The sequence below is a fragment of the Homo sapiens genome, chromosome 13 (assembly GCF_000001405.40).
Source record: "Homo sapiens chromosome 13, GRCh38.p14 Primary Assembly".
Taxonomy (NCBI): Eukaryota; Metazoa; Chordata; class Mammalia; order Primates; family Hominidae; genus Homo; species Homo sapiens.
This window is the reverse complement of record NC_000013.11, coordinates 17,222,950-17,295,038: the sequence shown is the minus strand read 5'-3', so window position 1 is coordinate 17,295,038 and position 72,089 is coordinate 17,222,950. Positions and strand designations below refer to the sequence as shown.

At 38.9% G+C, this 72,089-nt stretch overlaps 1 annotated feature.

Annotated features, from left to right (window-relative positions):
- Positions 1–72,089: part of a centromere (Linear centromere model derived predominantly from reads generated in PMID: 17803354. This region does not represent an actual centromere sequence, as long-range ordering of repeats and unmapped WGS contigs is not provided by the model. For details of model production, see http://arxiv.org/abs/1307.0035.) that runs on past both edges of the window.

Below are 72,089 nucleotides of genomic sequence, written 5' to 3'. Positions count from 1 at the left end.
CAAAACATCCACTTGCACATACTACAAAAAGAGTGCTTCAAAGCTGCTCTCTGAAAGTGAATGTTCAACTCTATGAGTTGAATGCAAACATCACAAAGACGTTTCTGAGAATGCTTCTGTCTAGATTTGATATGAAGTTATTCCCGTTTCCAACGAAATCTTCAAATCTATCCAAATGTCCACTTGCAGATTCAACAAAAAGTGTTTTTCAGAACTGCTCTATCAAAAGAAAGATCCACCTCTGTTAGCTGAGTTCACACATCACAAACAAGTTTATGAAAATGCTTCTGTCTAGTTTTTATTTGAAGATATTTCCTTTCTCACCATAGACCTGAAAGCTGTCCTAATGTTCACTTCCAGTTACTACAGAAAGAGTGTTTCAAAACTGCTGTACGAAAGGGAATGTTCAACTCTGTGAGTTGAATGCACACATCACAAAGAAGTTTCTGAGGATGCTGCTGTCTACTTTTTATACGTAATCCCGTTTCCAACGAAATCCTCCAAGCTATCCAAATATCCACTTGCAGATTCCACAGAAAGACTGTTTCAAAACTGCTCTGTCAATAGAAAGATTCAACTCTGTTAGCTGCGTGCATATATCCCAAAGAAGATTCTGAGATTACTTCTGTCTAGTTTTTATGGGAAGATATTTCCCTTTTCACCGTAGGCGTCAAGGCGCTCCAAATGTCCACTTCCAGATACTACAAAAAGAGTGTTTCAAACCTACTCTGTGAAAGGGAGTATTCAACTCTGTGACTTGAATACACATATCACAAAGAAGTTTCTGAGAATGCTTCTGTCGAGATTTTATATGAAGATAATCCCGTTTCCAACGAAATCCTGAAATCTATCCAAATATCCCCACGCAGATTCTACAAAAAGAGTGTTTCAAAACTGCTCTGTAAAAAGAATGGTTCAACTCTGTTAGTTGAGTACACACATCACAAAAAAGTTTCACAGAATGCTTCTTTCTAGCTTGTAGGGGAAGATATTCCCTTTATCACCATGTGCCTCAAACCGTCCGAAACTTCCACTTCCATATACTACAAAAAGAGCGTTTCAAACCTGCTCTAGGAAAGGCAATGTTCAACTCTGTGACTTGAATGCAGACATCACATAGCAGTTTCTGAGAATGCTTCTGTCTAGATTTTATAGGAAGATATTCCCGTTTCCAACGAAATCTTCACAGCTATCCCAATATCCACTTGCAGATTCTACAAAAAGAGTGTATCAAAACTGCTCTGTCAAAAGGAAGGTTCTTCTCTGTTAGGTGAGTGCATACGTCATAAAGGAGTTTCTGAGAACGTTTCTGTCTAGTGGTTATGGGAAGATATTTGCTTTTTCACCGAAGGCCTCAGAGCGCTCCAAATATCAACTTGCACATACTACAAAATGAGTGCCTCAAAGCTGCTCTCTGAAACGGAATGTTCAACTCTATGAGTTGAATGCAAACATCACAAAGACGTTTCCGAGAATGCTTCTGTCTAGATTTGATATGAAGATATTCCCGTTTCCAACGAAATCTTCAAATCTATCCAAATGTCCACTTGCAGATTCAACAAAGTGTTTTTCAAAACTGCTGTATCAAAAGAAAGATCCACCACTGTTAGCTGAGTTCACACTTCACAAACAAGTTTATCAGAATGCTTCTGTCTAGTTTTTATTTGAAGATATTTCCTTTCTCACCATAGACCTGAAAGCTGTCCTAATGTTCACTTCCAGATACTACAGAAAGTGTTTCAAAACTGCTGTACGAAAGGGAATGTTCAACTCTGTGACTTGAATGCACACATCACAAAGAAGTTTCTGAGGATGCTGCTGTCTACTTTTTATACGTAATCCCGTTTCCAACGAAATCCTTCAAGCTATCCAAATATCCACTTGCAGATTCCACAGAAAGACTGTTTCAAAACTGCTCTGTCAATAGAAAGGTTCAACTCTGTTAGCTGCGTGCATATATCCCAAAGAAGATTCTGAGATTGCTTCTGTCTACTTTTTATGAGAAGATATTTCCCTTTTCACCGTAGGCGTCAAGGCGCTCCAAATGTCCACTTCAGATACTACAAAAAGAGTGTTTCAAACCTACTCTGTGAAAGGGAATATTGAACTCTGTGACTTGAATGCACATATCAAAAAGAAGTTTCAGAGAATGCTCTGTCGAGATTTTATATGAAGATATTCCCGTTTCCAACGAAATCCTGAAATCTATCCAAATATCCCCTCGCAGATTCTACAAAAAGAGTGTTTCAAAACTGCTCTGTAAAAAGAAAGGTTCAACTCTGTTAGTTGAGTACACACATCACAAACAAGTTTCACAGAATGCTTTCTTTCTAGCTTGTAGGGGAAGATATTCCCCTTATCACCATGGGCCTCCAACCGTCCGAAACATCCACTTCCATATACTACAAAAAGAGCGTTTCAAACCTGCTCTATGAAAGGCAATGTTCAACTCTGTGACTTGAATGCAGACATCACAGAGCAGTTTCTGAGAATGCTTCTGTCTAGATTTTATAGGAAGATATTCCCGTTTCCAACGAAATCTTCACGGCTATCCAAATATCCACTTGCAGATTCTACAAAAAGAGTGTATCAAAACTGCTCTGTCAAAAGGAAGGTTCTTCTCTGTTAGGTGAGTGCATACGTCATAAAGGAGTTTCTGAGAATGTTTCTGTCTAGTGGTTATGGGAAGATATTTGCTTTTTCCCCGTAGGCCTCAGAGCGCTCCAAATATCCACTTGCACATACTACAAAAAGAGTGCTTCAAAGCTGCTCTCTGAAACGGAATGTTCAACTCTATGAGTTGAATGCAAACATCGCAAAGACGTTTCTGAGAATGCTTCTGTCTAGATTTGATATGAAAATATTCCCGTTTCCAACGAAATCTTCAAATCTATCCAAATGTCCACTTGCAGATTCAACAAAAAGTGTTTTTCAGAACTGCTCTATCAAAAGAAAGATCCACCTCTGTTAGCTGAGTTCACACATCATAAACAAGTTTATGAGAATGCTTCTGTCTAGTTTTTATTTGAAGATATTTCCTTTCTCACCATAGACCTGAAAGCTGTCCTAATGTTCACTTCCAGATACTACAGAAAGAGTGCTTCAAAACTGTTGTACGAAAGGGAATGTTCAACTCTGTGACTTGAATGCACACATCACAAAGAAGTTTCTGAGGATGCTGCTGTCTACTTTTTATACTTAATCCCGTTTCCAACGAAATCCTCCAAGCTTTCCAAATATCCACTTGCAGATTCCACAGAAAGACTGTTTCAAAACTGCTCTGTCAATAGAAAGGTTCAACTCTGTTAGCTGCGTGCATATATCCCAAAGAAGATTCTGAGATTGCTTCTGTCTAGTTTTTGTGGGAAGATATTTCGCTTTTCACCGTAGGTGTCAAGGCGCTCCAAATGTCCACTTCCAGATACTACAAAAAGAGTGTTTCAAACCTACTCTGTGAAAGGGAATATTCAACTCTGTGACTTGAATGCACATATCACAAAGAAGTTTCTGAGAATGCTTCTGTCGAGATTTTATATGAAGGTATTCCCGTTTCCAACGAAATCCTGAAATCTATCCAAATATCCCCTCGCAGATTCTACAAAAAGAGTGTTTCAAAACTGCTGTGTAAAAAGAAAGGTTCAACTCTGTTAGTTGAGTACACACATCACAAACAAGTTTCACAGAATGCTTCTTTCTAGCTTGCAGGGGAAGATATTCCCTTTATCACCATGGGCCTCCAACTGTCCGAAACATCCACTTCCATATACTACAAAAAGAGCGTTTCAAACCTGCTCTATGAAAGGCAATGTTCAACTCTGTGACTTGAATGCAGACATCACAGAGCAGTTTCTGAGAATGCTTCTGTCTAGAATTTATAGGAAGATATTCCCGTTTCCAACGAAATCTTCACAGCTATCCAAATATCCACTTGCAGATTCTACAAAAAGAGTGTGTCAAAACTGCTCTGTCAAAAGGAAGGTTCTTCTCTGTTAGTTGAGTACATACGTCATAAAGGAGTTTCTGAGAATGTTTCTGTCTAGTGGTTATGGGAAGATACTTGCTTTTTCACCGTAGGCCTCAGAGCGCTCCAAATATCCACTTGCACATACTACAAAAAGAGTGCTTCAAAGCTGCTCTCTGAAACGGAATGTTCAACTCTATGAGTTGAATGCAAACATCACAAAGACGTTTCTGGGAATGCTTCTGTCTAGATTTGATATGAAGATATTCCCGTTTACAACGAAATCTTCAAATCTATCCAAATGTCCACTTGCAGATTCAACAAAAAGTGTTTTTCAGAACTGCTCTATCAAAAGAAAGATCCACCTCTGTTAGCTGAGTTCACACATCACAAACAAGTTTATGAGAATGCTTCTGTCTAGTTTTTATTTGAAGATATTTCCTTTCTCACCATAGACCTGAAAGCTGTCCTAATGTTCACTTCCAGATACTACAGAAAGAGTGTTTCAAAACTGCTGTACGAAAGGGAATGTTCAACTCTGTGACTTGAATGCACACATCACAAAGAAGTTTCAGAGGAGGCTGCTGTCTACTTTTATACCTAATCCCGTTTCCAACGAAATCCTCCAAGCTATCCAAATATCCACTTGCAGATTCCACAGAAAGACTATTTCAAAACTGCTCTGTCAATAGAAAGGTTCAACTCTGTTAGCTGCGTGCATATATCCCAAAGAAGATTCTGAGATTGCTTCTGTCTAGTTTTTATGGGAAGATATTTCCCTTTTCACCGTAGGTGTCAAGGCGCTCCAAATGTCCACTTCCAGATACTACAAAAAGAGTGTTTCAAACCTACTCTGTGAAAGGGAATATTCAACTCTGTGACTTCAATGCACATATCACAAAGAACTTTCTGAGAATGCTTCTGTCGAGATTTTATATGAAGGTATTCCCGTTTCCAACGAAATCCTGAAATCTATCCAAATATCCCCTCGCAGATTCTACAAAAAGAGTGTTTCAAAACTGCTCTGTGAAAAGAAAGGTTCAACTCTGTTAGTTGAGTACACACATCACAAACAAGTTTCACAGAATGCTTCTTTCTAGCTTGTAGGGGAAGATATTCCCTTTATCACCATGGGCCTCAAACCGTCCAAAACGTCCACTTCCATATACTACAAAAAGAGCGTTTCAAACCTGCTCTATGAAAGGCAATGTTCAACTCTGTGACTTGAATGCAGACATCACAGAGCAGTTTCTGAGAATGCTTCTGTCTAGATTTTATAGGAAGATATTCCCGTTTCCAACGAAATCTTCACAGCTATCCAAATATGCACTTGCAGATTCTACAAAAAGAGTGTATCAAAACTGCTCTGTCAAAAAGAATGTTCTTCTCTGTTAGTTGAGTACATACGTCATAAAGGAGTTTCTGAGAATGTTTCTGTCTAGTGGTTATGGGAAGATATTTGCTTTTTCACCGTAGGCCTCAGTAGCGCTCCAAATATCCACTTGCACATACTACAAAAAGAGTCTTTCAAAGCTGCTCTCTGAAAGGGAATGTTCAACTCTATGAGTTGAATGCAAACATGACAAAGACGTTTCTGAGAATGCTTCTGTCTAGATTTGATATAAAGGTATTCCCGTTTCCAACGAAATCTTCAAATCTATCCAAATGTCCACTTGCAGATTCAACAAAAAGTGTTTTTCAGAACTGCTCTATCAAAAGAAAGATCCACCTCTGTTAGCTGAGTTCACACATCACAAACAAGTTTATGAGAATGCTTCTGTCTAGTTTTTATTTGAAGATATTTCCTTTCTCACCATAGAGCTGAACGCTGTCCTAATGTTCACTTCCAGATACTACAGAAAGAGTGTTTCAAAACTGCTGTACGAAAGGGAATGTTCAACTCTGTGACTTGAATGCACACATCACAAAGAAGTTTCGGAGGATGCTGCTGTCTACTTTTTATATGTAATCCCGTTTCCAACGAAATCCTCCAATCTATCCAAATATCCACTTGCAGATTCCACAGAAAGACTGTTTCAAATCTGCTCTGTCAACAGAAAGATTCAAGTCTGTTAGCTGCGTGCATATATCCCAAAGAAGATTCTGAGATTGCTTCTGTCTAGTTTTTATGGGAAGATATTTCCCTTTTCACCGTAGGCGTCAAGGCGCTCCAAATGTCCACTTCCAGATACTACAAAAAGAGTGTTTCAAACCTACTCTGTGAAAGGGAATATTCAACTCTGTGACTTGAATGCACATATCACAAGGAAGTTTCGGAGAATGCTTCTGTCGAGATTTTATATGAAGATATTCCCGTTTCCAACGAAATGCTGAAATCTATCCAAATATCCCCTCGCAGATTCTACAAAAAGAGTGTTTCAAAACTGCTCCTGTGAAAAGAAAGGTTCAACTACTGTTAGTTGAGTACACACATCACAAACTAGTTTCACAGAATGCTTCTTTCTAGCTTGTAGGGGAAGATATTCCCTAAATCACCATGGGCCTCAAACCGTCCGAAACGTCCACTTCCATATACTACAAAAAGAGTGTTTCAAACCTGCTCTATGAAAGGCAATGTTCAACTCTGTGACTTGAATGCAGACAACACAGAGCAGTTTCTGAGAATGCTTCTGTCTAGATTTTATAGGAAGATATTCCCGTTTCCAACGAAATCTTCACAGCTATCCAAATATCCACTTGCAGATTCTACAAAAAGAGTGTATCAAAACTGCTCTGTCAAAAGGAAGGTTCTTCTCTGTTAGGTGAGTGCATACGTCATAAAGGAGTTTCTGAGAATGTTTCTGTCTAGTGGTTATGGGAAGATGTTTGCTTTTTCACCCTAGGCCTCAGAGCACTCCAATTATCCCCTTGCACATACTACAAAAAGAGTGCTTCAAAGCTGCTCTCTGAAAGGGAATGTTCAACTCTATGAGTTGAATGCAGACATCACAAAGACGTTTCTGGGAATGCTTCTGTCTAGATTTGATATGAAGATATTCCCGTTTCCAACGAAATCTTCAAATCTATCCAAATGTCCACTTGCATATTCAACAAAAAGTGTTTTTCAGAACTGCTCTATCAAAAGAAAGATCCACCTCTGTTAGCTGAGTTCACACATCACAAACAAGTTTATGAGAATGCTTCTGTCTAGTTTTTATTTGAAGATATTTCCTTTCTCACCATAGAGCTGAAAGCTGTCCTAATGTTCACTTCCAGATACTACAGAAAGAGTGTTTCAAAACTGCTGTACGAAAGGGAATGTTCAACTGTGTGACTTGAATGCACACATCACAAAGAAGTTTCTGAGGATGCTGCTGTCTACTTTTTATATGTAATCCCGTTTCCAACGAAATCCTCCAAGCTATCCAAATATCCACTTGCAGATTTAACAGAAAGACTGTTTCAAAACTGCTCTGTCAATAGAAAAGTTCAACTCTGTTAGCTGCGTACATATATCCCAAAGAAGATTCTGAGATTGCTGCTGTCTAGTTTTTATGGGAACATATTTCCTTTTTCACCGTAGGCGTCAAGGCGCTCCAAATGTCCACTTCCAGATACTACAAAAAGAGTGTTTCAAACCTACTGTGTGAAAGGGAATATTCAACTCTTTGATTTGAATGTAGGTATCACAAAAAGTTTCTAAGAATGCTTCTGTCGCGATTTTATATGAAGATATTCCCGTTTCCAACGAAATCCTGAAATCTATCCAAATATCCCCTCGCAGATTCTACAAAAAGAGTGTTTCAAAACTGCTCTGTAAAAAGAAAGGTTCAACTCTGTTAGTTGAGTACACACATCACAAACAAGTTTCACAGAATGCTTCTTTCTAGCTTGTAGGGGAAGATATTCCCTTTATCACCATGGGCCTCAAACCGTCCGAAAAGTCCACTTCCATATACTACAAAAAGAGCGTTTCAAACCTGCTCTATGAAAGGCAATGTTCAACTCTGTGACTTGAAAGCAGACATCACAGAGCAGTTTCTGAGAATGCTTCTGTCTAGATTTTATAGGAAGATATTCCCGTTTACATCGAAATCTTCACAGGTATCCAAATATCCACTTGCAGATTCTACAAAAAGAGTGTATCAAAACTGCTCTGTCAAAAGGAAGGTTCTTCTCTGTTAGGTGAGTGCATACGTCATAAAGGAGTTTCTGAGAATGTTTCTGTCTAGTGTTTATGGGAAGATATTTGCTTTTTCACCGTAGGCCTCAGAGCACTCCAAATATCCCCTTGCACATACTACAAAAAGAGTGCTTCAAAGCTGCTCTCTGAAAGGGAATGTTCAACTCTATGAGTTGAATGCAAACATGACAAAGACGTTTCCGAGAATGCTTCTGTCTAGATTTGATATGAAGATATTCCCGTTTCCAACGAAATCTTCAAATCTATCCAAATGTCCACTTGCAGATTCAACAAAAAGTGTTTTTCAGAACTGCTCTATCAAAAGAAAGGTCCACCTCTGTTAGCTGAGTTCACACATCACAAACAAGTTTATGAGAATACTTCTGTCTAGTTTTTATTTGAAGATATTTCCTTTCTCACCATAGAGCTGAAAGCTGTCCTAATGTTCACTTCCAGATACTACAGAAAGAGTGTTTCAAAACTGCTGTACGAAAGGGAATGTTCAACTCTGTCACTTGAATGCACACATCACAAAGAAGTTTCCTGAGGATGCTGCTGTCTACTTTTTATACGTAATCCTGTTTCCAACGAAATCCTCCAAGCTATCCAAATATCCACTTGCAGATTCCCCAGAAAGACTGTTTCAAAACTGCTCTGTCAATAGAAAGGTTCAACTCTGTTAGCTGCGTGCATATATCCCAAAGAAGATTCTGAGATTGCTTCTGTCTAGTTTTTATGGGAAGATATTTCCCTTTTCACCGTAGGCATCAAGGCGCTCCAAATGTCCACTTCCAGATACTACAAAAAGACTGTTTCAAACCTACTCTGTGAAAGGGAATATTCAACTCTGTGACTTGAATGCACATATCACAAGGAAGTTTCTGAGAATGCTTCTGTCGAGTATTTTATATGAAGATATTCCCGTTTCCAACGAAATGCTGAAATCTATCCAAATATCCCCTCGCAGATTCTACAAAAAGAGTGTTTCAAAACTGCTCTGTAAAAAGAAAGGTTCAACTCTGTTAGTTGAGTACACACATCACAAATAAGTTTCACACAATGCTTCTTTCTAGCTTGTAGGGGAAGATATTCCCTTTATCACCATGGGCCTCAAACCGTCCGAAACGTCCACTTCCATATACTACAAAAAGAGCGTTTCAAACCTGCTCTATGAAAGGCAATGTTCAACTCTATGACTTGAATGCAGACATCACAGAGCAGTTTCTGAGAATGCTTCTGTCTAGATTTTATAGGAAGATATTCCCGTTTCCAACGAAATCTTCACAGCTATCCCAATATCCACTTGCAGATTCTACAAAAAGAGTATCTCAAAACTGCTCTGTCAAAAGGAAGGTTCTTCTCTGTTAGGTGAGTGCATACGTCATAAAGGAGTTTCTGAGAATGTTCCTGTCTAGTGGTTATGGGAAGATATTTGCTTTTTCCCCGTAGGCCTCAAAGCGCTCCAAATGTCCACTTGCACATACTACAAAAAGAGTGCTTCAAAGCTGCTCTCTGAAAGGGAATGTTCAACTCTATGAGTTGAATGCTAACATCACAAAGACGTTTCTGAGAATGCTTCTGTCTAGATTTAATATGAAGATATTCCCGTTTCCAACGAAATCTTCAAATCTATCCAAATATCCACTTGCAGATTCAACAAAAAGTGTTTTTCAGAACTGCTCTATCAAAAGAAAGATCCACCTCTGTTAGCTGAGATCACACTTCACAAACAAGTTTATCAGAATGCTTCTGTCTAGTTTTTATTTGAAGATATTTCCTTTCTCACCATAGACCTGAAAGCTGTCCTAATGTTCACTTCCAGATACTACAGAAAGAGTGTTTCAAAACTGCTGTACGAAAGGGAATGTTCAACTCTGTGACTTGAATGCACACATCACAAAGAAGTTTGCTGAGGATGCTGCTGTCTACTTTTTATACGTAATCCCGTTTCCAACGAAATCCTCCAAGCTATCCAAATATCCACTTGCAGATTCCACAGAAAGACTGTTTCAAAACTGCTCTGTCAATAGAAAGGTTCAACTCTGTTAGCTGCGTGCATATATCCCAAAAAAGATTCTGAGATTGCTTCTGTCTAGTTTTTATGGGAAGATATTTCCCTTTTCACCGTAGGCGTCAAGGCGCTCCAAATGTCCACTTCCAGATACTACAAAAAGAGTGTTTCAAACCTACTCTGTGAAAGGGAATATTCAACTCTGTGACTTGAATGCACATATCACAAAGAAGTTTCTGAAAATGCTTCTGTCGAGATTTTATATGAAGATACTCCCGTTTCCAACGAAATCCTGAAATCTATCCAAATATCCCCTCGCAGATTCTACAAAAAGAGTGTTTCAAAACTGCTCTGTAAAAGGAAAGGTTCAACTCTGTTAGTTGAGTACACACATCACAAACAAGTTTCACAGAATGCTTCTTTCTAGCTTGCAGGGGAAGATATTCCCTTTATCACCATGGGCCTCAAACCGTCCGAAACGTCTACTTCCATATACTACAAAAAGAGCGTTTCAAACCTGCTCTATGAAAGGCAATGTTCAACTCTGTGACTTGAATGCAGACATCACAGATCAGTTTCTGAGAATGCTTCTGTCTAGATTTTATAGGAAGATATTCCCGTTTCCAACGAAATCTTCACAGCTATCCAAATATGCACTTGCAGATTCTACAAAAAGAGTGTATCAAAACTGCTCAGTCAAAAAGAAGGTTCTTCTCTGTTAGTTGAGTACATACGTCATAAAGGAGTTTCTGAGAATGTTTTCTGTCTAGTGGTTATGGGAAGATATTTGCTTTTTCCCCGTAGGCCTCAGGGCGCTCCAAATATCCACTTGCACATGCTACAAAAAGAGTGCTTCAAAGCTGCTCTCTGAAACGGAATGTTCAACTCTATGAGTTGAATGCAAACATCGCAAAGACGTTTCTGAGAATGCTTCTGTCTAGATTTGATATGAAGATATTCCCGTTTCCAACGAAATCTTCAAATCTATCCAAATGTCCTCTTGCAGATTCAACAAAAAGTGTTTTTCAGAACTGCTCTATCAAAAGAAAGATCCACCTCTGTTAGCTGAGTTCACACATCACAAACAAGTTTATGAGAGTGCTTCTGTCTAGTTTTGATTTGAAGATATTTCCTTTCTCACCATAGAGCTGAAAGCTGTCCTAATGTTCACTTCCAGATACTACAGAAAGAGTGTTTCAAAACTGCTGTACGAAAGGGAATGTTCAACTCTGTGACTTGAATGCACACATCACAAAGAAGTTTCTGAGGATGCTGCTGTGTACTTTTGATACGTAATCCCGTTTCCAACGAAATCCTCCAAGCTATCGAAATATCCACTTGCAGATTCCACAGAACGACTGTTTCAAAACTGCTCTGTAAATAGAAATGTTCAACTCTGTTAGCTGCGTGCATATATCCCAAAGAAGATTCTGAGATTGCTTCTGTCTAGTTTTTATGGGAAGATATTTCCCTTTTCACCGTAGGTGTCAAGGCGCTCCAAATGTCCAATTCCAGATACTACAAAAAGAGTGTTTCAAACCTACTCTGTGAAAGGGAATATTCAACTCTGTGACTTGAATGCACATATCACAAAGAAGTTTCTGACAATGCTTCTGTCGAGATTTTATATGAAGATATTCCCGTTTCCAACGAAATCCTGAAATCTATCCAAATATCCCCTCGCAGATTCTACAAAAAGAGTGTTTCAAAACTGCTCTGTGAAAAGAAAAGTTCAACTCTGTTAGTTGAGTACACACATCACAAACAAGTTTCACAGAATGCTTCTTTCTAGCTTGTAGGGGAAGATATTCCCTTTATCACCATGGGCCTCAAACCGTCCGAAACGTCTACTTCCATATACTACAAAAAGAGCGTTTCAAACCTGCTCTATGAAAAGCAATGTTCAACTCTGTGACTTGAATGCAGATATCACAGAGCAGTTTCTGAGAATGCTTCTGTCTAGATTTTATAGGAAGATATTCCCGTTTCCAACGAAATCTTCACAGCTATCCAAATATCCACTTGCAGATTCTACAAAAAGAGTGTATCAAAACTGCTCTGTCAAAAGGAAGGTTCTTCTCTTATAGGTGAGTGCATAGGTCATAAAGGAGTTTCTGAGAATGTTTCTGTCTAGTGGTTATGGGAAGATATTTGCTTTTTCACCGTAGGCCTCAGGGCGCTCCAAATATCCACTTGCACATACTACAAAAAGAGTGCCTCAAAGCTGCTCTCTGAAACGGAATGTTCAACTCTATGAGTTGAATGCAAACATCGCAAAGACGTTTCTGAGAATGCTTCTGTCTAGATTTGATATGAAGATATTCCCGTTTCCAACGAAATCTTCAAATCTATCCAAATGTCCACTTGCAGATTCAACAAAAAGTGTTTTTCAGAACTGCTCTATCAAAAGAAAGATCCACCTCTGTTAGCTGAGTTCACACATCACAAAACAAGTTTATGAGAATGCTTCTGTCTAGTTTTTATTTGAAGATATTTCCTTTCTCACCATAGACCTGAAAGCTGTCCTAGTGTTCACTTCCAGTTACTACAGAAAGAGTGTTTCAAAACTGCTGTACGAAAGGGAATGTTCAACTCTGTGACTTGAATGCACACATCACAAAGAAGTTTCTGAGGATGCTGCTGTCTACTTTTTATACTTAATCCCGTTTCCAACGAAATCCTCCAAGCTGTCCAAATATCCACTTGCAGATTCCACAGAAAGACTGTTTCAAAACTGCTCTGTCAATAGAAAGGTTCAACTCTGTTAGCTGCGTGCATATATCCCAAAGAAGATTCTGAGATTGCTTCTGTCTAGTTTTTATGGGAAGATATTTCCCTTTTCACCGTAGGCGTCCAGGCGCTCCAAATGTCCACTTCCAGATACTACAAAAAGAGTGTTTCAAACCTACTCTATGAAAGGGAATATTCAACTCTGTGACTTGAATGCACATATCACAAGGAAGTTTCTGAGAATGCTTCTGTCGAGATTTTATATGAAGATATTCTCGTTTACAACGAAATCCTGAAATCTATCCAAATATCCCCTCGCAGATTCTACAAAAAGAGTGTTTCAAAACTGCTCTGTAAAAAGAAAGGTTCAACTCTGTTAGTTGAGTACACACATCACAAACAAGTTTCACACAATGCTTCTTTCTAGCTTGTAGGGGAAGATATTCCCTTTATCACCATGGGTCTCAAACCGTCCGAAACGTCTACTTCCATATACTACAAAAAGAGCGTTTCAAACCTGCTCTATGAAAGGCAATGTTCAACTCTGTGACTTGAATGCAGACATCACAGAGCAGTTTCTGAGAATGCTTCTGTCTAGATTTTATAGGAAGATATTCCCGTTTCCAACGAAATCTTCACAGCTATCCAAATATCCACTTGCAGATTCTACAAAAAGAGTGTATCAAAACTGCTCTGTCAAAAGGAAGGTTCTTTTCTGTTAGGTGAGTGCATACGTCATAAAGGAGTTTCTGAGAAGGTTTCTGTCTAGTGGTTATGGGAAGATATTTGCTTTTTCACCGTAGGCCTCGGAGCGCTCCAAATATCCACTTGCACATACTACAAAAAGAGTGTTTCAAACCTGCTCTCTGAAACGGAATGTTCAACTCTATGAGTTGAATGCAAACATCACAAAGACGTTTCTGAGAATGCTTCTGTCTAGATTTGATATGAAGATATTCCCGTTTCCAACGAAATCTTCAAATCTATCCAAATGTCCACTTGCAGATTCAAAAAAAAGTGTTTTTCAGAACTGCTCTATCAAAAGAAAGATCCACCTCTGTTAGCTGAGTTCACACATCACAAACAAGTTTATGAGAATGCTTCTGTCTAGTTTTTATTTGAAGATATTTCCTTTCTCACCATAGAGCTGAAAGCTGTCCTAATGTTCACTTCCAGATACTACAGAAAGAGTGTTTCAAAACTGCTGTACGAAAGGGAATGTTCAACTCTGTGACTTGAATGCACACATCACAAAGAAGTTTCTGAGTATGCTGCTGTCTACTTTTTATACTTAATCCCGTTTCCAACGAAATCCTCCAAGCTATCCAAATATCCACTTGCAGATTCCACAGAAAGACTGTTTCAAAACTGCTCTGTCAATAGAAAGGTTCAACTCTGTTAGCTGCGTGCATATATCCTAAAGAAGATTCTGAGATTGCTTCTGTCTACTTTTTATGAGAAGATATTTCCCTTTTCAACGTAGGCGTCAAGGCGCTCCAAATGTCCACTTCCAGATACTACAAAAAGAGTGTTTCAAACCTACTCTGTGAAAGGGAATATTCAACTCTGTGACTTGAATGCACATATCACAAAGAAGCTTCTGAGAATGCTTCTGTCGAGATTTTATATGAAGATATTCCCGTTTCCAACGAAATCCTGAAATGTATCCAAATATCCCCTCGCAGATTCTACAAAAAGAGTGTTTCAAAACTGCTCTGTAAAAAGAAAGGTTCAACTCTGTTAGTTGAGTACGCACATCACAAACAAGTTTCACAGAATGCTTCTTTCTAGCTTGTAGGGGAAGATATTCCCTTTATCACCATGGGCCTCAAACCGTCCGAAACATCCAGTTCCATATACTACAAAAAGAGCGTTTCAAACCTGCTCTAGGAAAGGCAATGTTCAACTCTGTGACTTGAATGCAGACATCACAGAGCAGTTTCTGAGAATGCTTCTGTCTAGATTTTATAGGAAGATATTCCCGTTTCCAACGAAATCTTCACAGCTATCCAAATATCCACTTGCAGATTCTGCAAAAAGAGTGTATCAAAAGTGCTCAGTCAAAAGGAAGGTTCTTCTCTGTTAGGTGAGTGCATACGTCATAAAGGAGTTTCTGAGAATGTTTCTGTCTAGTGGTTATGGGAAGGATATTTGCTTTTTCACCGTAGGCCTCAGAGCGCTCCAAATATCCACTTGCACATACTACAAAAAGAGTGCCTCAAAGCTGCTCTCTGAAACGGAATGTTCAACTCTATGAGTTGAATGCAAACATCGCAAAGACGTTTCTGAGAATGCTTCTGTCTAGCATTTGATATGAAGATATTCCCGTTTCCAACGAAATCTTCAAATCTATCCAAATGTCCACTTGCAGATTCAACAAAAAGTGTTTTTCAGAACTGCTCTATCAAAAGAAAGATCCACCTCTGTTAGCTGAGTTCACACATCACAAACAAATTTATGAGAATGCTTCTCTCAAGTTTTTATTTGAAGATATTTCCTTTCTCACCATAGACCTGAAAGCTGTCCTAATGTTCACTTCCAGATACTACAGAAAGAGTGTTTCAAAACTGCTGTACGAAAGGGAATGTTCAACTCTGTGACTTGAATGCACACATCACAAAGAAGTTTCTGAGGATGCTGCTGTCTACTTTTTATACGTAATCCCGTTTCCAAAGATATCCTCCAAGCTATCCAAATATCCACTTGCAGATTCCACAGTAAGACTGTTTCAAAACTGCTCTGTCAATAGAAAGGTTCAACTCTGTTAGCTGCATGCATATATCCCAAAGAAGATTCTGAGATTGCTTCTGTCTAGTTTTATGGGAAGATATTTCCCTTTTCACCGTGGGCGTCAAGGCGCTCCAAATGACCACTTCCAGATACTACAAAAAGAGTGTTTCAAACCTACTCTGTGAAAGGGAATATTCAACTCTGTGACTTGAATGCACATATCACAAGGAAGTTTCTGAGAATGCTTCTGTCGAGATTTTATATGAAGATCTTCCCGTTTCCAACGAAATCCTGAAATCTATCCAAATATCCCCTCGCAGATTCTACAAAAAGAGTGTTTCAAAACTGCTCTGTAAAAAGAAAGGTTCAACTCTGTTAGTTGAGTACACACATCACAAACAAGTTTCACAGAATGCTTCTTTCTAGCTTGTAGGGGAAGATATTCCCTTTATCACCATGGGCCTCAAACCGTCCGAAACGTCCACTTCCATATACTACAAAAAGAGCGCTTCAAACCTGCTCTATGAAAGACAATGTTCAACTCTGTGACTTGAATGCAGACATCACAGAGCAGTTTCTGAGAATGCTTCTGTCTAGATTTTATAGGAAGATATTCCCGTTTCCAACGAAATCTTCACAGCTATCCAAATATAAACTTGCAGATTCTACAAAAAGAGTGTATCAAAACTGCTCTGTCAAAAGGAAGGTTCTTCTCTGTTAGGTGAGTGCATACGTCATAAAGGAGTTTCTGAGAATGTTTCTGTCTAGTGGTTATGGGAAGATATTTGCTTTTTCACCTTAGGCCTCAGAGCGCTCAAAATATCCCCTTGCACATACTACAAAAAGAGTGCTTCAAAGCTGCTCTCTGAAACGGAATGTTCAACTCTATGAGTTGAATGCCAACATCACAAAGACGTTTCTGAGAATGCTTCTGTCTAGATTTGATATGAAGATATTCCCGTTTCCAACGAAATCTTCAAATCTATCCAAATGTCCACTTGCAGATTCAACAAAGTGTTTTTCAGAATTGCTCTATCAAAAGAAAGATCCACCTCTGTTAGCTGAGTTCACACTTCACAAACAAGTTTATCAGAATGCTTCTGTCTAGTTTTTATTTGAAGATATATCCTTTCTCACGATAGACCTGAAAGCTGTCCTAAAGTTCACTTCCAGATACTACAGAAAGAGTGTTTCAAAACTGCTGTACGAAAGGGAATGTTCAACTCTGTGACTTGAATGCACACATTACAAGGATGTTTCTGAGGATGCTGCTGTCTACTTTTTATACGTAATCCCGTTTCCAACGAAATCCTCCAAGCTATCCAAATATCCACTTGCAGATTCCACAGAAAGACTGTTTCAATACTGCTCTGTCAATAGAAAGGTTCAACTCTGTTAGCTGCGTGCATATATCCCAAAGAAGATTCTGAGATTGCTTCTGTCTAGTTTTTATGGGAAGATATTTCCCTTTTCACCGTAGGCGTCAAGGCGCTCCAAATGTCCACTTCCAGATACAACAAAAAGAGTGTTTCAAACGTACTCTGTGAAAGGGAATATTCAACTCTGTGACTTGAATGCACATATCACAAAGAAGTTTCTGAAAATGCTTCTGTCGAGATTTTATATGAAGATATTCCCGTTTCCAACGAAATCCTGAAATCTATCCAAATATCCCCTCGCAGATTCTACAGAAAGAGTGTTTCAAAACTGCTCTGTAAAAAGAAAGGTTCAACTCTGTTACTTGAGTACACACATCACAAACAAGTTTCACAGAATGCTTCTTTCTAGCTTGTAGGGGAAGATATTCCCTTTATCACCATGGGCCTCAAACCGTCCGAAACATCCACTTCCATATACTACAAAAAGAGCGTTTCAAACCTGCTCTATGAAAGGCAATGTTCAACTCTGTGACTTGAATACAGACATCACAGAGCAGTTTCTGAGAATGCTTCTGTCTAGATATTATAGGAGGATATTCCCGTTTCCAACGAAATCTTCACAGCTATCCAAATATCCACTTGCAGATTCTACAAAAAGAGTGTATCAAAACTGCTCTGTCAAAAGGAAGGTTCTTCTCTGTTAGGTGAGTGCATACGTCATAAAGGAGTTTCTGAGAATGTTTCTGTCTAGTGGTTATGGGAAGATATTTGCTTTTTCACCGTGGGCCTCAGAGCGCTCAAAATATCCACTTGCACATACTACAAAAAGAGTGCTTCAAAGCTGCTCTCTGAAACGGAATGTTCAACTCTATGAGTTGAATGCAAACATCACAAAGACGTTTCTGAGAATGCTTCTGTCTAGATTTGATATGAAGATATTCCCGTTTCCAACGAAATCTTCAAATCTATCCAGATGTCCACTTGCAGATTCAACAAAAAGTGTTTTTCAGAACTGCTCTATCAAAAGAAAGATCCACCTCTGTTAGCTGAGTTCACACATCACAAACAAGTTTATGAGAATGCTTCTGTCTAGTTTTTATTTGAAGATATTTCCTTTCTCACCATAGACCTGAAAGCTGTCCTAATGTTCACTTCCAGATACTACAGAAAGAGTGTTTCAAAACTGCTGTACGAAAGGGAATGTTCAACTCTGGGACTTGAATGCACACATCACAAAGAAGTTTCTGAGGATGCGGCTGTCTACTTTTTATACTTAATCCCGTTTCCAACGAAATCCTCCAAGCTATCCAAATATCCACTTGCAGATTCCACAGAAAGACTGTTTCAAAACTGCTCTGTCAATAGAAAGGTTCAACTCTGTTAGCTGCGTGCATGTATCCCAAAGAAGATTCTGAGATTGCTTCTGTCTAGTTTTTATGGGAAGATATTTCCCTTTTCACCGTAGGTGTCAAGGCACTCCAAATGTCCACTTCCAGATACTACAAAAAGAGTGTTTCAAACCTACTCTGTGAAAGAGAATATTCAACTCTGTGACTTGAATGCACATATCACAAAGAAGTTTCTGAGAATGCTTCTGTCGAGATTTTGTATGAAGATATTCCCGTTTCCAACGAAATCCTGAAATCTATCCAAATATCCCCTCGCAAATTCTACAAAAAGAGTGTTTCAAAACTGCTCTGTGAAAAGAAAGGTTCAACTCTGTTAGTTGAGTACACACATCACAAACAAGTTTCACAGAATGCTTCTTTCTAGCTTGTAGGGGAAGATATTCCCTTTATCACCATGGGCCTCCAACCGTCCGAAACATCCACTTCCATATACTACAAAAAGAGCGTTTCAAACCTGCTCTATGAAAGGCAATGTTCAACTCTGTGACTTGAATACAGACATCACAGAGCAGTTTCTGAGAATGCTTCTGTGTAGATTTTATAGGAAGATATTTCCGTTTCCAACGAAACCTTCACAGCTATCCAAATATCCACTTGCAGATTCTACAAAAAGAGTGTATCAAAACTGCTCTGTCAAAAGGAAGATTCTTCTCTGTTAGTTGAGTACATACGTCATAAAGGAGTTTCTGAGAATGTTTCTGTCTACTGGTTACGGGAAGATATTTGCTTTTGCACCTTAGGCCTCAGAGCGCTCCAAATATCCACTTGCACATACTACAAAAAGAGTGCTTCAAAGCTGCTCTCTGAAACGGAATGTTCAACTCTATGAGTTGAATGCCAACATCACAAAGACGTTTCTGAGAATGCTTCTGTCTAGATTTGATATGAAGATATTCCCGTTTCCAACGTAATCTTCAAATCTATCCAAATGTCCCCTTGCAGATTCAACAAAGTGTTTTTCAAAACTGCTGTACCAAAGAAAGATCCACCTCTGTTAGCTGAGTTCACACATCACAAACAAGTTTATCAGAATGCTTCTGTCTAGTTTTTATTTGAAGATATTTCCTTTCTCACCATAGAGCTGAAAGCTGTCCTAATGTTCACTTCCAGATACTACAGAAAGAGTGTTTCAAAACTGCTGTACGAAAGGGAATGTTCAACTCTGGGACTTGAATGCACACATCACAAAGAAGTTTCGGAGGATGCTGCTGTCTACTTTTTATACGTAATCCCGTTTCCAACGAAATCCTCCAAGCTATCCAAATATCCAATTGCAGATTCCACAGAAAGACTGTTTCAAAACTGCTCTGTCAATAGAAAGGTTCAACTCTGTTAGCTGCGTGCATATATCCCAAAGAAGATTCTGAGATTGCTTCTGTCTAGTTTTTATGGGAAGATATTTCCCTTTTTACCGTAGGCGTCAAGGCGCTCCAAATGTCCACTTCCAGATACTACAAAAAGAGTTTTTCAAACCTACTCGGTGAAAGGGAATATTCAACTCTGTGACTTGAATGCAGATATCACAAAGAAGTTTCTGAGAATGCTTCTGTCGAGATTTTATATGAAGATATTCCCGTTTCCAACGAAATCCTGAAATCTATCCAAATATCCGCTCGCAGATTCTACAAAAAGAGTGTTTCAAAACTGCTCTGTGAAAAGAAAGGTTCAACTCTGTTAGTTGAGTACACACATCAGAAACAAGTTTCACAGAATGCTTCTTTCTAGCTAGTAGGGGAAGATATTCCCTTTATCACCATGGGCCTTAAACCGTCCGAAACGTCCACTTCCATATACTACAAAAAGAGCGTTTCAAACCTGCTCTATGAAAGGCAATGTTCAACTCTGTGACTTGAATGCAGACATCACAGAGCAGTTTCTGAGAATGCTTCTGTCTAGATTTTATAGGAAGATATTCCCGTTTCCAATGAAATCTTCACAGCTATCCAAATATCCACTTGCAGATTCTACAAAAAGAGTGTATCAAAACTGCTCTGTCAAAAGGAAGGTTCTTCTCTGTTAGGTGAGTGCGTACGTCATAAAGGAGTTTCTGAGAATGTTTCTGTCTAGTGGTTATGGGAAGATATTTGCTTTTTCACCTTAGGCCTCAGAGCGCTCCAAATATCCCCTTGCACATACTACAAAAAGAGTGCTTCAAAGCTGCTCTCTGAAAGGGAATGTTCAACTCTATGAGTTGAATGCAAACATCACAAAGACGTTTCTGAGAATGCTTCTGTCTAGATTTGATATGAAGATATTCCCGTTTCCAATGAAATCTTCAAATCTATCCGAATGTCCACTTGCAGATTCAACAAAAAGTGTTTTTCAGAACTGCTCTATCAAAAGAAAGATCCACCTCTGTTAGCTGAGTTCACACATCACAAACAAGTTTATGAGAATGCTTCTGTCTAGTTTTTATTTGAAGATATTTCCTTTCTCACCATAGACCTGAAAGCTGTCCTAATGTTCACTTCCAGATACTACAGAAAGAGTGTTTCAAAACTGCTGTACGAAAGGGAATGTTCAACTCTGTGACTTGAATGCACACATCCCAAAGAAGTTTCTGAGGATGCTGCTGTCTACTTTTTATACGTAATCCCGTTTCCAACGAAATCCTCCAAGCTATCCCAATATCCACTTGCAGATTCCACAGAAAGACTGTTTCTAAACTGCTGTGTCAATAGAAAGGTTCAACTCTGTTAGCTGCGTGCATATATCCCAAAGAAGATTCTGAGATTGCTTCTGTCTAGTTTTTATGGGAAGATATTTCCCTTTTCACCGTAGGTGTCAAGGCGCTCCAAATGTCCACTTCCAGATACTATAAAAAGAGTGTTTCAAACCTACTCTGTGAAAGGGAATATTCAACTCTGTGACTTGAATGCAGATATCACAAAGAAGTTTCTGAGAATGCTTCTGTCGAGATTTTATATGAAGATATTCCCGTTTCCAACGAAATCCTGAAATCTATCCAAATATCCCCTCGCAGATTCTACAAAAATAGTGTTTCAAAACTACTCTGTAAAAAGAAAGGTTCAACACTGTTAGTTGAGTACACACATCACAAACAAGTTTCACAGAATGCTTCTTTCTAGCTTGTAGGGGAAGATATTCCCTTTATCACCATGGGCCTCAAACCGTCCGAAACCTCCAGTTACATATACTACAAAAAGAGCGTTTCAAACCTGCTCTATGAAAGGCAATGTTCAACTCTGTGACTTGAATGCAGACATCACAGAGCTGTTTCTGAGAATACTTCTGTCTAGATTTTATAGGAAGATATTCCCGTTTCCAACGAAATCTTCACAGCTATCCAAATATCCACTTGCAGATTCTACAAAAAGAGTGTATCAAAACTGCTCTGTCAAAAGGAAGGTTCTTCTCTGTTAGTTGAGTATATACGTCATAAAGGAGTTTCTGAGAATGTTTCTGTCTAGTGGTTATGGGAAGATATTTGCTTTTTCACCGTAGGCCTCAGAGCGCTCCAAATATCCACTTGCACATACTACAAAAAGAGTGCTTCAAAGCTGGTCTCTGAAACGGAACGTTCAACTCTATGAGTTGAATGCAAACATCACAAAGACGTTTCTGAGAATGCTTCTGTCTAGATTTGATATGAAGATATTCCCGTTTCCAACGAAATCTTCAAATCTATCCAAATGTCCACTTGCAGATTCAACAAAAAGTGTTTTTCAGAACTGCTCTATCAAAAGAAAGATCCACCTCTGTTAGCTGAGTTTACACATCACAAACAAGTTTATGAGAATGCTTCTGTCTAGTTTTTATTTGAAGATATTTCCTTTCTCACCATAGACCTGAAAGCTGTCCAAATGTTCACTTCCAGATGCTACAGAAAGAGTGTTTCAAAACTGTTGTACGAAAGGGAATGTTCAACTCTGTGACTTGAATGCACACATCACAAAGAAGTTTCTGAGGATGCTGCTGTCTAATTTTTATACGTAATCCCGTTTACAACGAAATCCTCCAAGCTATCCAAATATGCACTTGCAGATTCCACAGAAAGACTGTTTCAAAACTGCTCTGTCAATAGAAAGGTTCAACTCTGTTAGCTGCGTGCATATATCCCAAAGAAGATTCTGAGATTGCTTCTGTCTAGTTTTTATGGGAAGATATTTCCCTTTTCACCGTAGGTGTCAAGGCGCTCAAAATGTCCACTTCCAGATACTACAAAAAGAGTGTTTCAAACCTACTCTGTGAAAGGGAATATTCAACTCTGTGACTTGAATGCAGATATCACAAAGAAGTTTCTGAGAATGCTTCTGTCGAGATTTTATATGAAGATATTCCCGTTTCCAACGAAATCCTGAAATCTATCCAAATATCCCCACGCAGATTCTACAAAAAGAGTGTTTCAAAACTGCTCTGTAAAAAGAAAGGTTCAACTCTGTTAGATGAGTACACACATCACAAACAAGTTTCACAGAATGCTTCTTTCTAGCTTGTATGGGAAGATATTCCCTTTATCACCATGGGCCTCAAACCGTCCGAAACGTCCACTTCCATATACTACAAAAAGAGTGTTTCAAACCTGCTCTATGAACGGCAATGTTCAACTCTGTGACTTGAATCCAGACATCACAGAGCAGTTTCTGAGAATGCTTCTGTCTAGATTTTATAGGAAGATATTCCCGTTTCCAACGAAATCTTCACAGCTATCCAAATATCCACTTGCAGATTCTACAAAAAGAGTGTATCAAAACTGCTCTGTCAAAAGGAAGGTTCTTCTCTGTTAGTTGAGTACATATGTCATAAAGGAGTTTCTGAGAATGTTTCTGTCTAGTGGTTATGGGAAGATATTTGCTTTTTCACCTTAGGCCTCAGAGCGCTCCATATATCCCCTTGCACATACTACAAAAAGAGTGCTTCAAAGCTGCTCTCTGAAAGGGAATGTTCAACTCTATGAGTTGAATGCAAACATCACAAAGACGTTTCTGAGAATGCTTCTGTCTAGGTTTGATATGAAGATATTCCCGTTTCCAACGAAATCTTCAAATCTATCCAAATGTCCACTTGCGGATTCAACAAAAAGTGTTTTTCAGAACTGCTCTATCAAAAGAAAGATCCACCTCTCTTAGCTGAGTTCACACATCACAAACAAGTTTATGAGAATGCTTCTGTCTAGTTTTTATTTGAAGATATTTCCTTTCTCACCATAGAGCTGAAAGCTGTCCTAATGTTCACTTCCAGATACTACAGAAAGAGTGTTTCAAAACTGCTGTACGAAAGGGAATGCTCAACTCTGTGACTTGAATGCACACATCACAAAGAAGTTTCTGAGGATGCTGCTGTCTACTTTTTATACGTAATCCCGGTTTCCAAAGAAATCCTCCAAGCTATCCAAATATCCACTTGCAGATTCCACAGAAGGACTGTTTCTAAACTGCTCTGTCAATAGAAAGGTTCAACTCTGTTAGCTGCGTGCATATATCCCAAAGAAGATTCTGAGATTGCTTCTGACTAGTTTTTATTGGAAGATATTTCCTTTTTCACCATAGGCATCAAAGCGCTCCAAATTTCCACTTCCAGATACTACAAAAAAAGAGTGTTTCAAACCTACTGTGTGGAAGGGAATATTTAACTCGGTGACTTCAATGCACATATCACAGAGAAGTTTCTGAGAATGCTTCTGTCGAGATTTTATATGAAGATATTCCCCTTTCCAACGAAATCCTGAAATCTATCCAAATATGCCCTCGCAGATTCTACAAAAAGAGTGTTTCAAAACTGCTCTGTAAAAAGAAAGGTTCAACTCCTGTGAGTTGAGTACACACATCACAAACAAGTTTCACAGAATGCTTCTTTCTAGCTTGTAGGGGAAGATATTCCCTTTATCACCATGGGCCTCAAACCGTCCGAAAAGTCCACTTCCATATACTACAAAAAGAGCGTTTCAAACCTGCTCTATGAAAGGCAATGTTCAACTCTGTGACTTGAATGCAGACATCACAGAGCAGTTTCTGAGAATGCTTCTGTCTAGATTTTATAGGAAGATATTCCCGTTTCCAACGAAATCTTCACAGCTATCCAAATATCCACTTGCAGATTCTACAAAAAGATTGTATCAAAACTGCTCTGTCAAAAGGAAGGTTCTTTTCTGTTAGGTGAGTGCATACGTCATAAAGGAGTTTCTGAGAATGTTTCTGTCTAGTGGTTATGGGAAGATATTTGCTTTATCACCGTAGGCCTCAGAGCGCTCCAAATATCCGCTTGCACATACTACAAAAAGAGTGCTTCAAAGCTGCTCTCTGAAACGGAATGTTCAACTCTATGAGTTGAATGCAAACATCACAAAGACGTTTCTGAGATTGCTTCTATCTAGATTTGATATGAAGAAATTCCCGTTTCCAACGAAATCTTCAAATCTATACAAATGTCCACTTGCAGATTCAACAAAGTGTTTTTCAGAACTGCTCTATCAAAAGAAAGATCCACCTCTGTTAGCTGAGATCACACTTCACAAACAAGTTTATCAGAATGCTTCTGTCTAGTTTTTATTTGAAGATATTTCCTTTCTCACCATAGACCTGAAAGCTGTCCTAATGTTCACTTCCAGATGCTACAGAAAGAGTCTTTCAAAACTGGTGTACAAAAGGGAATGTTCAAATCTGTGACTTGAATGCACACATCACAAAGAAGTTTCTGAGGATGCTGCTGTCTACTTTTTATGCGTAATCCCGTTTCCAACGAAATCCTCCAAGCTATCCAAATATCCACTTGCAGATTCCACAGAAAGACTGTTTCAAAACTGCTCTGTCAATAGAAAGGTGCAAATCTGTTAGCTGCGTGCATATATCCCAAAGAAGATTCTGAGATTGCTTCTGTCTAGTTTTTATGAGAAGATATTTCCCTTTTCACCGTAGGTGTCAAGGCGATCCAAATGTCCACTTCCAGATACTACAAAAGGAGTGTTTCAAACCTACTCTGTGAAAGGGAATATTCAACTCTGTGACTTGAATGCAGATATCACAAAGAAGTTTCTGAGAATGCTTCTGTCGAGATTTTATATGAAGATATTCCCGTTTCCAACGAAATCCTGAAATCTATCCAAATATCCCCTCGCAGATTCTACAAAAAGAGTGTTTCAAAACTGCTCTGTAAAAAGAAAGGTTCAACTCTGTTAGTTGAGTACACACATCACAAACAAGTTTCACAGAATTCTTCTTTCTAGCTTGTAGGGGAAGATATTCCCTTTATCACCATGGGCCTCAAACCCTCCGAAACGTCCACTTCCATATACTACAAAAAGAGCGTTTCAAACCTGCTCTATGAAAGGCAATGTTCAACTCTGTGACTTGAATGCAGACATCACAGAGCAGTTTCTGAGAATGCTTCTGTCTAGGTTTTATAGGAAGATATTCCCGTTTCCAACGAAATCTTCACAGCTATCCAAATATCCACTTGCAGACAGTACAAAAAGAGTGTATCAAAAATGCTCCGTCAAAAGGAAAGTTCTTCTCTGTCAGTTGAGTACATACGTCATAAAGGAGTTTTTGAGAATGTTTCTGTCTAGTGGTTATGGGAAGATATTTGCTTTTTCACCGTAGGCCTCAGAGCGCTCCAAATATCCGCTTGCACATACTACAAAAAGAGTGCTTCAAAGCTGCTCTCTGAAACGGAATGTTCAACTCTAAGAGTTGAATGCAAACATGACAAAGACGTTTCTGACAATGCTTCTGTCTAGATTTGATATGAAGATATTCCCGTTTCCAACGAAATCTTCAAATCTATCCAAATGTCCACTTGCAGATTCAACAAAAAGTGTTTTTCAGAACTGCTCTATCAAAAGAAAGATCCACGTGCGTTAGCTGAGTTCACACATCACAAACAAGTTTATGAGAATGCTTCTGTCTAGTTTTTATTTGAAGATATTTCCTTTCTGACCATAGCCCTGAAAGCTGTACTAATGTTCACTTCCAGATACTACAGAAAGAGTGTTTCAAAACTGCTGTACGAAAGGGAATGTTCAACTCTGTGACTTGAATGCACACATCACAAAGAAGTTTCTGAGGATGCTGCTGTCTACTTTTTATACGTAATCCCGTTTCCAACGAAACCCTCCAAGCTATCCAAATATCCACTTGCAGATTCCACAGAAAGACTGTTTCAAAACTGCTCTGTCAATAGAAAGGTTCAACTCTGTTAGCTGCGTGCATATATCCCAAAGAAGATTCTGAGATTGCTTCTGTCTAGTTTTTATGGGAAGATATTTCCCTTTTCACCGTAGGCGTCAAGGCGCTCCAAATGTCCACTTCCAGATACTACAAAAAGAGTGTTACAAACCTACTCTGTGAAAGGGAATATTCAACTCTGTGACTTGAAGGCAGATATCACAAAGAAGTTTCTGAGAATGCTTCTGTCGAGATTTTATATGAAGTTATTCCCGTTTCCAACGAAATCCTGAAACCTATGCAAATATCCCCTCGCAGATTCTACAAAAAGAGTTTTCCAAAACAGCTCTGTAAAAAGAAAGGTTCACCGCTGTTAGTTGAATACACACATCACAAACTAGTTTCTCAGAATGCTTCTTTCTAGCTTGTATGGGAAGATATTCCCTTTATGACCATGGGCCTCAAACCGTCCGAAACGTCCACTTTTATATACTACAAAAAGAGCGTTTCAAACCTGCTCTATGAAAGGCAATGTTCAACTCTGTGACTTGAATGCAGACATCACAGAGCAGTTTCTGAGAATGCTTCTGTCTAGATTTTATAGGAATATATTCCCGTTTCCAACGAAATCTTCACAGCTATCCAAATATCCACTTGCAGATTCTACAAAAAGAGTGTATCAAAACTGCTCTGTCAAAAGGAAGGTTCTTCTCTGTTAGGTGAGTGCATACGTCATAAAGGAGTTTCTGAGAATGTTTCTGTCTAGTGGTTATGGGAAGATATTTGCTTTTTCACCGTAGGCCTCAGAGCGCTCCAAATATCCACTTGCACATACTACAAAAAGAGTGCTTCAAAGCTGGTCTCTGAAACGGAATGTTCAACTCTATGAGTTGAATGCAAACATCGCAAAGACGTTTCTGAGAATGCTTCTGTCTAGATTTGATATGAAGATATTCCCGTTTCCAACGAAATCTTCATATCTATCCAAATGTCCACTTGCAGATTCAACAAAAAGTGTTTTTCAGAACTGCTCTATCAAAAGAAAGATCCACCTCTGTTAGCTGAGTTCACACATCACAAAGAAGTTTATGAGAATGCTTCTGTCTAGTTTTTATTTGAAGATATTTCCTTTCTCAACATAGACCTGAAAGCTGTCCTAATGTTCACTTCCAGATGCTACAGAAAGAGTGTTTCAAAACTGCTGTACGAAAGGGAATGTTCAACTCTGTGACTTGAATGCACACATCACAAAGAAGTTTCTGAGGATGCTGCTGTCTACTTTTTATACGTAATCCCGTTTCCAACGAAATCCTCCAAGCTATCGAAATATCCACTTGCAGATTCCACAGAAAGACTGTTTCAAAACTGCTCTGTCAATAGAAAGGTTCAACTCTGTTAGCTGCGTGCATATATCCCAAAGAAGATTCTGAGATTGCTTCTGTCTAGTTTTTATGGGAAGATATTTCCCTTTTCACCGTAGGCGTCAAGGTGCTCCAAATGTCCACTTCCAGATACTACAAAAAGAGTGTTTCAAACCTACTCTGTGAAAGGGAATATTCAACTCTGTGACTTGAATGCACATATCACAAGGAAGTTTCTGAGAATGCTTCTGTCGAGATTTTATATGAAGATATTCCCGTTTCCAACGAAATCCTGAAATGTATCCAAATATCCCCTCGCAGATTCTACAAAAAGAGTGTTTCAAAACTGCTCTGTAAAAAGAAAGGTTCAACTCTGTTAGTTGAGTAGACACATCACAAACAAGTTTCACAGAATGCTTCTTTCTAGCTTGTAGGGGAAGATATTCCCTTTATCACCATGGGCCTCCAACCGTCCGAAACATCCACTTCCATATACTACAAAAAGAGCGTTTCAAACCTGCTCTATGAAAGGCAATGTTCAACTCTGTGACTTGAATGCAGACATCACAGAGCGGTTTCTGAGAATGCTTCTGTCTAGATTTTATAGGAAGATATTCCCGTTTCCAACGAAATCTTCACAGCTATCCAAATATCCACTTGCAGATTCTACAAAAAGAGTGTATCAAAAGTGCTCTGTCAAAAGGAAGGTTCTTCTCTGTTAGGTGAGCGCATACATCATAAAGGAGTTTCTGAGAATGTTTCTGTCTAGTGGTTATGGGATGATATTTGCTTTTTCACCGTAGGCCTCAGAGCGCTCCAAATATCCACTTGCACATACTACAAAAAGAGTGCCTCAAAGCTGCTCTCTGAAACGGAATGTTCAACTCTATGAGTTGAATGCAAACATCGCAAAGACGTTTCTGAGAATGCTTCTGTCTAGATTTGATATGAAGATATTCCCGTTTCCAACGAAATCTTCAAATCTATCCAAATGTCCACTTGCAGATTCAACAAAAAGTGTTTTTCAGAACTGCTCTATCAAAAGAAAGATCCACGTGTGTTAGCTGAGTTCACACATTACAAACAAGTTTATGAGAATGCTTCTGTCTAGTTTTTATTTGAAGATATTTCCTTTCTCACCATAGACCTGAAAGCTGTCCTAATGTTCACTTCCAGGTACTACAGAAAGAGTGTTTCAAAACTGCTGTACGAAAGGGAATGTTCAACTCTGTGACTTGAATGCACACATCACAAAGAAGTTTCTGAGGATGCTGCTGTCTACTTTTTATACGTAATCCCGTTTCCAACGAAATCCTCCAAGCTATCCAAATATCCACTTGCAGATTCCACAGAAAGACTGTTTCAAAACTGCTCTGTCAATAGAAAGGTTCAACTCTGTTAGCTGCATGCATATATCCCAAAGAAGATTCTGAGATTGCTTCTGTCTAGTTTTGATGGGAAGATATTTCCCTTTTCACCGTAGGTGTCAAGGCGCTCCAAATGTCCACTTCCAGATACTACCAAAAGAGTGTTTCAAACCTACTCTGTGAAAGGGAATATTCAACTCTGTGACTTGAATGCACATATCACAAAGAAGTTTCTGAGAATGCTTCTGTCGAGATTTTGTATGAAGATATTCCCGTTTCCAACGAAATCCTGAAATCTATCCAAATATCCCCTCGGAGAGTCTACAAAAAGAGTGTTTCAAAACTGCTCTGTGAAAAGAAAGGTTCAACTCTCTTAGTTGAGTACACACATCACAAACAAGTTTCACAGAATGCTTCTTTCTATCTTGTAGGGGAAGATATTCCCTTTATCACCATGGGCCTCCAACCGTCCGAAACATCCACTTCCATATACTACAAAAAGAGCGTTTCAAACCTGCTCTATGAAAGGCAATGTTCAACTCTGTGACTTGAATGCAGACATCACAGAGCAGTTTCTGAGAATGCTTCTGTCTAGATTTTATAGGAAGATATTCCCGTTTCCAACGAAATCTTCACAGCTATCCACATATCCACTTGCAGATTCTACAAAAAGAGTGTATCAAAACTGCTCTGTCAAAAGGAAGGTTCTTCTCTGTTAGGTGAGTGCATACGTCATAAAGGAGTTTCTGAGAATGTTTCTGTCTAGTGGTTATGGGAAGATATTTGCTTTTTCACCGTAGGCCTCAGAGCGATCCAAATATCCACTTGCACATACTACAAAAAGAGTGCTTCAAAGCTGCTCTCTGAAACGGAATGTTCAACTCTATGAGTTGAATGCAAACATCACAAAGACGTTTCTGAGAATGCTTCTGTCTAGATTTGATATGAAGATATTCCCGTTTCCAACGAAATCTTCAAATCTATCCAAATGTCCATTTGCAGATTCAACAAAAAGTGTTTTTCAAAACTGTTATATCAAAAGAAAGATCCACATCTGTTAGCTGAGTTCACACATCACAAACAAGTTTAAGAGAATGCTTCTGTCTAGTTTTTATTTGAAGATATTTCCTTTCTCACCATAGACCTGAAAGCTGTCCTAGTGTTCACTTCCAGATACTACAGAAAGAGTGTTTCAAAACTGCTGTACGAAAGGGAATATTCAACTCTGTGACTTGAATGCACACATCACAAAGAAGTTTCTGAGGATGCTGCTGTCTACTTTTTATGCGTAATCCCGTTTCCAACGAAATCCTCCAAGCTATCCAAATATCCACTTGCAGATTCCACAGAAAGACTGTTTCAAAACTGCTCTGTCAATAGAAAGGTTCAACTCTGTTAGCTGCGGTGCATATATCCCAAAGAAGATTCTGAGATTGCTTCTGTCTAGTTTTTATGGGAAGATATTTCCCTTTTCACCTTAGGCGTCAAGGCGCTCCAAATGTCCACTTCCAGATACTACAAAAAGAGTGTTTCAAACCTACTCTGTGAAAGGGAATATTCAAACCTGTGACTTGAATGCACATATCACAAAGAAGTTTCTGAGAATGCTTCTGTTGAGATTTTATATGAAGATATTCCCGTTTCCAATGAAATCCTGAAATCTATCCAAATATCCCCTCGCAGATTCTACAAAAAGAGTGTTTCAAAACTGCTCTGTAAAAACAAAGGTTCAACTCTGTTAGTTGAGTACACACATCACAAACAACTTTCACAGAATGCTTCTTTCTAGCTTGTAGGGGAAGATATTCCCTGTATCACCATGGGCCTCAAACCGTCCGAAGCGTCCACTTCCATATACTAAAAAAAGAGTGTTTGAAACCTGCTCTATGAAAGGCAATGTTCAACTCTGTGACTTGAATGCAGACATCACAGAGCAGTTTCTGAGAATGCTTCTGTCTAGATTTTATAGGAAGATATTCCCGTTTCCAGCGAAATCTTCACAGCTATCCAAATATCCACTTGCAGATTCTACAAAAAGAGTGTATCAAAACTGCTCTGTCAAAAGGAAGGTTCTTCTCTGTTAGTTGAGTACATACGTCATAAAGGAGTTTCTGAGAATGTTTCTGTCTAGTGGTTACGGTAAGATATTTGCTTTTTCACCTTAGGCCTCAGAGCGCTCCAAATATCCACTTGCACATACTACAAAAAGAGTGCTTCAAAGCTGCTCTCTGAAACGGAATGTTCAACTCTATGAGTTGAATGCAAACATGACAAAGACGTTTCTGAGAATGCTTCTGTCTAGATTTGATATGAAGATATTCCCGTTTCCAACGAAATCTTCATATCTATCCAAATGTCCACTTGCAGATTCAACAAAAAGTGTTTTTCAAAACTGCTGTATCAAAAGAAAGATCCACGTCTGTTAGCTGAGTTCACACATCACAAACAAGATTATGAGAATGCTTCTGTCTAGTTTTTATTTGAAGATATTTCCTTTCTCACCATAGACCTGAAAGCTGTCCTAATGTTCACTTCCAGTTACTACAGAAAGAGTGTTTCAAAACTGCTGTACGAAAGGGAATGTTCAACCCTGTGACTTGAATGCACACATCACAAAGAAGTTTCTGAGGATGCTGCTGTCTACTTTTTATACGTAATCCCGTTTCCAACGAAATGCTCCAAGCTATCCAAATATCCACTTGGAGATTCCACAGAAAGACTGTTTCAAAACTGCTCTGTCAATAGAAAGGTTCAACTCTGTTAACTGCGTGCATATATCCCAAAGAAGATTCTGAGATTGCTTCTGTCTAGTTTTTATGAGAAGATATTTCCCTTTTCACCGTAGGCGTCAAGGCGATCCAAATGTCCACTTCCAGATACTACAAAAGGAGTGTTTCAAACCTACTCTGTGAAAGGGAATATTCAACTCTGTGACTTGAATGCAGATATCACAAAGAAGTTTCTGAGAATGCTTCTGTCGAGATTTTATATGAAGATATTCCCGTTTCCAACGAAATGCTGAAATGTATCCAAATATCCCCTCGTAGATTCTACAAAAAGAGTGTTTCAAAACTGCTCTGTAAAAACAAAGGTTCAACTCTGTTAGTTGAGTACACACATCACAAACAAGTTTCACAGAATGCTTCTTTCTAGCTTGTAGGGGAAGATATTCCCTTTATCACCATGGGCCTCAAACCGTCCGAAACGTCCACTTCCATATACTACAAAAAGAGCGTTTCAAACCTGTTCTAGGAAAGACAATGTTCAACTCTGTGACTTGAATGCAGACATCACAGAGCAGTTTCTGAGAATGCTTCTGTATAGATTTTATAGGAAGATATTCCCGTTTCCAACGAAATCTTCACAGCTATCCAAATATCCACTTGCAGATTCTACAAAAAGAGTGTATCAAAACTGCTCTGTCAAAAGGAAGGTTTCTTCTCTGTTAGGTGAGTGCATACGTCATAAAGGAGTTTCTGAGAATGTTTCTGTCTAGTGGTTATGGGAAGATATTTGCCTTTTCACCTTAGGCCTCAGAGCACTCCAAATATCCCCTTGCACATACTACAAAAAGAGTGCTTCAAAGCTGCTCTCTGAAACGGAATGTTCAACTCTATGAGTTGAATGCAAACATCACAAAGACGTTTTTGGGAATGATTCTGTCTAGTATTTGATATGAAGATATTCCCGTTTCCAACGAAATCTTCAAATCTATCCAAATGTCCACTTGCAGATTCAACAAAAAGTGTTTTTCAAAACTGCTGTATCAAAAGAAAGATCCACGTCTGTTAGCTGAGTTCACACATCACAAACAAGTTTATGAGAATGCTTCTGTCTAGTTTTTATTTGAAGATATTTCCTTTCTCACCATAGACCTGAAAGCTGTCCTAATGTTCACTTCCAGATACTACAGAAAGAGCGTTTCAAAACTGCTGTAAGAAAGGGAATGTTCAACTCTGTGACTTGAATGCACACATCACAAAGAAGTTTCTGAGGATGCTGCTGTCTACTTTTTATACGTAATCCCGTTTCCAACGAAATCCTCCCAAGCTATCCAAATATCCACTTGCAGATTCCACAGAAAGACTGTTTCAAAACTGCTCTGTCAATAGAAAGGTTCAACTCTGTTAGCTGCGTGCATATATCCCAAAGAAGATTCTGAGATTGCTTCTGTCTACTTTTTATGAGAAGATATTTCCCTTTTCACCGTAGGCATCAAGGCGCTCCAAAAGTCCACTTCCAGATACTACAAAAAGTGTGTTTCAAACCTACTCTGTGAAAGGGAATATTCAACTCTGTGACTTGAATGCACATATCACAACGAAGCTTCTGAGAATGCTTCTGTCGAGATTTTCTATGAAGATATTCCCGTTTCCAACGAAATCCTGAATTCTATCCAAATATCCCCTCGCAGATTCTACAAAAAGAGTGTTTCAAAACTGCTCTGTAAAAAGAAAGGTTCAACTCTGTTACTTCAGTACACACATCACAAACAAGTTTCACAGAATGCTTCTTTCTAGCTTGTAGGGGAAGATATTCCCTTTATCACCATGGGCCTCAAACCGTCCGAAACGTCCACTTCCATATACTACAAAAAGAGCGTTTCAAACCTGCTAAATGAAAGGCAATGTTCAACTCTGTGACTTGAATGCAGACATCACAGAGCAGTTTCTGAGAATGCTTCTGTCTAGATTTTATAGGAAGATATTCCCGTTTCCAACGAAATCTTCACAGCTATCCAAATATCCACTTTCAGATTCTACAAAAAGAGTGTATCAAAAGTGCTCTGTCAAAAGGAAGCTTCTTCTCTGTTAGGTGAGTGCATACGTCATAAAGGAGTTTCTGAGAATGTTTCTGTCTAGTGGTTATGGGAAGATATTTGCTTTTTCACCGTAGGCCTCAGAGCGCTCCAAATATCCCCTTGCACATACTACAAAAAGAGTGCTTCAAAGCTGCTCTCTGAAAGGGAATGTTCAAATCTGTGAGTTGAATGCAAACATCACAAAGACGTTTCTGAGAATGCTTCTGTCTAGATTTGATAAGAAGATATTCCCGTTTCCAACGAAATCTTCAAATCTATCCAAATGTCCACTTGCAGATTCAACAAAGTGTTTTTCAAAACTGCTGTATCAAAAGAAAGATCCACCTGTGTTAGCTGAGTTCACACTTCACAAACAAGTTTATCAGAATTCTTCTGTCTAGTTTTTATTTGAAGATATATCCTTTCTCACTATAGACCTGAAAGCCCTCCTAATGTTCACTTCCAGATACTACAGAAAGAGTGTTTCAAAACTGCTGTACGAAAGGGAATGTTCATCTCTGTGACTTGAATGCACACATCACAAGGAAGTTTCTGAGGATGCTGCTGTCTACTTTTTATACGTAATCCCGTTTCCAACGAAATCCTCCAATCTATCCAAATATCCACTTGCAGATTCCACAGAAAGACTGTTTCTAAACTGCTCTGTCAGTAGAAAGGTTCAACTCTGTTAGCTGCGTGCATATATCCCAAAGAAGATTCTGAGATTGCTTCTGTCTAGTTTTTATGGGAAGATATTTCCCTTTTCACCGTAGGTGTCAAGGCGCTCCAAATGTCCACTTCCAGATACTACAAAAAGAGTGTTTCAAACCTACTCTGTGAAAGGGAATATTCAACTCTGTGACTTGAATGCAGATATCACAATGAAGTTTCTGAGAATGCTTCTGTCGAGATTTTATATGAAGATATTCCCGTTTCCAACGAAATCCTGAAATCTATCCAAATATCCCCTCGCAGATTCTACAAAAATAGTGTTTCAAAACTGCTCTGTAAAAAGAAAGGTTCAACTCTATTAGTTGAGTACACACATCACAAACAAGTTTCACAGAATGCTTCTTTCTAGCTTGTAGGGGAAGATATTCCCTTTATCACCATGGGCCTCAAACCGTCCGAAACGTCCACTTCCATATACTACAAAAAGAGGGTTTCAAACCTGCTCTATGAAAGGCAATGTTCAACTCTGTGACTTGAATGCAGACATCACAGAGCAGTTTCTGAGAATGCTTCTGTCTAGATTTTATAGGAAGATATTCCCGTTTCCAACGAAATCTTCACAGCTATCCAAATATCCACTTGCAGATTCTACAAAAAGAGTGTATCAAAACTGCTCTGTCAAAAGGAAGGTTCTTCTCTGTTAGGTGAGTGCATACGTCATAAAGGAGTTTCTGAGCATGTTTCTGTCTAGTGGTTATGGGAAGATATTTGCTTTTTCACCGTAGGCCTCAGAGCGCTCCAAATATCCACTTGCACATACTACAAAAAGAGTGCTTCAAAGCTGGTCTCTGAAACGGAATGTTCAACTCTATGAGTTGAATGCAAACATCACAAAGACGTTTCTGAGAATGCTTTCTGTCTAGATTTGATATGAAGATATTCCCGTTTCCAACGAAATCTTCAAATCTATCCAAATGTCCACTTGCAGATTCAACAAAAAGTGTTTTTCAGAACTGTTCTATCAAAAGAAAGATCCACCTCTGTTAGCTGAGTTCACACATCACAAACAAGTTTATGAGAATGCTTCTGTCTAGTTTTTATTTGAAGATATTTCCTTTCTCACCATAGACCTGAAAGCTGTCCTAATGTTCACTTCCAGATACTACAGAAAGAGTGTTTCAAAACTGCTGTACGAAAGGGAATGCTCAACTCTGTGACTTGAATGCACACATCACAAAGAAGTTTCTGAGGATGCTGCTGGCTACTTTTTATACGTAATCCCGTTTCCAACGAAATCCTCCAAGCTATCGAAATATCCACTTGCAGATTCCACAGAAAGACTGTTTCAAAACTGCTCTGTCAATAGAAAGGTTCAACTCTGTTAGCTGCGTGCATATATCCCAAAGAAGATTCTGAGATTGCTTCTGTCTAGTTTTTATGGGAAGATATTTCCCTTTTCACCGTAGGTGTCAATGTGCTCCAAATGTCCACTTCCAGACACTACAAAAAGAGTGTTTCAAACCTACTCTGTGAAAGGGAATATTCAACTCTGTGACTTGAATGCAGATATCACAAAGAAGTTTCTGAGAATGCTTCTGTCGAGATTTTATATGAAGATATTCCCGTTTCCAACGAAATCCTGAAATCTATCCAAATATCCCCTCGCAGATTCTACAAAAAGAGTGTTTCAAAAGTGCTCTGTAAAAAGAAAGGTTCAACTCTGTTAGTTGAGAACACACATCACAAACATGTTTCACAGAATGCTTCTTTCTAGCTTGTAGGGGAAGATATTCCCTTTATCACCATGGGCCTCAAACCGTCCGAAACGTCCTCTTCCATATAGTACAAAAAGAGCGTTTCAAACCTGCTCTATGAAAGGCAATGTTCAACTCTGTGACTTGAATGCAGACATCACAGAGCAGTTTCTGAGAATGCTTCTGTCTAGATGTTATAGGAAGATATTCCCGTTTCCAACGAAATCTTCACAGGTATCCAAATATCCACTTGCAGATTCTACAAAAAGAGTGTATCAAAACTGCTCTGTCAAAAGGAAGGTTCTTCTCTGTTAGGTGAGTGCATACGTCATAAAGGAATTTCTGAGAATGTTTCTGTCTAGTGGTTATGGGAATATATTTGCTTTTTCACCGTAGGCCTCAGAGCGCTCCAAATATCCACTTCCACATACTACAAAAAGAGTGCCTCAAAGCTGCTCTCTGAAACGGAATGTTCAACTCTATGAGTTGAATGCAAACGTCACAAAGACGTTTCTGAGAATGCTTCTGTCTAGATTTGAAATGAAGTTATTCCCGTTTCCAACGAAATCTTCAAATCTATCCAAATGTCCACTTGCAGATTCAACAAAAAGTGTTTTTCAGAACTGCTCTATCAAAAGAAAGATCCACCTCGGTTAGCTGAGTTCACACATCACAAAGAAGTTTATGAGAATGCTTTCTGTCTAGTTTTTATTTGAAGATATTTCCTTTCTCACTATAGACCTGAAAGCTCTCCTAAAGTTCACTTCCAGATACTACAGAAAGAGTGTTTCAAAACTGCTGTACGAAAGGGAATGTTCAACTCTGTGACTTGAATGCACACATCACAAAGAAGTTTCTGAGGATGCTGCTGTCTACTTTTTATACGTAATCCCTTTTCCAACGAAATCCTCCAAGCTATCCAAATATCCACTTGCAGATTCCACAGAAATACTGTTTCAAAACTGCTCTGTCAATAGAAAGGTTCAACTCTGTTAGCTGCGTGCATATATCCCAAAGAAGATTCTGAGATTGCTTCTGTCTAGTTTTTATGGGAAGATATTTCCCTTTTCACCGTAGGTGTCAAGGCGCTCCAAATGTCCACTTCCAGATACTACAAAAAGAGTGTTTCAAACCTACTCTCTGAAAGGGAATATTCAACTCTGTGCCTTGAATGCAGATATCACAATGAAGTTTCTGAGAATGCTTCTGTCGAGATTTTATATGAAGATATTCCCGTTTCCAACGAAATCCTGAAATCTATCCAAATATCCCCTCGCAGATTCTACAAAAAGCGTGTTTCAAAACTGCTCTGTAAAAAGAAAGGTTCAACTCTGTTAGTTGAGTACACACATCACAAACAAGTTTCACAGAATGCTTCTTTCTAGCTGGTAGGGGAAGATATTCCCTTTATCACCATTGGCCTCAAACCGTCCGAAACGTCCACTTCCATATACTACAAAAAGAGCGTTTCAAACCTGCTCTATGAAAGGCAATGTTCAACTCTGTGACTTGAATGCAGACATCACAGAGCAGTTTCTGAGAATCCTTCTGTCTAGATTTTATAGGAAGATATTCCCGTTTCCAACGAAATCTTCACAGCTATCCAAATATCCACTTGCAGATTCTACAAAAAGAGTGTATCAAAACTGCTCTGTCAAAAGGAAGGTTCTTCTCTGTTAGGTGAGTGCATACGTCATAAAGGAGTTCTGAGAATGTTTCTGTCTAGTGGTTATGGGAAGATATTTGCTTTTTCACCGTAGGCCTCAGAGCGCTCCAAATATCCACTTGCACATACTACAAAAAGTGTGCCTCAAAGCTGCTCTCTGAAACGGAATGTTCAACTCTATGAGTTGAATGCAAACATCACAAAGACGTTTCTGAAAATGCTTCTGTCTAGATTTGATATGAAGATATTCCCGTGTCCAACGAAATCTTCAAGTCTATCCAAATGTCCACTTGCAGATTCAACAAAAAGTGTTTTTCAGAACTGCTCTATCAAAAGAAAGATCCACCTCTGTTAGCTGAGTTCACACATCACAAACAACTTTATGAGAATGCTTCTGTCTAGTTTTTATTTGAAGATATATCCTTTCTCACTATATACCTGAAAGCTCTCCTAAAGTTCACTTCCAGATACTACAGAAAGAGTGTTTCAAAACTGCTGTATGAAAGGGAATATTCAACTCTGTGACTTGAATGCACACATCACAAAGAAGTTTCTGAGGATGCTGCTGTCTAATTTTTATACGTAATCCCGTTTCCAACGAAATCCTCCAAACTATCCAAATATCCACTTGCAGATTCCACAGAAAGACTGTTTCAAAACTGCTCTGTCAATAGAAAGGTTCAACTCTGTTAGCTGCGTGCATATATCCCAAAGAAGATTCTGAGATTGCTTCTGTCTAGTTTTTATGGGAAGATATTTCCCTTTTCACCGTAGGCGTCAAGGCGCTCCAAATGTCCACTTCCAGATACTACAAAAAGAGTGTTTCAAACCTACTCTGTGAAAGGGAATATTGAACTCTGTGACTTCAATGCACATATCACAAAGAAGCTTCTGAGAATGCTTCTGTCGAGATTTTGTATGAAGATATTCCCGTTTCCAACGAAATCCTGAAATGTATCCAAATTTCCCCTCGCAGATTCTACAAAAAGAGTGTTTCAAAACTGCTCTGTAAAAAGAAAGGTTCAACTCTGTTAGTTGAGTACACACATCACAAACAAGTTTCACAGAATGCTTCTTTCTAGCTTGTAGGGGAAGATATTTCCTTTATCACCATGGGCCTCAAACCGTCCGAAACGTCCACTTCCATATACTACAAAAAGAGCGTTTCAAACCTGCTCTATGAAAGGCAATGTTCAACTCTGTGACTTGAATGCAGACATCACAGAGCAGTTTCTGAGAATGCTTCTGTCTAGATTTTATAGGAAGACATTCCCGTTTCCAACGAAATCTTCACAGCTATCCAAATATCCACTTGCAGATTCTACAAAAAGAGTGTATCAAAACTGCTCTGTCAAAAGGAAGGTTCTTTTCTGTTAGGTGAGTGCATACGTCATAAAGGAGTTTCTGAGAATGTTTCTGTCTAGTGGTTATGGGAAGATATTTGCTTTTTCACCTTAGTCCTCAGAGCGCTCCAAATATCCACTTGCACATACTACAAAAAGAGTGCCTCAAAGCTGCTCTTTGAAACGGAATGTTCAACTCTATGAGTTGAATGCAAACATCACAAAGACGTTTCTGAGAATGCTTCTGTCTAGATTTGATATGAAGATATTCCCGTTTCCAAAGAAATCTTCAAATCCATCCAAATGTCCACTTGCAGATTCAACAAAAAGTGTTTTTCAGAACTGCTCTATCAAAAGAAAGATCCACCTCTTTTAGCTGAGTTCACACATCACAAACATGTTTATGAGAATGCTTCTGTCTAGTTTTTATTTGAAGATATTTCCTTTCTCACCATAGAGCTGAAAGGTGTCCTAATGTTCACTTCCAGATACTACAGAAAGAGTGTTTCAAAACTGCTGTACGAAAGGGAATGTTCAACTCTGTGACTTGAATGCACACATCACAAAGAAGTTTCTGAGGATGCTGCTGTCTACTTTTTATACGTAATCCCGTTTCCAACGAAATCCTCCAAGCTATCCAAATATCCACTTGCAGATTCCACAGAAAGACCGTTTCAAAACTGCTATGTCAATAGAAAAGTTCAACTCTGTTAGCTGTGTGCATATATCCCAAAGAAAATTCTGAGATTGCTTCTGTCTAGTTTTAATGGGAAGATATTTCCCTTTTCACCGTAGGTGTCAATGTGCTCCAAATTTCCACTTCCAGACACTACAAAAAGAGTGTTTCAAACCTACTCTGTGAAAGGGAATATTCAACTCTGTGACTTGAATGCAGATATCACAAAGAAGTTTCTGAGAATGCTTCTGTCGAGATTTTATATGAAGATATTCCCGTTTCCAACGAAATCCTGAAATGTATCCAAATATCCCCTCGCAGATTCTACAAAAAGAGTGTTTCAAAACTGCTCTGTAAAAGAAAGGTTCAACTCTGTTAGTTGAGTACAAACATCACAAACAAGTTTCACAGAATGCTTCTCTCTAGCTTGTAGGGGAATATATTCCCTTTATCACCATGGGTCTCAAACCGTCCGAAACGTCCACTTCCATATACTACAAAAAGAGCGTTTCAAACCTGCTCTAGGAAAGGCAGTGTTCAACTCTGTGACTTGAATGCAGACATCACAGAGCTGTTTCTGAGAATGCTTCTGTCTGGATTTTATAGGAAGATATTCCCGTTTCCAACGAAATCTTCACAGCTATCCAAATATCCACTTGCAGATTCTACAAAAAGAGTGTATCAAAACTCCTCTGTCAAAAGGAAGGTTCTTCTCTGTTAGTTGAGTACATACGTCATAAAGGAGTTTCTGAGAATGTTTCTGTCTAGTGGTTATGGGAAGATATTTGCTTTTTCACCTTAGGCCTCAGAGCGCTCCAAATATCCACTTGCACATACTACAAAAAGAGTGCTTCAAAGCTGCTCTCTGAAAGGGAATGTTCAACTCTATGAGTTGAATGCAAACATCCCAAAGACGTTTCTGAGAATGCTTCTGTCTAGATTTGATATGAAGATATTCCCGTTTCCAACGAAATCTTCAAATCTATCCAAATGTCCACTTGCAGATTCAACAAAAAGTGTTTTTCCGAACTGCTCTATCAAAAGAAAGATCCGCCTCTGTTAGCTGAGTTCACACATCACAAACAAGTTTATGAGAATGCTTCTGTCTAGTTTTTATTTGAAGATATTTCCTTTCTCACCATAGACCTGAAAGCTGTCCTAATGTTCACTTCCAGATACTACATAAAGAGTGTTTCAACACTGCTGTACGAAAGGGAATGTTCAACTCTGTGACTTGAATGCACACATCACAAAGAAGATTCTGAGGATGCTGCTGTCTACTTTTTATACTTAATCCCGTTTCCAACGAAATCCTCCAAGCTATCCAAATATCCACTAGCAGATTCCACAGAAAGACTGTTTCAAAACTGCTCTGTCAATAGAAAGGTTCAACTCTGTTAGCTGCGTGCATATATCCCGAAGAAGATTCTGAGATTGCTTCTGTCTAGTTTTTATGGGAAGATATTTCCCTTTTCACCGTAGGCGTCCAGGCGCTCCAAATGTCCACTTCCAGATACTACAAAAAGAGTGTTTCAAACCTACTCTGTGAAAGGGAATATTCAACTCTGTGACTTGAATGCACATATCACAAGGAAGTTTCTGAGAATGCTTCTGTCGAGATTTTATATGAAGATATTCCCGTTTCCAACGAAATGCTGAAATCTATCCAAATATCCCCTCGCAGATTCTACGAAAAGAGTGTTTCAAAACTGCTCTGTGAAAAGAAAGGTTCAACTCTGTTAGTTGAGTACACACATCACAAACAAGTTTCACAGAATGCTTCTTTCTAGCTTGTAGGGGAAGATATTCCCTTTATCACCATGGGCCTCAAACCGTCCGAAACGTCCACTTCCATATACTACAAAAAGAGCGTTTCAAACCTGCTCTATGAAAGGCAATGTTCAACTCTGTGACTTGAATGCAGACATCACAGAGCATTTTCTGAGAATGCTTCTGTCTAGATTTTATAGGAAGATATTCCCGTTTCCAACGAAATCTTCACAGCTATCCAAATATCCACTTGCAGATTCTACAAAAAGAGTGTATCAAAACTGCTCTGTCAAAAGGAAGGTTCTTCTCTGTTAGGTGAGAGCATACGTCATAAAGGAGTTTCTGAGAATGTTTCTGTCTAGTGGTTATGGGAAGATATTTGCTTTTTCCCCGTAGGCCTCAGAGCGCTCCAAATATCCACTTGCACATACTACAAAAAGAGTGCTTCAAAGCTGCTCTCTGAAAGGGAATGTTCAACTCTATGAGTTGAATGCAAACATCACAAAGACGTTTCTGAGAATGCTTCTGTCTAGATTTGATATGAAGATATTCCCGTTTCCAACGAAATCTTCAAATCTATCCAAATGTCCACTTGCAGATTCAACAAAAAGTGTTTTTCAAAACTGCTGTATCAAAAGAAAGATCCACCTCTGTTAGCTGAGTTCACACATCACAAACAAGTTTATGAGAATCCTTCTGTCTAGTTTTTATTTGAAGATATTTCCTTTCTCACCATAGACCTGAAAGCTGTCCTATTGTTCACTTCCAGATACTACAGAAAGAGTGTTTCAAAACTGCTGTATGAAAGGGAATGTTCAACTCTGTGACTTGAATGCACACATCACAAAGAAGTTTCTGAGGATGCTGCTGTCTACTTTTTATACGTAATCCCGTTTCCAACGAAATCCTCCAAGCTATCCAAATATCCACTTGCAGATTCCACAGAAAGACTGTTTCAAAACTGCTCTGTCAATAGAAAAGTTCAACTCTGTTAGCTGCGTGCATATATCCCAAGGAAGATTCTGAGATTGCTTCTCTCTAGTTTTTATGGGAAGATATTTCCCTTTTCACCGTAGGTGTCAAGGCGCTCCAAATGTCCACTTCCAGATACTACAAAAAGAGTGTTTCAAACCTACTCTGTGAAAGGGAATATTCAACTGTGTGACTTGAATGCACATATCACAAAGAAGTTTCTGAGAATGCTTCTGTCGAGATTTTATATGAAGATATACCCGTTTCCAACGAAATCCTGAAATCTATCCAAATATCCCCTCGCAGATTCTACAAAAAGAGTGTTTCAAAGCTGCTCTGTGAAAAGAAAGGTTCAACTCTGTTAGTTGAGTACACACATCACAAACAAGTTTCACAGAATGCTTCTTTCTAGCTTGTAGGGGAAGATATTCCCTTTATCACCATGGTCCTCAAACCGTCCGAAACGTCCACTTCCATATACTACAAAAAGAGCGTTTCAAACCTGCTCTAGGAAAGGCAATGTTCAACTCTGTGACTTGAATGCAGACATAAGAGAGCAGTTTCTGAGAATGCTTCTGTCTAGATTTTATAGGAAGATATTCCCGTTTCCAACGAAATCTTCACAGCTATCCAAATATCCACTTGCAGATTCTACAAAAAGAGTGTATAAAAACTGCTCTGTCAAAAGGAAGGTTCTTTTCTGTTAGGTGAGTGCATACGTCATAAAGGAGTTTCTGAGAATGTTTCTGTCTAGTGGTTATGGGAAGATATTTGCTTTTTCACCTTAGGCCTCAGAGCGCTCCAAATATCCCCTTGCACATACTACAAAAAGAGTGCTTCAAAGCTGCTCTCTGAAAGGGAATGTTCAACTCTATGAGTTGAATGCAAACGTCACAAAGACGTTTCTGAGAATGCTTCTGTCTAGATTTGATATGAAGATATTCCCGTTTCCAACGAAATCTTCAAATCTATCCAAATGTCCACTTGCAGATTCAACAAAACGTGTTTTTCAGAACTGCTCTATCAAAAGAAAGATCCACGTCTCTTAGCTGAGTTCACACATCACAAACAAGTTTATGAGAATGCTTCTGTCTAGTTTTTATTTGAAGATATTTCCTTTCTCACCATAGACCTGAAAGCTGTCCTAATGTTCAATTCCAGATACTACAGAAAGAGTGTTTCAAAACTACTGTACGAAAGGGAATGTTCAACTCTGTGACTTGAATGCACACATCACAAAGAAGTTTCTGAGGATGCTGCTGTCTACTTTTTATGCGTAATCCCGTTTCCAACGAAATCCTCCAAGCTATCCAAATATCCACTTTCAGATTCCACAGAAAGACTGTTTCAAAACTGCTCTGTCAATAGAAAGGTTCAACTCTGTTAGCTGCGTGCATATATCCCAAAGAAGATTCTGAGATTGCTTCTGTCTACTTTTTATGAGAAGATATTTCCCTTTTCACTGTAGGCGTCAAGGCGCTCCAAATGTCCACTTCCAGATACTACAAAAAGAGTGTTTCAAACCTACTCTGTGAAAGGGAATATTCAACTCTGTGACTTGAATGCACATATCACAAAGAAGTTTCTGAGAATGCTTCTGTCGAGTATTTTGTATGAAGATATTCCCGTTTCCAACGAAATCCTGAAATCTATCCAAATTTCCCCTCGCAGATTCTACAAAAAGAGTGTTTCAAAACTGCTCTGTGAAAAGAAAGGTTCAACTCTGTTAGTTGAGTACACACATCACAAACAAGTTTCACAGAATGCTTCTTTCTAGCTTGTAGGGGAAGATATTCCCTTTATCACCATGGGCCTCAAACCGTCCGATAAGTCCACTTCCATATACTACAATAAGAGCGTTTCAAACCTGCTCTATGAAAGGCAATGTTCAACTCTGTGACTTGAATGCAGACATCACAGAGCAGTTTCTGAGAATGCTTCTGTCTAGATTTTATAGGAAGATATTCCCGTTTCCAACGAAATCTTCACAGCTATCCAAATATCCACTTGCAGATTCTACAAAAAGAGTGTATCAAAACTGCTCTGTCAAAAGGAAGGTTCTTCTCTGTTAGGTGAGTGCATACGTCATAAAGCAGTTTCTGAGAATGTTTCTGTCTAGTGGTTATGGGAAGATATTTGCTTTTTCACCTTAGGCCTCAGAGCGCTCCAAATATCCCCTTGCACATACTACAAAAAGAGTGCTTCAAAGCTGCTCTCTGAAAGGGAATGTTCAACTCTATGAGTTGAATGCAAACATCACAAAGACATTTCTGAGAATGCTTCTGTCTAGATTTGATATGAAGCATATTCCCGTTTCCAACGAAATCTTCAAATCTATCCAAATGTCCACTTGCAGATTCAACAAAAAGTGTTTTTCAGAACTGCTCTATCAAAAGAAAGATCCACCTCTGTTAGATGAGTTCACACATCACAAACAAGTTTATGAGAATGCTTCTGTCTAGTTTTTATTTGAAGATATTTCCTTTCTCACCATAGAGCTGAAATCTGTCCTAATGTTCACTTCCAGATACTACAGAAAGAGTGTTTCAAAACTGCTGTACGAAAGGGAATGTTCAACTCTGTGACTTGAATGCACACATCACAAAGAAGTTTCTGAGGATGCTGCTGTCTACTTTTTATACGTAATCCCGTTTCCAACGAAATCCTCCAATCTATCCAAATATCCACTTGCAGATTCCACAGAAAGACTGTTTCAAATCTGCTCTGTCAACAGAAAGATTCAACTCTGTTAGCTGCGTGCATATATCCCAAAGAAGATTCTGAGATTGCTTCTGTCTGGTTTTTATGGGAAGATATTTCCCTTTTCACCGTAGGCGTCAAGGTGCTCGATATGTCCACTTCCAGATACCACAAAGAGTGTTTCAAACCTACTCTGTGAAAGGGAATATTCAACTCTGTGACTTGAATGCAGATATCACAAAGAAGTTTCTGTGAATGCTTCTGTCGAGATTTTATATGAAGATATTCCCGTTTCCAACGAAATGGTGAAATCTATCCAAATATCCCCTCGCAGATTCTACAAAAAGAGTGTTTCAAAACTGCTCTGTGAAAAGAAAGGTTCAACTCTGTTAGTTGAGTACACACATCACAAACAAGTTTCACAGAATGCTTCTTTCTAGCTTGTAGGGGAAGATATTCCCTTTATCACCATGGGCCTCAAACCGTCCGAAACGTCCACATCCATATACTACAAAAAGAGCGTTTCAAACCTGCTCTATGAAAGGCAATGTTCAACTCTGTGACTTGAATGCAGACATCACAGAGCAGTTTCTGAGAATGCTTCTGTCTAGATTTTATAGGAAGATATTCCCGTTTCCAACGAGATCTTCACAGCTATCCAAATATCCGCTTGCAGATTCTACAAAAAGAGTGTATCAAAACTGCTCTGTCAAAAGGAAGGTTCTTCTCTGTTAGTTGAGTACATACGTCATAAAGGAGTTTCTGAGAATGTTTCTGTCTAGTGGTTATGGGAAGATATTTGCTTTTTCACCGTAGGCCTCAGAGCGCTCCAAATATCCACTTGCACATACTACAAAAAGAGTGCCTCAAGGCTGCTCTCTGAAACGGAATGTTCAACTCTATGAGTTGAATGCAAACATCGCAAAGACGTTTCTGAGAATGCTTCTGCCTAGATTTGATATGAAGATATTCCCGTTTCCAACGAAATCTTCAAATCTATCCAAATGTCCACTTGCAGATTCAACAAAAAGTGTTTTTCAGAACTGCTCTATCAAAAGAAAGATCCATCTCTGTTAGCTGAGTTCACACATCACAAACAAGTTTATGAGAATGCTTCTGTCTAGTTTTTATTTGAAGATATTTCCTTTCTCACCATAGACCTGAAAGCTGTCCTAATGTTCACTCCCAGATACTACAGAAAGAGTGCTTCAAAACTGCTGTACGAAAGGGAATGTTCAACTCTGTGACTTGAATGCACACATCACAAAGAAGTTTCTGAGGATGGTGCTGTCTACTTTTTATACGTAATCCCGTTTCCAACGATATCCTCCAATCTATCCAAATATCCACTTGCAGATTCCACAGAAAGACTGTTTCAAATCTGCTCAGTCAATAGAAAGGTTCAACTCTGTTAGCTGCGTGCATATATCCCAAAGAAGATTCTGAGATTGCTTCTGTCTAGTTTTTATGGGAAGATATTTCCCTTTTCACCTTAGGTGTCAAGGCGCTCCAAATGTCCACTTCCAGATACTACAAAAAGAGTGATTCAAACCTACTCTGTGAAAGGGAATATTCAACTCTGTGACTTGAATGCACATATCACAAGGAAGTTTCTGAGAATGCTTCTGTCGAGATTTTCTATGAAGATATTCCCGTTTCCAACGAAATCCTGAAATGTATCCAAATATCCCCTCGCAGATTCTACAAAAAGAGTGTTTCAAAACTGCTCTGTAAAAAGAAAGGTTCAACTCTGTTAGTTGAGTACATACATCACAAACAAGTTTCACAGAATGCTTCTTTCTAGCTTGTAGGAGAATATATTCCCTTTATCACCATGGGTCTCAAACCGTCCGAAACGTCCACTTCCATATACTACAAAAAGAGCGTTTCAAACCTGCTCTATGAAAGGCAATGTTCAACTCTGTGACTTGAATGCAGACATCACAGAGCTGTTTCTGAGAATGCTTCTGTCTAGGTTTTATAGGAAGATATTCCCGTTTCCAGCGAAATCTTCACAGCTATCCAAATATCCACTTGCAGATTCTACAAAAAGAGTGTATCAAAACTGCTCTGTCAAAAGGAAAGTTCTTCTCTGCTAGTTGAGTACATACGTCATAAAGAATTTTCTGAGAATGTTTCTGTCTAGTGGTTATGGGAAGATATTTGCTTTTTTCCCCGTAGGCCTCAGGGCGCTCCAAATGTCCACTTGCACATGCTACAAAAAGAGTGCTTCAAAGCTGCTCTCTGAAAGGGAATGTTCAACTCTATGAGTTGAATGCAAACATCACAAAGACGTTTCTGAGAATGCTTCTGTCTAGATTTGATATGAAGATATTCCCGTTTCCAACGAAATCTTCAAATCTATCCAAATGTCCACTTGCAGATTCAACAAAAAGTGTTTTTCAGAACTGCTCTATCAAAAGAAAGATCCACCTCTGTTAGCTGAGTTCACACATCACAAACAAGTTTATGAGAGTGCTTCTGTCTAGTTTTTATTTGAAGATATTTCCTTTCTCACCATAGAGCTGAAAGCTGTCCTAATGTTCACTTCCAGATGCTACAGAAAGAGTGTTTCAAAACTGCTGTACGAAAGGGAATGTTCAACTCTGTGACTTGAATGCACACATCACAAAGAAGTTTCTGAGGATGCTGCTGTCTACTTTTTATACGTAATCCCGTTTCCAACGAAATCCTCCAAGCTATCCAAATATCCACTTGCAGATTCCACAGAAAGACTGTTTCAAAACTGCTCTGTCAATAGAAAGGTTCAACTCTGTTGGCTGCGTGCATATATCCCAAAGAAGATTCTGAGATTGCTTCTGTCTAGTTTTTATGGGAAGATATTTCCCTTTTCACCGTAGGTGTCAAAGCGCTCCAAATGTCCACTTCCAGATACTACAAAAAGAGTGTTTCAAACCTACTCTGTGAAAGGGAATATTCAACTCTGTGACTTGAATGCACATATCACAAAGAAGTTTCTGAGAATGCTTCTGTCGAGATTTTATATGAAGATATTCCCGTTTCCAACGAAATGCTGAAATGTATCCAAATATCCCCTCGCAGATTCTACAAAAAGAGTGTTTCAAAACTGCTCTGTAAAAAGAAAGGTTCAACTCTGTTAGATGAGTACACACATCACAAACAAGTTTCACAGAATGCTTCTTTCTAGCTTGTAGGGGAAGATATTCCCTTTATCACCATGGGCCTCAAACCGTCCGAAAAGTCCACTTCCATATACTACAAAAAGAGCGTTTCAAACCTGCTCTATGAAAGGCAATGTTAAACTCTGTGACTTGAATGCAGACATCACAGAGCAGTTTCTGAGAATGCTTCTGTCTAGATTTTATAGGAAGATATTCCCCTTTCCAACGAAATCTTCACAGCTATCCAAATATCCACTTGCAGATTCTACAAAAAGAGTGTATCAAAACTGCTCTGTCAAAAGGAAGGTTCTTCTCTGTTAGGTGAGTGCATACGTCATAAAGGAGTTTCTGAGAATGTTTCTGTCTAGTGGTTATGGGAAGATATTTGCTTTTTCACCTTAGGCCTCAGAGCGCTCCTAATATCCACTTGCACATACTACAAAAAGAGTGCTTCAAAGCTGCTCTCTGAAAGGGAATGTTCAACTCTATGAGTTGAATGCAAACATCACAAAGACGTTTCTGAGAATGCTTCTGTCTAGATTTGATATGAAGATATTCCCGTTTCCAACGAAATCTTCAAATCTATCCAAATGTCCACTTGCAGACTCAACAAAAAGTGTTTTTCAGAACTGCTCTATCAAAAGAAAGATCCACCTCTGTTAGCTGAGTTCACACATCACAAACAAGTTTATGAGAATGCTTCTGTCTAGTTTTTATTTGAAGATATTTCCTTTCTCACCATAGACCTGAAAGCTGTCCTAATGTTCACTTCTAGATACTACAGAAAGAGTGTTTCAATACTGCTGTACGAAAGGGAATGTTCAACTCTGTGACTTGAATGCACACATCACAAAGAAGTTTCTGAGGATGCTGCTGTCTACTTTTTATACGTAATCCCGTTTCCAAAGAAATCCTCCAAGCTATCCAAATATCCACTTGCAGATTCCACAGAAGGACTGTTTCTAAACTGCTCTGTCAATAGAAAGGTTCAACTCTGTTAGCTGCGTGCATATATCCCAAAGAAGATTCTGAGATTGCTTCTGTCTAGTTTTTATGGGAAGATATTTCCCTTTTCACCATAGGTGTCAAGGCGCTCCAAATGTCCACTTCCAGATACTACAAAAAGAGTGTTTCAAACCTACTCTGTGAAAGGGAATATTCAACTCTGTGACTTGAATGCACATATCACAAAGAAGTTTCTGAGAATGCTTCCGTCGAGATTTTATATGAAGATATTCCCGTTTCCAACGAAATCCTGAAATCTATCCAAATATCCCCTCGCAGATTCTACAAAAAGAGTGTTTCAAAACTGCTCTGTAAAAAGAAAGGTTCAACTCTGTTAGTTGAGTACACACATCACAAACAAGTTTCACAGAATGCTTCTTTCTAGCTTGTAGGGAAAGATATTCCCTTTATCACCATGGGCCTCCAACCGTCCGAAACATCCACTTCCATATACTACAAAAAGAGCGTTTCAAACCTGCTCTATGAAAGGCAATGTTCAACTCTGTGACTTGAATGCAGACATCACAGAGCAGTTTCTGAGAATGCTTCTGTCTAGATTTTATAGGAAGATATTCCCGTTTCCAACGAAATCTTCGCAGCTATCCAAATATCCACTTGCAGATTCTACAAAAAGAGTGTATCAAAACTGCTCTGTCAAAAGGAAGGTTCTTTTCTGTTAGGTGAGTGCATACGTCATAAAGGAGTTTCTGAGAATGTTTCTGTCTAGTGGTTATGGGAAGATATTTGCTTTTTCCCCGTAGGCCTCAGAGCGCTCCAAATGTCCACTTGCACATGCTACAAAAAGAGTGCTTCAAAGCTACTCTCTGGAAGGGAATGTTCAACTCTATGAGTTGAATGCAAACATCACAAAGACGTTTCTGAGAATGCTTCTGTCTAGATTTGATATGAAGATATTCCCGTTTCCAACGAAATCTTCATATCTATCCAAATGTCCACTTGCAGATTCAACAAAAAGTGTTTTTCAAAACTGCTGTATCAAAAGAAAGATCCACGTCTGTTAGCTGATGCTCTATCAAAAGAATGATCCACCTCTGTTAGCTGAGTTCACACATCACAAACAAGTTTATGAAAATGCTTCTGTCTAGTTTATATTTGAAGATATTTCCTTTCTCACCATAGAGCTGAAAGCTGTCCTAATGTTCACTTCCAGATACTACAGAAAGAGTGTTTCAAAACTGCTGTACGAAAGGGAATGTTCAACTCTGTGACTTGAATGCACACATCACAAAGAAGTTTCTGAGGATGCTGCTGTCTACTTTTTATACGTAATCCCGTTTCCAATGAAATCCTCCAACTATCCAAATATCCACTTGCAGATTCCACAGAAAGACTGTTTCAAAACTGCTCTGTCAATAGAAAGGTTCAACTCTGTTAGCTGCGTGCATATATCCCAAAGAAGATTCTGAGATTGCTTCTGTCTAGTTTTTATGGGAAGATATTTCCCTTTTCACCGTAGCGGTCAAGGCGCTCCAAATGTCCACTTCCAGATACTACAAAAAGAGTGTTTCAAACCTACTCTGTGAAAGGGAATATTCAACTCTGTGACTTGAATGCAGATATCACAAAGAAGTTTCTGAGAATGCTTCTGTCGAGATTTTATATGAAGATATTCCCGTTTCCAACGAAATCCTGAAATCTATCCAAATATCCCCTCGCAGATTCTACAAAAAGAGTGTTTCAAAACTGCTCTGTAAAAAGATAGGTTCAACTCTGTTAGTTGAGTACACACATCACAAACAAGTTTCACAGAATGCTTCTTTCTAGCTTGTAGGGGAAGATATTCCCTTTATCACCATGGGCCTCAAACCGTCCGAAACGTCCACTTCCATATACTACAAAAAGAGCGTTTCAAACCTGCTCTAGGAAAGGCAATGTTCAACTCTGTGACTTGAATGCAGTCATCACAGAGCAGTTTCTGAGAATGCTTCTGTCTAGATTTTATAGGAAGATATTCCCGTTTCCAACGAAATCTTCACAGGTATCCAAATATCCACTTGCAGATTCTACAAAAAGAGTGTTTCAAAACTGCTCTGTCAAAAGGAAGGTTCTTCTCTGTTAGGTGAGTGCATACGTCATAAAGGAGTTTCTGAGAATGTTTCTGTCTAGTGGTTATGGGAAGATATTTGCTTTTTCACCGTAGGCCTCAGAGCGCTCCAAATATCCGCTTGCACATACTACAAAAAGAGTGCTTCAAAGCTGCTCTCTGAAACGGAATGTTCAACTCTATGAGTTGAATGCAAACATCACAAAGACGTTTCTGAGAATGCTTCCGTCTAGATTTGATATGAAGATATTCCCGTTTCCAACGACATCTTCAAATCTATCCAAATGTCCACTTGCAGATTCAACAAAAAGTGTTTTTCAGAACTGCTCTATCAAAAGAAAGATCCACGTGTGTTAGCTGAGTTCACACATCACAAACAAGTTTATGAGAATGCTTCTGTTTAGTTTTTATTTGAAGATATTTCCTTTCTCACCATAGAGCTGAAAGCTGTCCTAATGTTCACTTCCAGATACTACAGAAAGAGTGTTTCAAAACTGCTGTACGAAAGGGAATGTTCAACTCTGTGACTTGAATGCACACATCACAAAGAAGTTTCTGAGGATGCTGCTGTCTACTTTTTATACGTAATCCCGTTTCCAACGAAATCCTCCAAGCTATCCAAATATCCACTTGCAGATTCCACAGAAAGACTGTTTCAAAACTGCTCTGTCAATAGAAAGGTTCATCTCTGTTAGCGGCGTGCATAAATCCCAAAGAAGATTCTGAGATTGCTTCTGTCTAGTTTTTATGGGAAGATATTTCCCTTTTCACCGTAGGCGTCCAGGCGCTCCAAATGTCCACTTCCAGATACTACAAAAAGAGTGTTTCAAACCTACTCTGTGAAAGGGAATATTCAACTCTGTGACTCGAATGCACATATCACAAGGAAGTTTCTGAGAATGCTTCTGTCGAGATTTTGTATGAAGATATTCCCGTTTCCAACGAAATCCTGAAATCTATCCAAATTTCCCCTCGCAGATTCTACAAAAAGAGTGTTTCAAAACTGCTCTGTGAAAAGAAAGGTTCAACTGCTGTTAGTTGAGTACACACATCACAAACAAGTTTCACAGAATGCTTCTTTCTAGCTTGTAGGGTAAGATATTCCCTTTATGACCATGGGCCTCAAACCGTCCGAAACGTCCACTTTTATATACTACAAAAAGAGCGTTTCAAACCTGCTCTATGAAAGGCAATGTTCAACTCTGTGACTTGAATGCAGACATCACAGAGCAGTTTCTGAGAATGCTTCTGTCTAGATTTTATAGGAAGATATTCCCGTTTCCAACGAAATCTTCACAGCTATCCAAATATCCACTTGCAGATTCTACAAAAAGAGTGTATCAAAACTGCTCTGTCAAAAGGAAAGTTCTTCTCTGTTAGGTGAGTGCATACGTCATAAAGGAGTTTCTGAGAATGTTTCTGTCTAGTGGTTATGGGAAGATATTTGCTTTTTCACCGTAGGCCTCAGAGCGCTCCAAATATCCACTTGCACATACTACAAAAAGAGTGCCTCAAAGCTGCTCTCTGAAACGGAATGTTCAACTCTATGAGTTGAATGCAAACATCACAAAGACGTTTCTGAGAATGCTTCTGTCTAGATTTGATATGAAGATATTCCCGTTTCCAACGAAATCTTCAAATCTATCCAAATGTCCACTTGCAGATTCAACAAAAAGTGTTTTTCAGAACTTCTCTATCAAAAGAAAGATCCACCTCTGTTAGCTGAGTTCACACATCACAAACAAGTTTATGAGAATGCTTCTGTCTAGTTTTTATTTGAAGATATTTCCTTTCTCACCATAGACCTGAAAGCTGTCCTAATGATCACTTCCAGATACTACAGAAAGAGTGTTTCAAAACTGCTGTACGAAAGGGAATGTTCAACTCTGTGACTTGAATGCACACATCACAAAGAAGTTTCTGAGGATGCTGCTGTCTACTTTTTCTACGTAATCCCGTTTCCAACGAAATCCTCCAAGCTATCCAAATATCCACTTGCAGATTCCACAGAAAGACTGTTTCAAAACTGCTCTGTCAATAGAAAGGTTCAACTCTGTTAGCTGCGTGCATATATCCCAAAGAAGATTCTGAGATTGCTTCTGTCTACTTTTTATGAGAAGATATTTCCCTTTTCACCGTAGGCGTCAAGGCTCTCCAAATGTCCACTTCCAGATACTACAAAAAGAGTGTTTCAAACCTACTCTGTGAAAGGGAATATTGAACTCTGTGACTTGAATGCACATATCACAAAGAAGCTTCTGAGAATGCTTCTGTCGAGATTTTATATGAAGATATTCCCGTTTCCAACGAAATCCTGAAATCTATCCAAATATCCCCTCGCAGATTCTACAAAAAGAGTGTTTCAAAACTGCTCTGTAAAAAGAAAGGTTCAACTCTATTAGTTGAGTACACACATCACAAACAAGTTTCACAGAATGCTTCTTTCTAGCTTGTAGGGGAAGATATTCCCTTTATCACCATGGGCCTCAAACCGTCCGAAACTTCCACTTCCATATACTACAAAAAGAGCGTTTCAAACCTGCTCTAGGAAAGGCAATGTTCAACTCTGTGACTTGAATGCAGACATCACATAGCAGTTTCTGAGAATGCTTCTGTCTAGATTTTATAGGAAGATATTCCCGTTTCCAACGAAATCTTCACAGCTATCCAAATATCCACTTGCAGATTCTACAAAAAGAGTGTATCAAAACTGCTCTGTCAAAAGGAAGGTTCTTCTCTGTTAGTTGAGTACATACGTCATAAAGGAGTTTGTGAGAATGTTTCTGTCTAGTGGTTATGGGAAGATATTTGCTTTTTCACCGAAGGCCTCAGAGCGCTCCAAATGTCCACTTGCACATACTACAAAATGAGTGCCTCAAAGCTGCTCTCTGAAACGGAATGTTCAACTCTATGAGTTGAATGCAAACATCACAAAGACGTTTCCGAGAATGCTTCTGTCTAGATTTGATATGAAGATATTCCCGTTTCCAACGTAATCTTCAAATCTATCCAAATGTCCCCTTGCAGATTCAACAAAGTGTTTTTCAAAACTGCTGTACCAAAGAAAGATCCACCTCTGTTAGCTGAGTTCACACTTCACAAACAAGTTTATCAGAATGCTTCTGTCTAGTTTTTATTTGAAGATATTTCCTTTCTCACCATAGACCTGAAAGCTGTCCTAATGTTCACTTCCAGTTACTACAGAAAGAGTGTTTGAAAACTGCTGTACGAAAGGGAATGCTCAACTCTGTGACTTGAATGCACACATCACAAAGAAGTTTCTGAGGATGCTGCTGTCTACTTTTTATACTTAATCCCGTTTCCAACGAAATCCTCCAAGCTATCCAAATATCCACTTGCAGATTCCACAGAAAGACTGTTTCAAAACTGCTCTGTCAATAGAAAGGTTCAACTCTGTTAGCTGCGTGCATATATCCCAAAGAAGATTCTGAGATTGCTTCTGTCTAGTTTTTATGGGAAGATATTTCCCTTTTCACCGTAGGGCGTCAAGGCGCTCCAAATGTCCACTTCCAGATACTACAAAAAGAGTGTTTCAAACCTACTCTGTGAAAGGGAATATTCAACTCTGTGACTTTAATGCACATATCACAAAGAAGTTTCTGAGAATGCTTCTGTCGAGATTTTCTATGAAGATATTCCCGTTTCCAACGAAATCCTGAAATGTATCCAAATATCCCCTCGCAGATTCTACAGAAAGAGTGTTTCAAAACTGCTCTGTAAAAAGAAAGGTTCAACTCTGTTACTTGAGTACACACATCACAAACAAGTTTCACAGAATGCTTCTTTCTAGCTTGTAGGGGAAGATATTCCCTTTATCACCGTGGGCCTCAAACCGTCCGAAACGTCCACTTCCATATACTACAAAAAGAGCGTTTCAAACCTGCTCTAGGAAAGGCAATGTTCAACTCTGTGACTTGAATGCAGACATCACAGAGCAGTTTCTGAGAATGCTTCTGTCTAGAATTTATAGGAAGATATTCCCGTTTCCAACGAAATCTTCACAGCTATCCAAATATCCACTTTCAGATTCTACAAAAAGAGTGTATCAAAAGTGCTCTGTCAAAAGGAAGGTTCTTCTCTGTTAGGTGAGTGCATACGTCATAAAGGAGTTTCTGAGAATGTTTCTGTCTAGTGGTTATGGGAAGATATTTGCTTTTTCACCTTAGGCCTCAGAGCGCTCCATATATCCCCTTGCACATACTACAAAAAGAATGCTTCAAAGCTGCTCTCTGAAAGGGAATGTTCAACTCTATGATTTGAATGCAAACATCACAAAGACGTTTCTGAGAATGCTTCTGTCTAGATTTGATATGAAGATCTTCCCGTTTCCAACGAAATCTTCAAATCTATCCAAATGTCCACTTGCAGATTCAACAGAAAGTGTTTTTCAGAACTGCTCTATCAAAAGAAAGATCCACCTCTGTTAGCTGAGTTCAGACATCACAAACAAGTTTATGAGAATGCTTCTGTCTAGTTTTTATTTGAAGATATTTCCTTTCTCACCATAGACCTGAAAGCTGTCCTAATGTTCACTTCCAGATACTACAGAAAGAGTGTTTCAAAACTGCTGCACGAAAGGGAATGTTCAACTCTGTGACTTGAATGCACACCTCACAAAGAAGTTTCTGAGGATGCTGCTGTCTACTTTTTATACGTACTCCCGTTTCCAACGAAATCCTCCAAGCTATCCAAATATCCACTTGCAGATTCCACAGAAAGACTGTTTCAAAACTGCTCTGTCAATAGAAAGGTTCAACTCTGTTAGCTGCGTGCATATATCCCAAAGAAGATTCTGAGATTGCTTCTGTCTACTTTTTATGGGAAGATATTTCCCTTTTCACCGTAGGCGTCAAGGCGCTCCAAATGTCCACTTCCAGATACTACAAAAAGAGTGTTTCAAACCTACTCTGTGAAAGGGAATATTCAACTCTGTGACTAGAATGCGCATATCACAATGAAGTTTCTGAGAATGCTTCTGTCGAGATTTTATATGAAGATATTCCCGTTTCCAACGAAATCCTGAAATCTATCCAAATATCCCCTCGCAGATTCTACAAAAAGAGTGTTTCAAAACTGCTCTGTGAAAAGAAAGGTTCAACTCTGTTAGTTGAGTACACACATCACAAACAAGTTTCACAGAATGCTTCTTTCTAGCTTGTAGGGGAAGATATTCCCTTTATCACCATGGGGCTCCAACCGTCCGAAACATCCACTTCCATATACTACAAAAAGAGCGTTTCAAACCTGCTCTATGAAAGGCAATGTTCAACTCTGTGACTTGAATGCAGACATCACAGAGCAGTTTCTGAGAATGCTTCTGTCTAGATTTTATAGGAAGTTATTCCCGTTTCCAACGAAATCTTCACAGGTATCCAAATATCCACTTGCAGATTCTACAAAAAGAGTGTATCAAAACTGCTCTGTCAAAAGGAAGGTTCTTCTCTGTTAGGTGAGTGCATACGTCATAAAGGAGTTTCTGAGAATGTTTCTGTCTAGTGGTTATGGGAAGATATTTGCTTTTTCACCGTAGGCCTCAGAGCGCTCCAAATATCCACTTGCACATACTACAAAAAGAGTGCTTCAAAGCTGCTCTCTGAAACGGAATGTTTAACTCTATGAGTTGAATGCAAACATCACAAAGACGTTTCTGAGAATGCTTCTGTCTAGATTTGATATGAAGATATTCCCGATTCCAAAGAAATCTTCAAATCTATCCAAATGTCCACTTGCAGATTCAACAAAAAGTGTTTTTCAGAACTGCTCTATCAAAAGAAAGATCCACGGCTCTTAGCTGAGTTCACACATCACGAACAAGTTTATGAGAATGCTTCTGTCTAGTTTTTATTTGAAGATATTTCCTTTCTCACCATAGACCTGAAACGCTGTCCTAATGTTCACTTCCAGATACTACAGAAAGAGTGTTTCAAAACTGCTGTACGAAAGGGAATGTTCAACTCTGTGACTTGAATGCACACATCACAAGGAAGTTTCTCAGGATGCTGCTGTCTACTTTTTATACGTAATCCCGTTTCCAACGAAATCCTCCAAGCTATCCAAATATCCACTTGCAGATTCCACAGAAAGACTGTTTCAAAACTGCTCTGTCAATAGAAAGGTTCAACTCTGTTAGCTGCGTGCATATATCCCAAAGAAGATTCTGAGATTGCTTATCTGTCTACTTTTTATGAGAAGATATTTTCCTTTTCACCGTAGGCGTCAGGGCGCTCCAAATGTCCACTTCCAGATACTACAAAAAGAGTGTTTCAAACCTACTCTGTGAACGGGAATATTCAACTCTGTGACTTGAATGCACATATCACAAAGAAGCTTCTGAGAATGCTTCTGTCGAGATTTTATATGAAGATATTCCCGTTTCGAACGAAATCCTGAAATCTATCCAAATATCCCCTCGCAGATTCTACAAAAAGAGTGTTTCAAAACTGCTCTGTAAAAAGAAAGGTTCAACTCTGTTAGTTGAGTACACACATCACAAAAAAGTTTCACAGAATGCTTCTTTCTAGCTTGTAGGGGAAGATATTCCCTTTATCACCATGGGCCTCAAACCGTCCGAAAAGTCCACTTCCATATACTACGAAAAGAGCATTTCAAACCTGCTCTATGAAAGGCAATGTTCAACTCTGTGACTTGAATGCAGACATCACAGAGCAGTTTCTGAGAATGCTTCTGTCTAGATTTTATAGGAAGATATTCCCGTTTCCAACGAAATCTTCACAGCTATCCAAATATCCACTTGCAGTTTCTACAAAAAGAGTGTATCAAAACTGCTCTCTCAAAAGGAAGGTTCTTCTCTGTTAGTTGAGTACATACGTCATAAAGGAGTTTCTGAGAAAGTTTCTGTCTAGTGGTTATGGGAAGATATTTTCTTTTTCACCGTAGGCCTCAGAGCGCTCCAAATATCCACTTGCACATACTACAAAAAGAGTGTTTCAAAGCTGCTCTCTGAAAGGGAATGTTCAACTCTATGAGTTGAATGCAAACATGACAAAGACGTTTCTGAGAATGCTTCTCTCTAGATTTGATATGAAGATATTCCCATTTCCAAAGAAATCTTCAAATCTATCCAAATGTCCACTTGCAGATTCAACAAAAAGTGTTTTTCAGAACTGCTCTATCAAAAGAAAGATCCACGTCTCTTAGCTGAGTTCACACATCACAAACAAGTTTATGAGAATGCTTCTGTGTAGTTTTTATTTGAAGATATTTCCTTTCTCACCATAGACCTGAATGCTGTCCTAATGTTCACTTCCAGACACTACAGAAAGAGTTTTTCAAAACTGCTGTACGAAAGGGAATGTTCAACTCTGTGACTTGAATGCACACATCACAAAGAAGTTTCTGAGGATGCTGCTGTCTACTTTTTATAGGTAATCCCGTTTCCAACGAAATCCTCCAAGCTATCCAAATATCCACTTGCAGATTCCACAGAAAGACTGTTACAAAACTGCTCTGTCAATAGAAAGGTTCAACTCTCTTAGCTGCGTGCATATATCCCAAAGAAGATTCTGAGATTGCTTCTGTCTAGTTTTTATGGGAAGATATTTCCCTTTTCACCGTAGTTGTCAATGTGCTCCAAATGTCCACTTCCAGACACTACAAAAAGAGTGTTTCAAACCTACTCTGTGAAAGGGAATATTCAACTCTGTGACTTGAATGCAGATATCACAAAGAAGTTTCTGAGAATGCTTCTGTCGAGATTTTATATGAAGATATTCCCGTTTCCAACGAAATCCTGAAATCTATCCAAATATCCCCTCGCAGATTCTACAAAAAGAGTGTTTCAAAACTGCTCTGTAAAAAGAAAGGTTGAACTCTGTTACTTGAGTACACACATCACAAACAAGTTTCACAGAATGCTTCTTTCTAGCTTGTAGGGGAAGATATTCCCTTTATCACCATGGGCCTCAAACCGTCCGAAACGTCTACTTCCATATACTACAAAAAGAGCGTTTCAAACCTGCTCTATGAAAGGCAATGTTCAACTCTGTGACTTGAATGCAGACATCACAGAGCAGTTTCTGAGAATGCTTTCTGTCTAGATTTTATAGGAAGATATTTCCGTTTCCAACGAAATCTTCACAGCTATCCAAATATCCACTTGCAGATTCTACAAAAAGAGTGTATCAAAACTGCTCTGTCAAAAGGAAGGTTCTTCTCTGTTAGGTGAGTGCATACGTCATAAAGGAGTTTCTGAGAATGTTTCTGTCTAGTGGTTATGGGAAGATATTTGCTTTTTCACCGTAGGCCTCAGAGCGCTCCAAATATCCACTTGCACATACTACAAAAAGAGTGCCTCAAAGCTGCTCTCTGAAACGGAATGTTCAACTCTATGAGTTGAATGCAAACATCGCAAAGACGTTTCTGAGAATGCTTTCTGTCTAGATTTGATATGAAGATATTCCCGTTTCCAACGAAATCTTCAAATCTATCCAAATGTCCACTTGCAGATTCAACAAAAAGTGTTTTTCAGAACTGCTCTATCAAAAGAAAGATCCACGTGTGTTAGCTGCGTTCACACATCACAAACAAGTTTATGAGAATGCTTCTATCTAGTTTTTATTTGAAGATATTTCCTTTCTCACCATCGACCTGAAAGCTGTCCTAATGTTCACTTCCAGATACTACAGAAAGAGTGTTTCAAAACTGCTGTACGAAAGGGAATGTTCAACTCTGTGACTTGAATGCACACATCACAAAGAAGTTTCTGAGGATGCTGCTGTCTACTTTTTATACGTAATCCCGTTTCCAACGAAATCCTCCAAGCTATCCAAATATCCACTTGCAGATTCCACAGAAAGAGTGTTTCAAAACTGCTCTGTCAATAGAAAGGTTCAACTCTGTTAGCTGCGTGCATATATCCCAAAGAAGATTCTGAGATTGCTTCTGTCTAGTTTTTATGGGAAGATATTTCCCTTTTCACCGTAGGTGTCAAGGTGCTCCAAATGTCCACTTCCAGATACTACAAAAAGAGTGTTTCAAACCTACTCTGTGAAAGGGAATATTCAACTCTGTGACTTGAATGCAGATATCACAAAGAAGTTTCCTGAGAATGCTTCTGTCGAGATTTTATATGAAGATATTCCCGTTTACAACGAAATTCTGAAATCTATCCAAATATCCCCTCGCAGATTCTAGAAAAAGAGTGTTTCAAAACTGCTCTGTAAAAAGAAAGGTTCACTTCTCTTAGTTGAGTACACACATCACAAACAAGTTTCTCAGAATGCTTCTTTCTAGCTTGTAGGGGAAGATATTCCCTTTATCACCATGGGCCTCAAACCGTCCGAAACGTCTACTTCCATATACTACAAAAAGAGCGCTTCAAACCTGCTCTATGAAAAGCAATGTTCAACTCTGTGACTTGAATGCAGACATCGCAGAGCAGTTTCTGAGAATGCTTCTGTCTAGATTTTATAGGAAGATATTCCCGTTTCCAACGAAATCTTCACAGCTATCCAAATATCCACTTGCAGATTCTACAAAAAGAGTTTATCAAAACTGCTCTGTCAAAAGGAAGGTTCTTCTCTGTTAGGTGAGTGCATACTTCATAAAGGAGTTTCTGAGAATGTTTCTGTCTAGTGGTTATGGGAAGATATTTGCTTTTTCACCGTAGGCCTCAGAGCGCTCCAAATGTCCACTTGCACATGCTACAAAAAGAGTGCTTCAAAGCTGCTCTCTGAAAGGGAATGTTCAACTCTATGAGTTGAATGCAAACATCACAAAGACGTTTCTGAGAATGCTTCTGTCTAGATTTGATATGAAGATATTCCCGTTTCCAACGAAATCTTCAAATCTATCCAAATGTCCACTTGCAGATTCAACAAAAAGTGTTTTTCCGAACTGCTCTATCAAAAGAAAGATCCACCTCTGTTAGCTCAGTTCACACATCACAAACAAGTTTATGAGAATGTTTCTGTCTAGTTTTTATTTGAAGATATTTCCTTTCTCACCATAGACCTGAAAGCTGTCCTAATGTTCACTTCCAGATACTACAGAAAGAGTGTTTCAAAACTGCTGTACGAAAGGGAATGTTCAGCTCTGTGACTTGAATGCACACATCACAAAGAAGTTTCTGAGGATGCTGCTGTCTACTTTTTATACGTAATTCCGTTTCCAACGAAATCCTCCAATCTATCCAAATATCCACTTGCAGATTCCACAGAAAGACTGTTTCAAATCTGCTCAGTCAATAGAAAGGTTCAACTCTGTTAGCTGCGTGCATATATCACAAAGAAGATTCTGAGATTGCTTCTGTCTAGTTTTTATGGGAAGATATTTCCCTTTTCACCGTAGGCGTCAAGGCGCTCCAAATGACCACTTCCAGATACTACAAAAAGAGTGTTTCAAACCTACTCTGTGAAAGGGAATATTCAACTCTGTGACTTGAATGCACATATCACAAGGAAGTTTCTGAGAATGCTTCTGTCGAGATTTTATATGAAGATATTCCCGTTTCCAACGAAATGCTGAAATGTATCAAAATATCCCCTCGCAGATTCTACAAAAAGAGTGTTTCAAAACTGCTCTGTAAAAAGAAAGGTTCAACTCTGTTAGTTGAGTACACACATCACAAACAAGTTTCACAGAATGCTTCTTTCTAGCTTGTAGGGGAAGATATTCCCTTTATCACCATGGGCCTCAAACCGTCCGAAACGTCTACTTCCATATACTACAAAAAGAGCGTTTCAAACCTGCTCTATGAAAAGCAATGTTCAACTCTGTGACTTGAATGCAGACATCACAGAGCAGTTTCTGAGAATGCTTCTGTCTAGATTTTATAGGAAGATATTCTCGTTTCCAACGAAATCTTCACAGCTATCCAAATATCCACTTGCAGATTCTACAAAAAGAGTGTATCAAAACTGCTCTGTCAAAAGGAAGGTTCTTCTCTGTTAGGTGAGTGCATACGTCATAAAGGAGTTTCTGAGAATGTTTCTGTCTAGTGGTTATGGGAAGATATTTGCTTTTTCACCGTAGGCCTCAGAGCGCTCCAAATATCCACTTGCACATACTACAAAAAGAGTGCTTCAAAGCTGCTCTCTGAAACGGAATGTTCAACTCTGTGAGTTGAATGCAAACATCACAAAGACGTTTCTGAGAATGCTTCTGTCTACATTTGATATGAAGATATTCCCGTTTCCAACGAAATCTTCAAATCTATCCAAATGTCCACTTGCATAATCAACAAAAAGTGTTTTTCAGAACTGCTCTATCAAAAGAAAGATCCACCTCTGTTAGCTGAGTTCACACATCACAAACAAGTTTATGAGAATGCTTCTGTCTAGTTTTTATTTGAAGATATTTCCTTTCTCACCATAGACCTGAAAGCTGTCCTAATGTTCACTTCCAGATACTACAGAAAGAGTGTTTCAAAACTGCTGTACGAAAGGGAATGTTCAACTCTGTGACTTGAATGCACACCGCACAAAGAAGTTTCTGAGGATGCTGCTGTCTACTTTTTATACTTAATCCCGTTTCCAACGAAATCCTCCAAGCTATCCAAATATCCACTTGCAGATTCCACAGAAAGACTGTTTCAAAACTGCTCTGTCAATAGAAAGGTTCAACTCTGTTAGCTGCGTGCATATATCCCAAAGAAGATTCCTGAGATTGCTTCTGTCTAGTTTTTATGGGAAGATATTTCCCTTTTCACCGTAGGCGTCAAGGCGCTCCAAATGTCCACTTCCAGATACTACAAAAAGAGTGTTTCAAACCTACTCTGTGAAAGGGAATATTCAACTCTGTGACTTGAATGCAGATATCACAAAGAAGTTTCTGAGAATGCTTCTGTCGAGATTTTATATGAAGATATTCCCGTTTCCAACGAAATCCTGAAATCTATCCAAATATCCCCTCGCAGATTCTACAAAAAGAGTGTTTCCAAACTGCTCTGTAAAAAGAAAGGTTCAACTCTGTTAGTTGAGTACACACATCACAAACAAGTTTCACAGAATGCTTCTTTCTAGCTTGTAGGGGAAGATATTCCCTTTATCACCATGGGCCTCAAACCGTCCGAAACGTCCACTTCCATATACTACAAAAAGATCGTTTCAAACCTGCTCTAGGAAAGGCAATGTTCAACTCTGTGACTTGAATGCAGACATCACAGAGCAGTTTCTGAGAATGCTTCTGTCTGGATTTTATAGGAAGATATTCCCGTTTCCAACGAAATCTTCACAGCTATCCAAATATCCACTTGCAGATTCTACAAAAAGAGTGTATCAAACCTGCTCTGTCAAAAGGAAGGTTCTTCTCTGTTAGTTGAGTACATACGTCATAAAGGAGTTTCTGAGAATGTTTCTGTCTAGTGGTTATGGGAAGATATTTGCTTTTTCACCGTAGGCCTCAGAGCGCTCCAAATATCCACTTGCACATACTACAAAAAGAGTGCCTCAAAGCTGCTCTTGGAAACGGAATGTTCAACTCTATGAGTTGAATGCAAACATCACAAAGACGTTTCTGAGAATGCTTCTGTCTAGATTTGATATGAAGATATTCCCGTTTCCAACGAAATCTTCATATCTATCCAAATGTCCACTTGCAGATTCAACAAAAAGTGTTTTTCAAAACTGCTGTATCAAAAGAAAGATCCACGTCTGTTAGCTGAGTTCACACATCACAAACAAGTTTATGAGAATGCTTCTGTCTAGTTTTTATTTGAAGATATTTCCTTTCTCACCATAGACCTGAAAGCTGTCCTAATGTTCACTCCCAGATAATACACAAAGAGTGTTTCAAAACTGCTGTACGAAGGGGAATGTTCAACTCTGTGACTTGAATGCACACATCACAAAGAAGTTTCTGAGGATGCTGCTGTCTACTTTTTATACGTAATCCCGTTTCCAACGAAATCCTCCAAGCTATCCAAATATCCACTTGCAGATTCCACAGAAAGACTGTTTCAAAACTGCTCTGTCAATAGAAAGGTTCAACTCTGTTAACTGCGTGCATATATCCCAAAGAAGATTCTGAGATTGCTTCTGTGTAGTTTTTATGGGAAGATATTTCCTTTTTCACCATTGGCGTCAAAGCGCTCCCAATGTCCACTTCCAGATACTACAAAAAGAGTGTTTCAAACCTGCTATGTGAAAGGGAATATTCAACTCTGTAACTTCAATGCATATATCACAAAGAGGTTTCGGAGAATGCTTCTGTCGAGATTTTATATGAAGATATTCCCGTTTCCAACGAAATCCTGAAATCTATCCAAATATCCCCTCGCAGATTCTACAGAAAGAGTGTTTCAAAACTGCTCTGTAAAAAGAAAGGTTCAACTCTGTTAGTTGAGTGCACATATCACAAACAAGTTTCACAGAATGCTTCTTTCTAGCTTGTAGGGGAAGATATTCCCTTTATCACCATGGGCCTCCAACCGTCCGAAACATCCACTTCCATATACTACAAAAAGAGCGTTTCAAACCTGCTCTATGAAAGGCAATGTTCAACTCTGTGACTTGAATGCAGACATCACAGAGCAGTTTCTGAAAATGCTTCTGTCTAGATTTTATAGGAAGATATTCCCGTTTCCAACGAAATCTTCACAGCTATCCAAATATCCACTTGCAGATTCTACAAAAAGAGTGTATCAAAACTGCTCTGTCAAAAGGAAGGTTCTTCTCTGTTAGGTGAGTGCATACGTCGTAAAGGAGTTTCTGAGAATGTTTCTGTCTAGTGGTTATGGGAAGATATTTGCTTTTTCACCGTAGGCCTCAGAGCGCTCCAAATATCCACTTGCACATACTACAAAAAGAGTGCCTCAAAGCTGCTCTCTGAAACGGAATGTTCAACTCTATGAGTTGAATGCAAACATCACAAAGACGTCTCTGAGAAGGCTTCTGTCTAGATTTGATATGAAGATATTCCCGTTTCCAACGAAATCTTCAAATCTATCTAAATGTCCACTTGCAGATTCAACAAAAAATGTTTTTCAGAACTGCTCTATCAAAAGAAAGATCCACCTCTGTTAGCTGAGTTCACACATCACAAACAAGTTAATGAGAATGCTTCTGTCTAGTTTTTATTTGAAGATATTTCCTTTCTCACCATAGAGCTGAAAGCTGTCCTAATGTTCACTTCCAGATACTACAGAAAGAGTGTTTCAAAACTGCTGTACGAAAGGGAATGTTCAACTCTGTGACTTGAATGCACACGTCACAAAGAAGTTTCTGAGGATGCTGCTGTCTACTTTTTATACGTAATCCCGTTTCCAACGAAATCCTCCAAGCTATCCAAATATCCACTTGCAGATTCCACAGAAAGGCTGTTTCAAAACTGCTCTGTCAATAGAAAGGTTCAACTCTGTTAGCTGCGTGCATATATCCCAAAGAAGATTCTGAGATTGCTTTCTGTCTAGTTTTTATGGGAAGATATTTCCCTTTTCACCGTAGGCGTCATGGCGCTCCAAATGTCCACTTCCAGATACTACAAAAAGAATGTTTCAAACCTACTCGGTGAAAGGGAATATTCAACTCTGTGACCTGAATGCAGATATCACAAAGAAGTTTCTGAGAATGCTTCTGTCGAGATTTTATATGAAGATATTCCCGTTTCCAACGAAATCCTGAAATCTATCCAAATATCCCCCCGCAGATTCTACAAAAAGAGTGTTTCAAAACTGCTCTGTAAAAAGAAAGGTTCAACTCTGTTAGTTGAGTACACACATCACAAACAAGTTTCACAGAATGCTTCTTTCTAGCTTGTAGGGGAAGATATTCCCTTTATCACCATGGGCCTCCAACCGTCCGAAACATCCACTTACATATACTACAAAAAGAGCGTTTCAAACCTGCTCTATGAAAGGCAATGTTCAACTCTGTGACTTGAATACAGATATCACAGAGCAGTTTCTGAGAATGCTTCTGTCTAGATTTTATAGGAAGATATTCCCGTTTCCAACGAAATCTTCACAGCTATCCAAATATCCACTTGCAGATTCTACAAAAAGAGTGTATCAAAACTGCTCTGTCAAAAGGAAGGTTCTTCTCTGTTGGGTGAGTGCATACGTCATAAAGGAGTTTCTGAGAATGTTTCTGTCTAGTGGTTATGGGAAGATATTTGCTTTTTCACCTTAGGCCTCAGAGCGATCCAAATATCCACTTGCACATACTACAAAAAGAGTGCTTCAAAGCTGCTCTCTGAAACGGAATGTTCAACTCTATGAGTTGAATGCAAACATGACAAAGACGTTTCCGAGAATGCTTCTGTCTAGATTTGATATGACGATATTCCCGTTTCCAACGAAATCTTCAAATCTATCCAAATGTCCACTTGCAGATTCAACAAAACGTGTTTTTCAGAACTGCTCTATCAAAAGAAAGATCCACGTCTCTTAGCTGAGTTCACACATCACAAACAAGTTTATGAGAATGCTTCTGTCTAGTTTTTATTTGAAGATATTTCCTTTCTCACCATAGACCTGAAAGCTGTCCTAATGTTCACTTCCAGACACTACAGAAAGAGTGTTTCAAAACTGCTGTACGAAAGGGAATGTTCAACTCTGTGACTTGAATGCACACATCACAAAGAAGTTTCTGAGGATGCTGCTGTCTACTTTTTATACGTAATCCCATTTCCAACGAAATCCTCCAAGCTATCCAAATATCCACTTGCAGATTCCACAGAAAGACTGTTTCAAAACTGCTATGTCAATAGAAAAGTTCAACTCTGTTAGCTGTGTGCATATATCCCAAAGAAAATTCTGAGATTGCTTCTGTCTAGTTTTTATGGGAAGATATTTCCCTTTTCACCGTAGGCGTCAATGCGCTCCAAATGTCCACTTCCAGATACTACAAAAAGAGTGTTTCAAACCTACTCTGTGAAAGGGAATATTCAACTCTGTGACTTAAAGGCAGATATCACAAAGAAGTTTCTGAGAATGCTTCTGTCGAGATTTTATATGAAGATATTCCCGTTTCCAACGAAATCCTAAATCTATCCAAATATCCCCTCGCAGATTCTACAAAAAGAGTGTTTCAAAACTGCTCTGTAAAAAGAAAGGTTCAACTCTGTTAGTTGAGTACACACATCACAAACAAGTTTCACAGAATGCTTCTTTCTAGCTTGTAGGGGAAGATATTCCCTTTATCACCATGGGCCTCAAAGCGTCCGAAACGTCTACTTCCATATACTACAAAAAGAACGTTTCAAACCTGCTCTATGAAAAGCAATGTTCAACTCTGTGACTTGAATGCAGACATCACAGAGCAGTTTCTGAGAATGCTTCTGTCTAGATTTTATAGGAAGATATTCCCGTTTCCAACGATATCTTCACAGCTATCCAAATATCCACTTGCAGATTCTACAAAAAGAGTGTATCAAAACTGCTCTGTCAAAAGGAAGGTTCTTCTCTGTTAGTTGAGTACATACGTCATAAAGGAGTTTCTGAGAATGTTTCTGTCTAGTGGTTATGGGAAGATATTTGCTTTTTCACCTTAGGCCTCAGAGCGCTCCAAATATCCCCTTGCACATACTACAAAAAGAGTGCTTCAAAGCTGCTCTCTGAAACGGAATGTTCAACTCTATGGGTTGAATGCAAACATCACAAAGACGTTTCTGAGAATGCTTCTGTCTAGATTTGATATGAAGATATTCCCGTTTCCAAAGAAATCTTCAAATCTATCCAAATGTCCACTTGCAGATTCAACAAAAAGTGTTTTTCAGAACTGCTCTATCAAAAGAAAGATCCAGGTCTCTTAGCTGAGTTCACACATCACAAACAAGTTTATGAGAATGCTTCTGTCTAGTTTTTATTTGAAGATATTTCCTTTCTCACCATAGACCTGAAAGCTGTCCTAATGTTCACTTCCAGATACTACAGAAAGAGTGTTTCAAAACTGCTGTACGAAAGGGAATGTTCAACTCTGTGACTTCAATGCACACATCACAAAGAAGTTTCTGAGGATGCTGCTGTCTACTTTTTATACGTAATCCCGTTTCCAACGAAATCCTCCAAGCTATCCAAATATCCACTTGCAGATTCCACAAAAAGACTGTTTCAAAACTGCTCTGTCAATAGAAAGGTTCAACTCTGTTAGCTGCGTGCATACATCCCAAAGAAGATTCTGAGATTGCTTCTGTCTACTTTTTATGAGAAGATATTTCCCTTTTCACCGTAGGCGTCAAGGCGCTCCAAATGTCCACTTCCAGATACTACAAAAAGAGTGTTTCAAACCTACTCTGTGAAAGGGAATATTCAACTGTGTGACTTGAATGCACATATCACAAAGAAGCTTCTGAGAATGCTTCTGTCGAGATTTTATATGAAGATATTCCCGTTTCCAACGAAATCCTGAAATGTATCCAAATATCCCCTCGCAGATTATACAAAAAGAGTGTTTCAAAACTGCTCTGTAAAAAGAAAGGTTCAACTCTGTTAGTTGAGTACACACATCACAAACAAGTTTCACACAATGCTTCTTTCTAGCTTGTAGGGGAAGATATTTCCTTTATCACCATGGTTCTCAAACCGTCCGAAACGTCCACTTCCATATACTAAAAAAAGAGTGTTTGAAACCTGCTCTATGAAAGGCAATGTTCAACTCTGTCACTTGAATGCAGACATCACAGAGCAGTTTCTGAGAATGCTTCTGTCTAGATTTTATAGGAAGATATTCCCGTTTCCAACGAAATCTTTACAGCTATCCAAATATCCACTTGCAGATTCTACAAAAAGAGTGTATCAAAACTGCTCTGTCAAAAGGAAGGTTCTTCTCTGTTAGGTGAGTGCATACGTCATAAAGGAGTTTCTGAGAATGTTTCTGTCTAGTGGTTATGGGAAGATATTTGCTTTTTCCCCGTAGGCCTCAGGGCGCTCCAAATGTCCACTTGCACATGCTACAAAAAGAGTGCTTCAAAGCTGCTCTCTGAAAGGGAATGTTCAACTCTATGAGTTGAATGCAAACATCACAAAAACGTTTCTGAGAATGCTTCTGTCTAGATTTGATATGAAGATATTCCCGTTTCCAACGAAATCTTCAAATCTATCCAAATGTCCACTTGCAGATTCAACAAAAAGTGTTTTTAAAACTGCTGTATCAAAAGAAAGATTCACGTCTGTTAGCTGAGTTCACACATCACAAACAAGTTTATGAGAATGCTTCTGTCTAGTTTTTATTTGAAGATATTTCCCTTCTCACCATAGACCTGCAAGCTGTCCTAATGTTCACTTCCAGATACTACAGAAAGAGTGTTTCAAAACTGCTGTACGAAAGGGAATGTTCAACTCTGTGACTTGAATGCACACATCACAAAGTAGTTTCTGAGGATGCTGCTGTGTACTTTTGATACGTAATCCCGTTTCCAACGAAATCCTCCAAGCTATCGAAATATCCACTTGCAGATTCCACAGAACGACTGTTTCAAAACTGCTCTGTCAATAGAAATGTTCAACTCTGTTAGCTGCGTGCATATATCCCAAAGAAGATTCTGAGATTGCTTTCTGTCTACTTTTTATGAGAAGATATTTCCCTTTTCACCGTAGGCGTCAAGGTGCTCAAAATGTCCACTTCCAGATACTACAGAAAGAGTGTTTCAAACCTACTCTGTGAAAGGGAATATTCAACTCTCTGACTTGAATGCACATATCACAAAGAAGTTTTCTGAGAATGCTTCTGTCGAGATTTTATATGAAGATATTCCCGTTTCCAACGAAATCCTGAAATGTATCCAAATATCCCCTCGCAGATTCTACAAAAAGAGTGTTTCAAAACTGCTCTGGAAAAAGAAAGGTTCAACTCTGTTAGTTGAGTACACACATCACAAACAAGTTTCACAGAATGCTTCTTTCTAGCTTGTAGGGGAAGATATTCCCTTTATCACCATGGGCCTCAAACCGTCTGAAACGTCCACTTCCATATACTACAAAAAGAGCGTTTCAAACCTGCTCTATGAAAGGCAATGTTCAACTCTGTGAGTTGAATGCAGACATCACAGAGCAGTTTCTGAGAATGCTTCTGTCTAGATTTTATAGGAAGATATTCCCGTTTCCAACGAAATCTTCACAGCTATCCAAATATCCACTTGCAGGTTCTACAAAAAGAGTGTATCAAAACTGCTCTGTCAAAAGGAAGGTTCTTTTCTGTTAGGTGAGTGCATACGTCATAAAGGAGTTTCTGAGAATGTTTCTGTTTAGTGGTTATGGGAAGATATTTGCTTTTTCACCTTAGGCCTCAGAGCGCTCCAAATATCCCCTTGCACATACTACAAAAAGAGTGCTTCAAAGCTGCTCTCTGAAAGGGAATGTTCAACTCTATGAGTTGAATGCAAACATGACCAAGACGTTTCCGAGAATGCTTCTGTCTAGATTTGATATGAAGATATTCCCGTTTCCAACGAAATCTTCAAATCTATCCAAATGTCCACTTGCAGATTCAACAAAAAGTGTTTTTCAGAACTGCTCTATCAAAAGAAAGATCCACCTCTGTTAGCTGAGTTCACACTTCACAAACAAGTTTATCAGAATGCTTCTGTCTAGTTTTTATTTGAAGATATTTCCTTTCTCACCATAGAGCTGAAAGCTGTCCTAATGTTCACTTCCAGATACTACAGAAAGAGTGTTTCAAAACTGCTGTACGAAAGGGAATGTTCAACTCTGTGACTTGAATGCACACATCACAGAGAAGTTTCTGAGGATGCTGCTGTCTACTTTTTATACCTAATCCCGTTTCCAAAGAAATCCTCCAATCTATCCAAATATCCACTTGCAGATTCCACAGAAAGACTGTTTCAAAACTGCTCTGTCAATAGAAAGGTTCAACTCTGTTAGCTGCGTGCATATATCCCAAAGAAGATTCTGAGATTGCTTCTGTCTAGTTTTTATGGGAAGATATTTCCCTTTTCACCGTAGGCGTCAAGGCGCTCTAAATGTCCACTTCCAGATACTACAAAAAGAGTGTTTCAAACCTACTCTGTGAAAGGGAATATTCAACTCTGTGACTTGAATGCACATATCACAAGGAAGTTTCTGAGAATGCTTCTGTCGAGATTTTATATGAAGATATTCCCGTTTCCAACGAAATCCTGAAATCTATCCAAATATCCCCTCGCAGATTCTACAAAAAGAGTGTTTCAAAACTGCTCTGTAAAAAGAAAGGTTCAACACTGTTAGTTGAGTACACACATCACAAACAAGTTTCACAGAGTGCTTCTTTCTAGCTTGTAGGGGAATATATTCCCTTTATCACCATGGGTCTCAAACCGTCCGAAACGTCCACCTCCATATACTACAAAAAGAGCGTTTCAAACCTGCTCTATGAAAGGCAATGTTCAACTCTGTGACTTGAATGCAGACATCAC